Source organism: Eucalyptus grandis, chromosome 8, assembly GCF_016545825.1.
Source record: "Eucalyptus grandis isolate ANBG69807.140 chromosome 8, ASM1654582v1, whole genome shotgun sequence".
Classification (NCBI taxonomy): domain Eukaryota; kingdom Viridiplantae; phylum Streptophyta; class Magnoliopsida; order Myrtales; family Myrtaceae; genus Eucalyptus; species Eucalyptus grandis.
The window spans coordinates 6,537,429-6,607,952 of NC_052619.1; the positions used below are offsets into that span (position 1 = coordinate 6,537,429).

Here is a 70,524-nt window from a genome sequence, read left to right on the forward strand (position 1 = left end):
GACAGAATCAATTAGGAAGATTGTTCGAGCTATTAAAGGAACGTGTTGATAGCCCATCAATCCCGTTCGCCCATACAATCGGGATCTCGGTTTCCATAAGTAGAACCTTCCAATAATATTTAGACAATCATCGAATCTTCAGTCATTGAATCAATCTTGATCAATCAAAGGATTCTTATACGTCTTCTCCAACCACGAGATCTTCTCCAGATGATAAGGTTAAATCCTGAACAAAACATCCAGTTCTGGATAACCTTTCTTCAATGGATTAGAAACTATCAATGAGGATAGACTTTGAGTCTTGAGTCTCGGCTGTCCGGAAGTCTTCGACTTTAACTACCGTAGTCTGCAGACCTTCGGACTAGATCGATGGAAATGTTTTGTCAACTTCAAAACACTTCACGAAGATTTCTCCAACAATCTCCCCTTTTTTATGGTGACAAAACCTTCCGCAGATTTGGATAACTTTGACCTCGCAAAACATTTCTCAAACACATATGCATATCTTATAGAGATGAATGGCTAAAAGATTAACACTAGAATCTGCAACCACAGAAAATAGGTTAGTCTAGTATATAATAAAACCATCCATAAGATATCAATACTTGTTAATAGAAGCAATCAAGTCCAAGTCTAGTTCAATTCTCATCCGACACAAAACAAAGTCAAAGTCTCGTAAAAACGGTTAAACAACAACACAATCCAACAAACAGTTAAAAATGATTGAAAGTTTTTGATCAAATCATGCATCTCTCCCCCTTTTGTCATCATTAAAAAGGATGAGATGAAGTCTTGGGAATGCGGACAAGCTGGAAATCTTCCATAGATCGAATGATGCCTTCCGCCTTTTAAAGTCTTCCTTCAAACCTGTACAACCTCCTCACTCTTGGCATTGGCCTGATTCTCGAATAGAGATGGCTTGCATCTTATCATTCAATGAACAGAAGAAGCTTGACTTTCATTCTTCAAACTTTGAACTTCGCATCCCAAGGCATAAATCTGACCTTTCATCTCCAAGAGAATATCCATGATTCTGCGAAAATCTGCTCCATTATCGGCCCGAGTACTTGCTTCGGCTCGATCTGCGTTAAGATGGTAGATCGCATAATCTTGCAGATTTGGCGATGACACTTCATGACCTTCTTCCGGAAACCGAGATGCATAAACATCTTCGGGTCCGTGGCAGCGAGCGATCGACTCCTTCACTTGCATCGGGATATGAAGACGTCACTCCTTTCTCCCGATCTCCCCGTTTCCATGCCTACTGTGTGGAGAAGAGATTTCCTCGTGTTCTCCTTCTTCTCTTCTTTCTTCTTCAGTCTTTCTTCCTCTCGCTTCTTGCTCGCTTCTCTTTCTTCTTCTTCCTTCTCCTCTCGCTTCTCTTTCGTCTTTTGTTCCAATTCTTTCGTGGAACAGACAACCTAAATTCTTCAAAGCCATTGCGAGAGATGGTGATGTCTTCGTCATCATCTTCATCCTCAACGAGGAGAGCTCTTCTTCTCTTTGATGAAGCAGCCATGGGCTCCTTCCTTTTCTCTTAGTAGCAGAAGAGAGTTGATGAGATTTCGCAGAGTCTTCTCCTTGAATTTCTCCAATTCCTTGCTCGGTTCCTTCGAGACGCATTTTGGTCACCATTTTCAGTCCTACCACCATATGATCGCATGATCGAACACAAAAGATTTGCGGAGGCTGAATATTCGATGTCCGAATAATTTCGTAACAAGGCTTGGGTAAGGGAGTTGACCTCTGTCCTTCATCACGCTCTATACATGTGAAACATAACAAGTATGAGGGAGAGAAAACTTCTTACCACAGAGGATGGCATACATCAACTTTGCCTCGAGCTTGAAACATCGTTTTGGAAGTTGATTTCGGCCGAAGGCAATTGATCACAATCTTGTGAAGCAAGATGTTGAATGCATTCATCCGTGAGTAAGTGATCTTCTCATCTGTTCTCCCGTCCTTCACCGGGTTCAAGTGTGGCTCGAGCAATGGAAACTTTGATTGGTTGATATCCGCTCTCTCAACTTCTAACACATCTCGCCAAAGCATATTCATATCCACAACATAGTCTTGTTCTTTAACATGAAGGAGAATCTATTCGCATCCAAAAGCTAAGATTTGAATAGAAATATGTAGTCAATTCAGCATAAGCCTCGGTTGAGTCGAGCAAAACTTTTCAAGTTGAAGATAACTGAACTTTTCCCTCAAGTTCACTTTCACAAAGATCCAGAAAATCAAAGTCCACACTCCTAGGTTTATTACCCCACGCTTCAGCAATTTCGAGTATAGATCATTTTGTTCCTTTGATCTGAACAAATCTCCCCTTTTTCCTTGAATTTCAGCCGCAATACCCATTTTCGGTTGAAATAGACTGAACAGATTGTCATCGTCATTCCCATCTACAGGATTCGATCCCCAGTCACGAGGATCACTTGGGATATTCGCAAGGGTTTCCTCACCACCCCTTTACGAGCGATTCCCAAACTTTCCATTTTTCGCAGTAAAAGATATATTCGTTCCTATATCCTTTGTCTCTAAGAAACTCATCAACATAGTTCAAAGGAGTACGAATTCCTTTTAAGGCACGATATAGCTTGTAAATAAAAGCGGGCTTTTGAACTCTTACGGGGTATGCATCCTCGATGATTTCTTCTTGATGCTGATGAACAACGCCTTGAGGACTAGATGGTGGAGAATGACGCGCCGAGAATGTTGTGGGCTCGGTTGCTGATCCGGAGTAACTTCATCTTCGCAAGATCGAAGTGCGTAGTCCCCTCACTCATTCTCTCGTGGTCCCCTGCTTGCGATTCTTGAGGACTTTCGTGAAGATGACATCTTTCTCAGTGTTTGGAAGATTCCTTGCTTGACTTTCCCAAAAAAGATGACAACTTTTTGAAGATTGAGCGAAGAAGACAAACGGGAATTGAGGATCGATGCTTTCTAGGGTTTTTGAGAGAAAAGTGAATAGAAAAGTGAAGAGAAATCGACAAAGGCACAATCGGTTAAAAGAAGAGTAAACGAACCGTCACAAAGGAAATAAAAATATGCCTTTTCAAAATAACTGTCTTTATCCGCAAAAATAGTTATTTAAAAAATAACTTCCCTTTTGAAAATGAATCGATGCAATATTTACGTTAATTAAATATAGCAACAATTTAAACATAGCCTCGATGATCGTACCTTTTCAAGATAAGATTGAGAGAGAAAGACTTACAGTCAAGGTCGAGCCAAGACAGTAGATAAAGTCTTGTTAGCCCGAGTCCGACGGTCTTTAGACTTTGATATCCTCATACCTCAAAATGTTGAGTCTAGACCGTATAGATTCAAATTGATTTTTCTCCAAAGGCTTTGTGAGTATATCACCGTTGATTCTTTGAGTCAACAAATTGAATTGAAACATCTCCATTTTGAACATGATCTCTAATAAAGTGATGTCGAATCTCTATATGCTTTGCTCTTGAGTGGAGAATTAGATTTTGGTGAGGTTGATAGCGCTGGTGTTGTCGCAATTAATCTCCGTGCATGAGTCTTCAATTTCAAAATCTCTTAGCTGTTGTTTTATCCATAGAATTTGCGAACAGCAGCTTCCAAGAGCTACATACTCGCTTCGTTGTTGAAAGAGACACAGTGCTTTGTTTCCTTGAAAACCAGACACCGTCCCCGCTTCCAAGCAACCGGCAAGTTCCCGAAGTGCTATTTCTATCAACTCGCCACCGGCCAGATCGCGTCTCGAATATCCGGAAGATTAAAGTCTCCTTCTTAGGATACCAAAGACCGATGCTTGATGATGAAGCAACGTATTTAATGATGCATTTCGCAAAGACCGAGATGAGATTCTCTAGGATCTGATTGAAACCTAGCACAGATGCAAATACTCAACAAAATATCAGGTCTAGAGGCAGTAAGATAAAGAAGTGATCCAATAATGCTCCTGTACAGCTTTTGATCAACTTTCTTCCCTTCTTCATCTTTGTCTATCTTTAAAGAACTTGACATTGGTATGTCGACCTTTTTGCACTTTTCCAGTCCAAACTTTTTGACAAGATCATTAACATATTTTTCTTGATAAATAAAAGTTCCTTCCTTCAATTGTTTTACTTGAAGACCAAGAAAGAATGTTAACTCTCCCATCATACTCATTTCAAACTCATCCCGCATAGACTTTGAAAATTTCTTGCAAAGACTTTCATTAGAGGATCCAAAAATAATATCATCCACATATATTTGAACAAGTAAGAAACTTTTGTTTTCCTTCTTGATAAATAAAGTCGTATCTACTTTACCTTTGACAAAACCATTTTGTATTAGGAACTTACTTAATTGTCGTACCAAGCCCGAGGTGCTTGCTTTAAACCATACAAAGCCTTTTTCGACCAAGACCGAGTTTGGCTTCTTTGGGTCTTCAAACCCTGGTAGTTGTTCCACATAAACTTCCTCATGGATAAATCCATTTAGGAAGGCGCTTTTGACGTCCATTTGGAATAACCTGAAATTCTTATAACAAGCAAACGCAAGTAATAGTCGAATAGCTTCTAACCTTGCCTTTGGAGCGTAAGTCTCATCATAGTCTATTCCTTCTTCTTGCGTATATCCCTTGGCCACGAGTCTTGCTTTATTTCGTACGACTTTTCCTTTCTCGTTCATCTTGTTTCGAAAACCCATTTAGCTCCGATAATGTTTTACCTTTGGTTTGGATGTCAATTCCCGGACATCATTTATGCCGAACCACTCGAGCTCTTCTTGCATAGCTTAAATCCAGCTTTCATCGAGATAAAGCTTCTTCTATGCTCTTTGGTTCAATTTCAGAAACGAGTGCCACAAAGACTAGACTCTTCTCACCTTTTGGATCTGGTGCGAATTCCTTCATTCATTTCGCCGATTATAAGATCTTTGGGATGACTGGACTTATGCTTCCAGTTACTCGTTGATTTGTCTAATTGATGATCTCTCTCTTTGATTGAATCTTCACGAACATCCTTATTCTGGTTTTCCAGTCCGAGATGCTTCTTGAGTTGTAAGCTTTGGAAGACTGGAGGTTCGGACTCTTCTTGATGAGTCTCGACTTGATTCATCTTGTGTTGAGTCTTGAAATTTGACATTCATTGACTCCTCCACAGATCGGCTCTTCTTGTTATAGACTCTGAAGGCTTTGCTTGATGTAGAATATCCAAGGAAGATACCTTCATCCGATCTTTCTTCAAACTTACCAACTCGATCTTTTGCATTTTTCAGTATAAAACATTTGCAACCAAATACATGAAAGTATGAAACAATAGGCTTCTTTTCTTTGAATAACTCATAAAGGGTTTTCTAAAGAATGGATCTTAAGAATACTCTATTGATGATATAGCATGCTGTTGAAACAGCTTCAGCCCAAAATCGAGAAGAAATTTTACTTTCAATTAAAAGAGTTCTAGCCATTTCTTGAAGAAATCTGTTCTTTCTTTCCACAACTCCATTTTGCTGAGGAGTATATGGAGAGGAAAACACATGCTTACAGCCAGATTTATCACAGAATTTTGTAAAATCTTGATTTTCAAATTCACCTCCATGATCTGTTCTTATACTAGAGATAACACATCCTTTTTCATTTTGAACCTTTTTAGCAAATTTTTCAAAATACGAAAAGGTTTCGGACTTACTTGCAAGGAAATATACCCAAGTAAAACGGGAGTAATCATCAACAATTACTAGGCAATACTTCTTACCCCCAATACTTTGAGTTCTGGTTGGTCCGAAGAGATCCATATGCAGCAATTGTAGTACATGATTAGTAGAGACATAATTAATTGGCTTAAAAGAATTTCTTACCTGCTTTCCCAGAATACATGGAGTGCATGAATCAGTCTTTTGGTATGGCAATCTGGGTAGTCCTCGAACAAGCTGTTTTGAAGAGATTTTGGCTAATTGCTTCATGTTGACATGACCAAGCTTTTGTGCCATAAGCTTGCTTCGTCTTGAATTGAGATAAGGCATTGCGATTCATTTGGTTTCACATCCGTAAGATAGATATTTCCATGTCTTCGACCCATGAAAGATCGAGTAGAGTCTTTACCGATTCCGTAACATGTTCCTTCTTGAAAGAAGATCTTGAAACCAGTATCACACAATTGACTAATGCCGAGAAGATTGTAATTGAGTCCTTCCACTAAGGAAACATTACTTATTGTGAGAGTTCCAATTTTCACGGTTCCAAATCCCACAATACTTCCTTTGCTGTTTCCTCCAAATGAAACTTTTCCACCATTTACTTGAGCAATCTTTATAAAGCAATTTGAGTCTCTGTCATGTGTCTTGAGCATTCGCTATCAAGATACCACTTTACCTGTTTCTTGACGGAGACCCGCATTTAAAATAAAGTCTCAAGCTTTCTTTGGTACCCAAATTTTCTTGGGTCCTTTGGTGTTAGTAAGATAAACAAGTATTAGCCCATACTTTCTTAACAGGTTTCCATACCATAGGACACTCTTTTTCAAAGTGATCCGGACTGTTGCACTTAGAACATCCGAGAGCATTTCTATCTACAGTTTTACAAAAACTTTCTTGAAGTGATTTTTGTAAACCTCACTCGAAAGCCTTTTCTTAATTCTTTCTTTTACTTTAGGAAAATCAATCAAGGGGATTGTTTCTTGTCATACCTAGACCAGACTTATTGAAGTAAGGTCTTTGTGCTTTGAAAGAATTTTCTCAAGTTTTTCAGACCCTATAGAAAATTTCTTTGATATATTTGATAAGTCTGTTTTTAAAAAAGCATTTTCTTTTAAAAGATTATCTTCATTTTCTTTAAGATTGGAAACAGATAAGTCTAGACTTTTAACTCTTTCGCTAAAACATTTTCCTTTTGTTTTAGAGCTGAGTTTTCTTTTTCAGTTCGGAAATTCTTTTGAGAGAAGTCTTAAGACTAAAGCATAGTTCATCAATATATTAAGAAACTTTGACAGGAATTTTAAAATCACTTGCCTCAAATTCACTGTCTGAGTCTGATCCTGAGAGTCTGAGTCTGATTGTGCCATCAGACATAGATTGGCATATTCATTATCACCTTCTTCACACTTAGTATCACCTGTGGTTTCGGCTTTAAGAGCTTTTCGAAATTTTTCAGCTTTTCCTCTCTTCTTCTTCGTAAGAGGACAGTGGGTACGATGTGTCCCTTTTCTTGCATTCAAAGCGGACTATATCTTTATTTGGTTCCTCATCATCAACGAGACTTGGTCTCGCTGTCTTTGAAAGCTTTGTTTCTTTGAGTTGAACCTTCTTCCTTTTCTATTTAGTTTTTGAATCTTCTTATCATGAGAGCAAGCTCCTCATCGTCCATATCATCTTCAGTAATCTGTATCATCGTAATCATCATTTGATTTTAATGCAATGGATTTCTTACCTTTTGGATCTTCATCTTCATTGATCATTTCCACTTCATAGGACTGAAGAGTTCCAATCAGCTCGTTGACAGATAGTGGCATGATTCTCTGCGTCTCTCTTATTGAAGTCTTTATGTGATTCCAATCCCTGGAGAGTCCACGCAGTAGATTGTTTACCTTCATGGGATCAGAAGTTGGTTGACCTTGATTTTCAAGACCATTCACAATATCCGTAAAACGACTAAACATGTCGATATTGATTCTCCCGGTTTCATTCTGAAGGCTTCATATTAACCGAGAAGAATGTTGATTCTTGTTTCCTTCACTCGATCTGTTCCTTCATAGATGATATGCAATTTGTCCCAAACTTCTTTTGCTGTACCACAAGAAGATATTCTATTATATTCAGTTGGTGATAAAGCACAATATAAGGAGTAAATTGCTTTTGTATCGAGTGTTTGTCTCTTGATTATTTCTTCCTGAGATTTTCCGCTGGTTTCTTCAGTTTCTTTTCCTCTTTCGAGACCGATGCAAAGTGGTAGGAGTAATTCCTTTTCTACAACATCCCATTCCAGAGGATCCTTTGATCGTAGGAAAGCTTTCATCTTGTTCTTCCGATGTTGTAATCCTTTCCATCAAAGTAGGGTGGTCTGGTATTGCTTTGCCCTTCCATCAGCCCTGGTGCTAGCATACTAGCCATGGATCTTTTACTATGAAGTAAAACACTTCAAATAAAGTAAGTACACAGGCTCTGATACCAATTGATATTGCTAGTATGAGTACCTAGAGGGGGTGAATAGGTGCCTAAACAATTTATCGATATACGGAAGCGATTCTTAACATATGATAGAAAGTAAATTCTCTCTTAATTAACAAAATGAAATACGATTGAGGTAGAGAGAGTGAGGAAGAGAAAATTGAACACAGGATTTATAGTGGTTCGGCTTATTCCAAGCCTACGTCCACTCTTCCGCACTGACAGCCCACCGGCTGGATTTCACTATGATCAAAAGAGAAGTTACAGCACAGCTTTGCCTTGATTCCACAAAGTGTAGATGTTTTACCACACCTCCTCAAGGTCTCTCACAAATATAGACTCTCTTTTGTATACAAGTATTCGCTCAAAGGATTTATCTAAACAAATAGGAGCTTCAGACTTTGGAATTTTTCTATCGCGCACACCTCGAACAACTAAGAACGTCTTCCTTATATACTCCTTTATGCCACCATACCCGTTGGCACTTACCAAAGGAATTCCTCCAATCTACCCGTTGGACGGAATCAATTAGGAAGATTGTTCGAGCTATTAAAGGAACGTGTTGATAGCCCATCAATCCCTGTTCGCCCATACAATCGGGATCTCGGTTTCCATAAGTAGAACCTTCCAATAATATTTAGACAATCATCGAATCTTCAGTCATTGAATCAATCTTGATCAATCAAAGGATTCTTATACGTCTTCTCCAACCACGAGATCTTCTCCGATGATAAGGTTAAATCCTGAACAAAACATCCAGTTCGGATAACCTTTCTTCAATGGATTAGAGACTGTCAATGAGGATAGACTTTGAGTCTTGAGTCGGCTGTCCGGAAGTCTTCGAGACTTTAACTAACGTAGTCCGCAGACCTTCGACTAGACTGATGGAAACGTTTTGTCAACTTCAAAACACTTCACGAAGATTTCTCCAACAGCGAGCCCTTGCTAGATCCGGCGAGGGCTTGCCCTGCTATCTCTCGAGGCAAGCCCGTCGAGCCCGCCGACTAGCGAGCCGAGTCGAGCCCACCGGATCACTTTAGTCCGACGACCAGCCAGCCTAGCCATCGCCGGAGCCAAAGGGAGGAGGAGGGAGGAGGGAGGAGGGGGAAAAGGGGGAAAAAAAAAGAGAGGAAAAAATATATAAAAAATTAATAAAATATTATTAAAAAAGCTTGTCGACGTCGGCTAGCTGCCACGTCAACGCCGGCCTGCCAATTTTGGCTGAATGGACTAATTAAGAATAATTGTAAAAGGTTTAGGACTCAATTGGTCAAGAAAATAAGTTTTGGATTGAATTGACATAATTACAATAGATTTATGACTTTTTAGGTAATTTTCCCATTTAAAATGAGATGCATATACACTTAACATAAAGTAGAATGAGATTCAAGCACGCTAGATGAGTTTCTTGGTAAAAATATATATTAGATAACGACATGAAATTTTTGTTCTTAAAATAGAAATTCATTTGATAATTACACAAAATTATGTCCTCCCAAATGATGGTAGACGGCAACTAGGGCGGATGGCAACCAATGGCGAGCAGTGGACATTGAAGCAGTTGGCAACGGCAGGCGGGCGGGCAATCAATTAGTACAGAGGACGTGTGATGAGAAGAGTTTTTATTTCTCATTTTTATTAAATAATAGAGAAGTGGAATTTTTTACTTATCAATTAGTTCCAAACTTATTTATAAACTAAAATTCATTTCGGAAATAGAAAAATGAAAATGTGTTACCAAACAAATTTTTGTTTCAAACTTGTTTCTGGAATAAAAAAAATAGTTCTACAATAGAAATATAATGGTTATCATGAGTATTCTTACATAGCATTCTCACTAAGACGTGAAGTATCTGTCACGTGAAATATTTTATCCCTATCATCATCAATGAGTGTCAGATTCTAAATGTACCCAAAAAAACACAAAACTTCAAAAACTTCCTTGAACTTTTGGGGTAATATGGGGTCGTACATGAACCTTCAACTATTACATATTGTCCCAAACTTTCATTTTTATAGAGCAATCCCTCTATTATATTTTAGCGTAAACATGTGCAATGCGCCTGACTTTACAGGGGGAAAGTGTATTTTCCTATCCATTCTTTTTCAGGAAATCTCACTTATATTTAAGAACTCACATTTTCTTCTCATTCTCCACAAAATTAAATGGAGCTATTAACACCTATGAAGCATAAACACGTTGCAGGGGCTTCCATGTTGTGTCCAACATGTGTCGACGTGTTCGACATGCTCGGATACTAGGGGTGAGCGGTTCCCAATTTCGGTTCGATTCCGTCTGGAATCTAAAGTCTACCATCAAGTACATGTTTCTCATTTCTTGAAACCTGGAACCTACCTGTCAGAACCAAAAACCTGGAACCTACCTTGTCACAGGTTTCAGGGTCGGTTCCAAGTTTCAACTGGTTTTTTTTTTTTTTTTTTTCATTTTCAAATTTGAACTATAACGAAGAAGGAAAGAGACAAATCAAAGCTTTTATGTCAGCTCAAGCCAAGATCAGAAAAAGGATGGCAACTTAGCAACTTGGAGGAGACGCTGTGCACCATGAGGCTGAGAGAGAACATAAACAAACCTGAGAAGGCTGACGTCTACAATCCTCGCGGAGGGCGGTTCACCACGCTCAACAGCTTCAGTCTTCCTATTCTCAGCTTCATTGGACTCAGCGCTACGAGGGCTGTTCTCTACAGGGTAAGGTTTCAAGAAAGACTTTCGAACATATACTACTAGCAAATGTTATTTAACGAATCTGTTTCGTGTATTGCAGATTTGAACTGTTCAACAAAATTTACTGATCAAATTGCTCACTAGAACTCATCAAACACACGCATTCATGTGTCAGGTTCACAGAGAATTGTCGACTCTGTTTCCTGAGTCGCTAATAAGGTGTTTTCGAGTCTTAATAAATTGAAGATTGGATGGGACGCAGTGACCAACCCTAATAATGAGAATTAGAAGAATCATATGTAGTTTGACATTTGAGTCTCAATGAATTAGAGGAAAGTTATTCACGTGTGGTGCTCATTATATTCCCTCATGGTGATATTCATATTAACATTTTTGCTCACTAGCTAATAATTTGCAGGAGGCCATTCTGGCGCCACATTACCACATGAACTGCCACGGTGTGATCTACGTCACCCGGGGCAGCGGCAGGATCCAGATTGTCGATGACTCAGCGAATACAGTCTTCGACGGGCAGCTCCAGGAGGGCCAGCTCCTGGTGGTGCCCCAGAACTTTGCGGTGGTGAAGAAGGTGGGCTCAGAGGGGTTTGAGTACGTCTCCTTCCGGACCAACGATAACGCGATGGTTAGCTCGCTGGCAGGGCGGCTATCGGTGATCCGGAGCCTACCGGAGCAGGTGGTGATGAACTCATATGACGTCTCGAGGGAGGAGGCCCGGAGGTTAAAGTACTCGAGAGAGGAGTTTGCGGTGTTGAGCCCGGGGTCTAGGTCATCACAAAGAGGGATGGAGGATTGAGGCTGTGGTAGTGAGTGTACTAAAGCAAGCTTGAGGCAAGTAGCATGAAATGTGAAATAATGCGTATCTCCTCGGACGAGAGGGACTAGGGATCCCTAAGTGACTGGAAGCTTAAGCTTAGTATGGTTTATGATGCTATCGCGTATCGATTATGCTTTTGTGTAAATGCAGGATAAATATGTATGCAAGTTTAACCTATGAGTTAAGCAATAACGCGTACCTTTACCCTTCTGAACAAATCTTATCTTAGATGTCTTACTTCAGACGTCAGTTGGATTAAAAAATGAGGGATTTTTGATGTTGTTAAGTAATCTGCGTAGAATTCTATTGTTTTTCATGTCAAAATATACGAATGTTTTCTGGTGCCTGTGCTAGTAAGTATCGAAAATTATTGCTAAGAAATATAACTGATATATATATTTTTTTCAATTGGTAAGTTACATGAGAGAGAGTGCAACTGCCATTTTTAGCATGAATTGATCAAATTTTATTTATGTAACTTATCAACGCTTTTAAATTTTTGGGGTTGATAACAAAGATACTCTAAATTAGAGTGGTTTATCAATTTTTATCAAACTAATTATCGTCTAGTCTTGGATTATACTGATTTTTTTTTCAAATCTATCAATTATTTTATTGAGTTATTGACTTTTGATTTTTTAAAATTTCAATTAAGGTTGGTAATTTCAAAAAATTTGATAAATTTTAAAATTGGTGAGCAAGGTAAAAAAATTTACTTAAAATAAATAAATATTGGTAAAAAAAACTCGAATGGGATTTAGTAACTCAAAATTAAGTGATAAATTAATCAAAGAAAGTTTGTAAGTTATACAAATAAAGGATAGTTGGTAAATGTAAAATAGATAAAAGTTGATAACAGATAGAGAAGTTTGTTTTTCTTGTTAGAACAGAGAAGTTAATACATTTAAACAAAACAAAGGAACATTGATAACTGATTCAAATAGGAGTTAATAACACATTTATTTAATAACTTAGTGGGAGAAAAATTGATAATCATTCTATTTGAGCTTAATAATTTCTAATATAATTAGTGAATTTAAATTTCAGCAAATAAGATAAATAAAAATGGTAATTCAATAGTAAGTTTGATCAATTTTGAAAAGTACACAAACATCGGTAATGAGAAACTCATTTGAGAGTTGGTGTCCGAGACGGAAGAAAGTGATATGTCGCTTAAATAAAAGGTCGGAAATTTTATACAATAATTGACAAATTTAAAACATTGATAAGAAAGGTAAATAATTTAATGATCTCAAAATTAATTGATGCTCGCCACATTCACATTGTTCTCATGCCAAAAAACCATATTAGATGAAAAGAAAAATATGCAGCCCATTCCATTAAGTTGTATATATAGAAATATTTGGTTCCATCCAGCACATTACCATTATTTGCTCATTGTTCAGCTATCACTTTATGCTATATATGAACCAGAACCGAACCTTCGCTTATAACTATCTTGGCTTAGGCATGACTCTTGGAAGCCAACATTTGGCTGCGCTTCTGGCGACAATAGACCACCGTCTTGTCCCTCGGCGGCAAGTTTTCCTTGATAACAGGGTGCTCGATGAACCTGCCAGTCCACGCCACGGTGGCTGGGAACATTGTCGGGTCGAAGATCTTCATCAAACCGACCTCGTCCCAAATGGGCAGCCAGTAAGCGACCCAACCGATTGCAAGGTCCAAGTACCCAATTCCTTCACCTCCGAAGAAGGCCTTGCCCTTGATCACTCCCTCAATGTGTCCCAAAGCTTCGGTGGCTAGTTTTATGGCACTTTCCTGTTCCTCTCCCTCAGAGCACGAAGCAACCCAAGCATTTGCCAAAAGCTGCAGGATCAAGACCAAAGAATTGTATTGGATCGTTGAGGTATAAATTTCTTATGCAAGAGCTGGAGGCAGGCTCAACTAAAAGTTAAGAAGTTACAAAATTTTGATTCACATCTGAACTATGAGCACATTTTGCATCGGGTGCTTTCGAGAAGCACAGTTGAATCAACAGTTCGCAAAACGGGTCAAATGTTTCGGTCCTCAGTGCCAGACCAGGCCCCCAAGATTTTCCCTAGAATACTCTGGTAAAAACCGTTTGGAAAGTGGAACTAATTTGCCTTAGAAATAGCGGATCCTTTTGGCCTCTTCTTCCATTGTTTAGCATACTGAATCCAAATGCAATGTCCTGTTAAACTCACAGAGAAGGCAATGGTATCCATTTGCAATCTCACTCGTGGACAATGGGATTTTCAAGTGTCAGTTTGCGCAAGGAAGAACAATCTAAGACAGAGCGAAGTTATACACAGGAACAGAGTAACTCATAAACCACACTATTACGATCCATACTTTAACTGTTGAATCTTAAATACAATTTCAAAGCTCAACTCATGAGGAAAACAAGAGCAAGCAAGCTATTCTCCGCGTGGAGAAAGGAACAGGTGCAGTTTCTGACCCTGGGCTTCATTCAGGCGAAAGAGAAATGCCCGATGATCAAGTCGACCAGCAAATTTCCCAGCCAAACTACACAACTTTCACACGATCTATCAAGAAAATCGAGACCCCACTCCTATTGTCTTCCTCGAAGAACGAAAAAGAGGACCCAAAAGGAGAAAAAGCAAATTTACCTGGCCTTCTGCGACTGAAGCCCAGAATCGAGCCATGGCTCTGTCATAAGGATCTCGTGGGAGCAGAGGGATCTGCTTCCATGTCTCGTCGATGTACTCAAGGATGAGGAAAGACTCGCAGACCACTCTGCCTGCATGGACGAGGACAGGGACTTTCTGGTGAACAGGGTTGAGCCGCAGAAGCAGAGCGCTCTTGTTGAGGATGTCTTCCTCGATGTAGTCGTAGGCTATGCCCTTGAGCTTCAATGCCCACTCCACCCTCCGCACGAAGGGGCTGACCCAGAGCCCCAAGAGCTCTACTTCCTTTGGATTCGCCATTCGAGCGCCTCAGGAGAAAGACTGGTTTTTCTGCGAGCTGCTTGTCGAGTGTTGGGGAGAGAGAGAGAGAGAGAGATTAAATCCGTTTGAGAGACCCGAGACTGGTTTTTCTGTGGGCACTTTTCTCGTCGCGGCAATGTTTTTCTACGATACGGAGTTACAAGTCAAAGGACGCTGCCCACGTGCAAACTTAATCGAAATTAAACGTGGTTAATGTCTATACTTAAAATCCACTAATTAGAGATAAGATTAGAGCAAAACATAACCTTTCTTTCTAATCAAGCTATGTGTTAGGAAGAACAATGAATCGAGCGACTATTTCAGGAATTAGTGGCTGTTGGATCATGCATTAAACAAATCTTAACCATTTTGTTGGTTCAACACAAATATAATGAGAGTCAAATTCAATTTCTTTTGGGTGTCATATCTTATATTTGCTTTCTTTAAAAATATGGGCCTTGTTCTCTAGGGCGCACCTTTCGGAGATTATACATATATCTAAAATGCTAAGAATATAATTAAATTAAAAAAAGTTTCTTTCATAAAAAGTTACTAATATCATACATCGTATTAATTTACTTGCAAAAAGAATATGTTACCTTTAACTTTTAAATCATTAATAACATAATGTTTGATTGATAAAAAATACTTAAATGATTCAAATACATATGAATCCAATATATCTGAACTTTTAATATTAGTGAGTCGCCCGTGAAATCTATATGATCTCAAAGCTGAAGTGCATTTGACTTACATACCCCAATGCATGCCAAAATGTATTTCATCCATATTCAACAGCTGTAAAGTTCTTTATGAAATGTGAAAAATTCAACCTAGGAGACCAAGTGACAATTGAGTTTGACGGTGACGTTGGAGTTTGGCGAGCCCAACGGACCGTCGATTTTGCACATCTAGCATAGCCGCCACTTAGTAGGCCCACCAGGCACCAACACTTCTTCATTACAGCACGCAACTGCACTAATAAGTAAATGACATTTTCTACTAAATGGAAAGTACTCGATACGTTTGATTTTTACCCTCTTCTCAGTCGAGAAGGTATTTATGTGACGAATAACATGTTTCACTTTTATCCTCTTCTCAGTCGAGAACGGATCAATGTGTCGTGTAATTCACCAATAAAAAATGAAAGGTATATACATGTAATATCAAATAAAATGAGATTCAAGCATGTTAATAATGGTGATCGGTCGGTTATAAGGCGTTCTCACTAATTCGTAAAGTATCATATAAAACATTTTCTCCCCACTGTTGTCAATGAGTGTTGGATTCTAATAACACGTATGATAATCATTTTATTTTTGGTCAGAATTATTTTTCTATTTCCAGGAATAAGTTTGAAATAAATATCCATTTGATAACACAATGACTGTTAGATTCTAAGAGCATACATGATAACTATTCTATTAATAGCTAGAATTATTTTTCTGTTCCCGAGAATAGGTTTGGAATAAATATTCATTTGATGACACAATTACATTTTTGTATTTCTGGAACAAATTTTTAGTCATGAAATAAGTTTGGAATAATAATGAGAAGAAAAAATTTTCTACTACTTTATATTTGGAATAGAATTGAAAAATAAAAACTCTTCTTATCACTCGTCCTCGCTATTAGTCGAGTGCCCACCTACTGCCGCCCATCGTCCACTATCACTACTCACCATCCATCACTATCGGTCATCGCCTCTAGTCTTCAGCCACCAGTCGCCATCGCCAGCCTTCACCTAAAAAGGAGAAATTTTGTATGGTTATCAAAAGATTTTCTATTCAAAGAACAAAAATTAATGCCATTGTCAAATACGGATTTTTACTCAGAGACTCATCCGGGGAATAGAAATAAAAGAATCTCTTTATGGAATAAGATAATTATCATTCGTGTCCTAAATGCACCCAAAATAACACATAACTTTATTGAACTTTTGGGGCAATATAGAATTGTACCTGAACCTTCAGCTTTTATATATTACCCTTAAATTTTCATTTTGTTGCAATCTTCAACCCTCTACCTTACCTTCTATAGACATGTGCAAAGCACGTAACTTTAAAGAAATAAAAGTGCATTTCCGTATCCTTTTCATTTTTGGGAAATCTATCTTGTATTCAAGAACTTACTTTTTCTTCTTCTTCTCCACAAAATCTATAAGAGCTATTAACGGCTCTAGAAAATTTTGAGGGATGAAATTGCCAACACGACATCAATTGTACAATATTGCAATCCATAGTGACACCTTTCATATCAAGTTATAAGGGCTATTAGCACTTTTAAAATTTTTGTTCTTTTATTATCTATTAGAATTTGCAATGTCGAATATATAATAATGATATTGTTTTTAATGTTATCAAGACATTAATTTGTTATATTCATTAGTTCTAACTAGTGATACTTTAAGGTATCATGGAGTATTAAAAATGAACACAATGTATAATTCAATGTAGATCGCATGTCCTCAAGGGGCGTAAACACGATTAAATATCATATTAACTGCTGAACCCAAAGTCCGAGAATTTCATTGTTATGGGATCAAACTTCCCGAAGTGAGTTGCAAACCCCTATTCAAATTTTATATTCTGAGTTGAGCCAATTACCTAATTGTAAAATAACGCAATTTTAAGTGAAAAAGGGCTCAATAGGAAGAAAGATCACATAACCCGACATCATGTTTTATAATCTTCAAGCAACAATTCGTTGGCCAAGGAAAATATGTAGAAAATACTAAGAGGGCCTAGTCGCAAAGGTCCAAAGCGAAAGGGCCAAGGCCGATTTGTAAGAATACCTTAGCCCAAGCCTTACAGCTAAGTTAGGCAAGAGAAAGACCCAGCTCGATTGGTTATATAAAGAAAATGGTTAATATTATAAAAGATATCAAATTAGTACACTACTATCACCTTTACCATGGATAAATTTTCATATTACAAAAGATTTCAAATTAGCAATATAGTGCCCTATTTAATTCCAAATTAATTTTCATATCATCAATAATTCTAAATTGATGCATTCTTACCACATTTATTCCACATTAATTTTCATGTCACAGAAAATTCCAAGTTAGTATGCATATGCGACATTTATCCCAAAGTAATTTTTGTATCATAAAATATCATAAACTAATACAGCAATGCCACATTCACTTCCAAACCAGTTTTTCGTGTTACAAAAAAAATAATAATCTCGAACTAGTACGTTTTGTGCAAAGGGATTTGAGTATGTCTCTTTATGGACCATCAATAATGCGATGATAAGCTCATTGGCAGGGCGACTGTCGGTGATCCAAAGCTTGCCAGAGGAGATGGTGATGAAATCGTAGGACATCCCGAGGGAGGAATTGGTTTTCTGTTTTTTTTTTCCCTAACTTTCCTCCCTTTTTTGGAGTTTTTCTCATATGATCAAGTCTAGATCTAGAAACTTTTATCTCTCGGGGAGGTTTTGGGGACATTTTTATCCGAACCTAGTCTAAATTTGGGGATTTTTTTGTGCATGATTTTGGGGTTTCACTTCCCTCGGGTTTCATTCATGTACAAGTCCAATTTTAAAGGAGATTGGAGAAGTTTCATGAAGGTTTGGCTTTTACAAGCTGTGTTCATTCGACCATGTTTCTTTGAACAGTGATGGTATTGAGGACGCATAACTTAGGTACGCACTGTCAAAGGGCAAAGTTGTAGGTGGAAATCTCGATATTTGCACATTATTAAAGACATATTCGGCGATTGGCCACTGATTTTGGCGTGAAGAACTCACAAATCTGCTCTTTAAGCAGGTGACTATTAATTTTGATCTCATAATTCATCTTGTTATATGGAGCTTGTTTTGTTGTGGAGTTGTCTTGGTTTACAATTGGATTGCGATGTTTCTCTCTTGTATTTATGTGAAATTGAATAAAATGTTGCTTTTGAAAAAAAGAAAAAGAACTTATTAATGATGTTAAAATTATGTCTCGAGTTTGTGTCCGTGTACGATACCCGATCCGTACAAAATATTTACATGCTGAAACAAGAAAGAACGTGCGCGGAGCATTTGATGAAAAATGGCGCAGGATAGGAGCCGAAGAGATCCCGCCCATGATCTGCGCTTGGCGTTGGAAATAAAGTCTTCAATCTATGGGATTCTTCTCATTTGTCAGCTTGAAATCTGAAGGGGTGATCGTCCAAAATTCCTACGTTATTAAATGCATGCACATGACCATGTGCATGCATGCCCGTAGAAAAAGGTGTGCTGCCTCAGAAGCCTATCATGTAGGCGCTGAACTCTCACCCTCTCTTTTGTTCAACGTTTGTGGGCTTCTCTTATTTTATTATTATTAAAGAAAGAAATAAGGCAGAAGTTCTACGTGTGTCAGTGCATATTGTTCATCCGCTCACATGCTCTCATTAACTGCATGGTGGCTCATGCTCTGAAGATCGGCGCCTGACAACTCTGGAGCACAATATTATTTTGTTTCCTTCCCTTCAACCGATAAAAAGGGGAAGACGTCTGGAGCTCGGTAAGCTGCGAAAAGAAAGAGCGAAAGGAAAAGAGCTCGTGAGATCGAGAGAGAGAGAGAGTGCGAGGCTTGAGCTCAGAGAGGTTTTGTGCGGTAGTTGAGTCCATTGATTTGTTTTGTTAAACACCGTGGGTATCGGGTATAAAGTAGGGCTGGAAAACACTTGAGTGCATATGTGATTGTAATCCTCGTAATTCTCCGATTTATAGTGGATTGATTTGCTGGCTCCGCGTGGACGCAGGTTCCGACATTCGGACCGAACCACGTTAATCTCTGGTATCCTTTTCTTTTATTGTTCCTCGTTTTATTTTGATCGATTTCTATAGCTCCCGACATAATTGCAAAATATACGATCTGCTTCCGCTGCGACGCCGATTAATTTCAACAGATGAAAGTTGTATATACGTAACGTGTCAATGTTTTTGAATTTTTGGAATTTATATTAAAGATAGTGTATATTAGAGTGATTTATCAATTTTTTTTTTCATAATTATCATCTAATTTTGAATTGTCAATTCTCATTTGAGTTACCTCCAAGAAAACTTGAGGTAACCTAGACAATTTAAGTAAAACTAAACAAATGTTGGTATGTGCGAATGAAAGTTAGTTTCTCAAAATTAATTAGTAAATTACAAAGAAAGTTTGCAATTCATTAATCATTTTATAGAATAGATAGTTGGTAAATGTAAAATGTTAGTGCAAAGTAGATAAAAGTAGATAATAGATAAGAGAATATTTTTTAAGAGATAAAAGAAGTTAATACTTTTAAACAAAACAAAGAAACATTGGCAACTAATTTAATAGGAGTTGGTAACAAGAAATTCTTTAATAACTTAGTTAGAGAAAAGTTTGTAATCAGTCTCATTGAGGTTAAAAATTTCTAAAATAATTAGTCAATTTAAAATTTCAGCAAGTAAGACAAATAAAAGTGGTAACTTGATAAATTTTAAAAAGCACATAAATATTGGTAATAAGAAACTCACACGAGAGTTGGCATCCCAAAACTAATTGGTAATTGGAAGAAAGTGATATTGACTTAAATAATTGTTAATAAAATCGTTTAATATTTGATAGACTTAACACATTGACAAGAAATGTAAATAAACTAATGATCTCGAAAGTAATTTGACATCCCATCACGTTCAAATTGTTCTGATGCCAACAAACCATATTAGATGAAAAGAAAAATGTGCAGCTCATTCCATTGCCAAGTATATATAGAAATATTTGGTTCCATCCAACACATTACTATTATCTGCTTATCTCTTAGCATTGCTTTATTCTATATGATCCGGTATTGAACCTTTGCTTATAGCCATCTTGGGTTAGGCATGACCCTTGGAAGCCATTATTTGGCTGCGCATGTTGCGGAAATAGACCACCATCTTGTCCCTTGGCGGCAAGTTTTCCTTGATCACAGGGTGCTCAACAAACCTGCTGGTCCATGCCACCATGGCCGGGAACTTTGCCGGGTCACAGATCTTCATTGAACCGAGCTCGTCCCAAACGGGCAGCCAGTGACAGACCCAACCGATTGCAAGGTCCAAGTACCCAATTCCCTCACCACCAAAGAAGGCCTTGCCTTCGATCACTCCCTCAATGTGCCCCAAAGCTTCAGTGGCAAATTCTATGGCTCTTTCCTTTTCCTCTCCCTCAGAGCACAGAGCAATCCAAGCATTCCTTAAAAGCTGCAGGATCAAAACCAAAGAATTGTTTCAAATCGTTGAAGTACTTATGCAATCGGGCTCAAGTAAAAATTAAGAAGGTGCAAAATTTTGATTTATGTCTGAACTATGAGCATAACTACATTTTGCATCGGGTGCTTTTGAGAACCTCAGTCGAAGTGCCAGACCAGGCCCTCGAGATTTTCCCTAAAATACTCTGGTGAGAACGTTTGGAAATGGGAACTAATTTGCCTTAGAAATAGCAGATCCTTTTGGCCTCTTCTTCTTTTGCTTAGCATACTGAATCCAAATGCAATTTCAGATTAGACTCCCACAGAAGGCAATGGCATCCATTTGGAATCTCACTCTTGGACAATGGGGGCTTCAAGTGTCAATTTGCGCAAGGAAGCAGAATCTAAGACACAGTAAAATCATCCACAGGGACAGAGTAACTGATAAGCCGCGCTATCACGATCCACACACAACCGTTGAATCTTAAATACAATTCCAAAGGTCAAATCATCAGGAAAACAAGGACAAGCAAAGCTATTCTCTGCACCGAGAAAGGAACAGGTGCAGTATCCGACAGTGGGCTTCATTCCATTCTGGACAGGGGAAAGAGAAATGCTCCATTATCAATTAGGTCTACCAGCACTCCCCGGCCAAACTACACAATCTTCCCACGATCTACCAAGAAAAAGAGGACCCGAAAGGAGAAAAAGAAAATTTACCTGGCCTTCTGCAACTGAAGCCCAGAATCGAGCCATGGCTCTGTCGTAAGGATCTTGAGGGAGCAGAGGGCTCTGCTTCCACGTCTCGTCGATGTACTCGAGGATGAGGAACGACTCGCAGACCACTCTGCCTCCATGGACGAGGACAGGGACTTTCTGGTGAACAGGGTTGAGCCGCAGAAGCAGAGCGCTCTTGTTGAGGAGGTCTTCCTCGATGTAGTCGTAGGCTATGCCCTTGAGTTTTAATGCCCACTCCACCCTCCGCACGAAGGGGCTGACCCAGAGCCCTAGGAGCTCTACTTCCTTTGGGTTTGCCATTCGAGCTTCTCGGGAGATGACCGGTTTTTCTGTGAGCTGCTTGTCGTTGGCGGCGATGGGACTTTGCAAGAAGCTTTATAGAGAGAGAGAGAGAGAGAGAGGTCAAAGGCTTTTCTTTTCTTTCATGCCAGATTTTCTCCCATCCGCATTCATAGTGGAAAAGATGAAATGCAAAAGGTTCAACCGAGGAGACCAAATGACAATTGAGTTTGAACCTTATTTGCGTGAGCCCAAAGAAATGTTGAAATTGTACATTGTGCGCGGCCGGACTTAGCAGGTCCATCAACCCTCGTACCTTTTTTTTCTTTTTTTCTTTTTTTCGTTAGCGCTTACTCTCAAGAGCAACTCACTGCACCAATAACAAGCAGACAACATCTTCTGAGAAACGAAAATCAATCGGATATGTTTTTTTTTTTTTTTGCCCTCTTTTCCGTCTAACAAATAAAAAGTTGGTAGCATGTGCGACATTTATCCCAAAGTAATTTTTATATCATAAAAATCCTAAACTAATACGGCAATGTCAGGTTTACTCTCAAACTAGTTTTTCATGTTACAAAAAAAAGAAGAAAAAACTCTCAAATCAGTATATTTTAGTGCAAAGGGATTTGAGCATGTGTCTCTTTATGGACCATCAATAATAATGCGATGATAAGCTCGTTGGTACTTGGTAGGGCAGCTGTCAGTGATCCAAAGCCTACCAAAGGAGGTGGTGATGAACTCATAGGACATCCCGAGGGCGGAGGTTGAGAAAATATTGGGTACGTCTAATGTAAGGGTGTGCAACGGAAACCACCCGAATCGGGACCGGACCGGACCGGCCGGTTTTGGGCGGTTCCCACGATCGGCGGTCCGGTTCCCGGTTCCAAGGTGGGAACCGGACCAACCGGACCGACCGGACCGGACTAAATTTTTTTATATATGATTTATATACATATAATATATAAACACATATAATATATGAATATTATATATGAAACTTGTTGTAATCGGAATTGCAATTGAGGTAACAATCTCTTATGTGGTCAAGAGACCACCAAAGCTCTTAGAAAACTTATTTGTTAGTTTTATCTTCCACTCGATGTGGGATAAGGCTCTAGGAGTTCCTCATGCTCACTCTCTCTCTTGCTCCCCTCACTTGCAAATGACAAGGCACTTCAAGCCTCAAAGAGTCCGACATCGACTAAACATTCAAAATATAGAAGAGAGATTGTCTATAAAACCTAAGCCAAGCACAAATTTTACTCAAATTGTTTATGGCTTTTATGCTTAAAATTAAGAGTGAAACACATAAATTATGATTAATCTTCACGCAAGTGAAGTTTGAATATTTTGCACGTGAAAACATGTGTGAGTAATTTTATTAAATCGCCCGGAAACCGAATTAGATTGATCGGTCCAAAGCATGGTCGTTCTTTAATGAATGGTCGTTATTTAGTGAAAAAAGAAAGTGTTGATCCTATTGGACCGAACCGGACCGGACCGGAACCGATGGTCCGGTCCACGGTTCCCAAAATTGGGAACCAGTTTTCCCGGTCCGGTTCCCGGTTCCACCTTGGAACTGGACCGAACCGGGAACCGATCACCCCTAGTCTAACGTTCCAACGTGGCGAATGGGAAGGTACTGGGAAAGCGACACGTGTCCTCAAATGGGACCCACAAGCTGAGCGGAAATTTTGAAAATTTTGCATGCTGTAACATTCTTCTGCACAGACCGACGCTTTCTCTCGCTCTTCCTCTCATGAATTCAAAATTTCACATTCCCTCATCTTCGCTCTCTCCCGTGGTCGCCGCTTTCGCCACGACACTCACTTGGGTGTCACTTCTTCACTCTTTGCTCCGGCGCTCGCTCAGTGCCCGACCATGCATGTTCGGTTCCGCTCGTTCTCCTCCACCAGTTCTTCCAACTCCTTCATTGCCTTGACAATCGAGTGCTCGGCTGCGAGCTCTTTCACCAGCTTCAAGACGCAACCCTCTCAAAGGACGACTTCAGGGTCGAGATCCAGTCGACGCTGTTCTTCGCGTTGCTGACACACCACGCCTGGATGAGCCGAAGGAGCGTGTGATTCGGGGTGAGGCCGGAAGCCCTCGGCAGCGGCTGGTTAGGCAATTTTCGGCCGCGCTGTTGCTGGAGGACTTGGACAGCCACTTCTCGATACTCTCGCACTCGTAGGTTATGCCCGTCACGGTCGTCACGAGGGCCCTCACGATCTGCAAGGATTGGACAAAGGAAGTACCAAGGGATCTTGACGTCGTGGCCCTCCATGAATCGATGTGGTGACTCTTAGATTGAAGAGGGAGAGAGAATGTCTTGAAGTTGAAGTTATTCTGTATATTTTCTAAAGATGGAGTTAATTATATGGTGATATGTTCAAATATCATGAACTGCAAGTTGTGGCTTGCAAAAAGTTTAACTAGGCAAATCTTGTGGGTTCAGGTTTGATTGGAGAGTGTTTTACGTTCTTTTCTGGAACTTTCAAGTCTTGTTTGATTGTTTTAGGGATTTTTTTTTTTTGGGGTCGGGATTGAAACTGCAGGAAAATCGCATCCTTGTTTTGCATGTTACAATTGGCTTTGCCTTTTCTCTTAGAGTTCAACATTCTGGTTTCGCATGTTTGGCTCCTTTTTACCAATTCCTAATTCTGATTAGTAGTTGCAATTAAAAGTTCGATTTTCTTATCATAGGCAGAAACAAAAATTCGATTTTGCTTTGATTGACAATTCTTTTCTTGCCAAAAAAATCAAGAGAAATTCTCGTTTGGATTTCATATTCCTTAAAATGAAGAGATTGTGGAAAGAAGACTTCAACACAGGTACACTATATGGTAGACTGGTGTAGACAAAACTTAACTTCATCATTGATGAACTAAATCCAGCATAAGATAAAAATAAAATAAAAAAGGCACTATTCTCACTTAATTTAATTGTGCCAAGATATTATTAGCCCCCACTATGAACTTAACCATAAGAACAGCCAGTAAAAACATCAAGATTACTACAGGTTACTTGACTATAGGCACAAAACTTGCAAGATACAACTATTCTCGATGAAATTGACCAAAAAAAATAAAATTGGATGGCTTTGACTAGAAAAGGAATCCTCAAAATCCAAGGAAGAATTTGGAGAACCAGATTGCTGGCCATACACTATGGAGGAAAAGAACGCACTATTTTCTATTTCTAACGGCACAAAATTGCATGAAGGGTGGCTTCAAAGTGCTACAGCAGCTTTCCCTGGAGATACAAGGAAAGCAGCATGAACAGTGAGGGGTTCATAGTGATCAGCTTCGGCGCCACACCACCCTGCACGTTAAAATCAATTGTGAGGCAACGTTAAATGCAGATAGAGAGTTCACAATTCTAGACAACTTGCTACAATTTTCACTTCTTTTTTTCATTATTTTCCTTTGGTTTTCTAGGAAGTAGGCAGAATACCAAATTCATTTACCTATTCCTTTCATGAAGAGGAATAAAGGAGGACCCCATGTTTGACTTCTAGCTGAATCGATTCATGGAGGGCCGCGACATCAAGATCCCTTGGTACTTCCTCTGTCCGATATCTTGGCAGATCATGAGGGACCCCGTGTCGACTGTGACGGGCATAACCTACGAGCACGAGAGCATCGAGAAGTGGCCGTCCAAGTCCTCCAGCAACGGCGCGGCCGCCACTTGCCTAACCAGCCGTTGCCGAGGGCTTCCAGCCTCACCCCGAACCACACGCTCCTCCGGCTCATCCAGGCGTGGTGCGTCAGCAACGCGAAGAACGGTGTCGACCGAATCCCGACCCTGAAGTCGTCCTTCGAGAGGGTTGCGTCTTGAAGCTGGTGAAGGAGCTCGCAGCCGAGCACTCGATTGTCGAGGCGATGAAAGAGTTGGAAGAACTGGCAGAGGAGAACGAGCGGAACCGGACATGCATGGTCCAGCACTAAGCGAGCGCCGAAGCAAAGAGCGAAGAAGTGACATCCAAGCGAGTGCCGGAGCAGAAAGCGAGCGACCACGGGAGAGAGCGAAGAGGAGGGAAGAAAAATTTTGAATTCATGAGAGGAAGGGAGAGAGAAAACATCGGTCTGTGCAAAAGAATGCTACAGCACGCAAAATTTTCAAAATTTCCACTCAGCTTGTGGGTCCCACGTGAGGACACGTGTCACTTTTTCAGTGCCTTCCCATTTGCCACGTTGGAACGTTAGACGTATCCAATATTTTCTCGGAAGGTGGGGAGGGAATGTGGGGGGCGGCTGCTTTGGTTTTCTGTTTTTTTTTCCCCTCACTTTCCTCCCTTTTTTTGGAGTTTTTCTCATATGATCTAGTCTAGATCTAGAAACTCTTATCTCTTGGGGAGGTTTTTATTCGAAGCTAGTCCAAATTTGGGGATTTTTTTGTGTGCATGATTTTGGGGTTTCACTTCTCTCGTACAAGTCCAATTTCAAAGGAGATTGGAGAAGTTTCATGAAGATTTGGCTTTTACAAGTTGTGTTCATTCGACCTTGTTTTTTTTAACAGTGATGGTATTGAGGACGCCTAACTTAGGTACGCACCGTCAAAGGGCAAAGTTGTAGTTGGAAATCTCGATATTTGCACATTATTGAAGACAGATTCGGTGATTGGCCACTGATTTTGGCATGAAGAGCTCACAAATCTGCTCTTTAAGCAGGTGACTATTAATTTTGATCTCACAATTCATCTTGTTATATGGAGCTTGTTTTGTCGTGAAGTTGTGGATTTGTCTTGGTTTATAGTTGGATTGCGATGGTTCTCTCTTGTATTTATGTGAAATTGAATAAAATGTTACTTTAAAAAAAAAAAGAACTTATTGATGAAAGTTGTATATACGTAACGTGTCAACGTTTTTGAATTTTTGGAATTTATATTAAAGATAGTGTATATTAGAGTGATTTATCAATTTTTTCATAGTTATCATCTAATTTTGGATTGTCAATTCTCATTTGAGTTACCTCCAAGAAAACTTGAGGTAGCCTAGACAATTTAAGTAAAAATAAACAAATGTTGGTTTGTGTGAATGCAAGTTAGTTACTCAAAATTAATTAGTAAATTACAAAGAAAGCTTGTAATTCATTAATAATTTTATAGAATAGATAGTTGGTAAGTATAAAATGTTAGTGCAAAGTAGAAAAAAGTTGATAATAGATAAGAGAATATTTTTAAGAGATAAAAGAAGTTAATACTTTTAAACAAAACAAAGAAACATTGGCAACTAATTTAATAGGAGTTGGTAACAAGAAATTCTTTAATAACTTAGTTAGAGAAAAATTGGTAATCAGTCTCATTGAGGTTGATAATTTCTAAAATAATTAGTCAATTTAAAATTTCAGCAAGTAAGACAAATAAAAGTGGTAACTTGATAAATTTTAAAAAGCACATAAATATTGGTAATAAGAAACTCACACGAGAGTTGGCATCCCAAAACTAATTGGTAATTGGAAGAAATATTGACTTAAATAATTGTTAATACAATCATTTAATATTTGATAGATTTAACACATTGACAAGAAATGTAAATAAACTAATGATCTCGAAAGTAATTCGACATCCCGTCACGTTCAAATTGTGCTGATGCCAACAAACCATATTAGATGAAAAGAAAAATATGCAGCTCATTCCATTGCCAAGTACATATAGAAATATTTGGTTCCATCCAACCCATTACTATTATCTACTTATCGCTCAGCATCGCTTCATTCTATATGATCCGGTACTGAACCTTTGCTTATAGCCATCTTGGGTTAGGCATGACTTTTGGAAGCCATTATTTGGCTGCGCTTGTTGCGGAAATAGACCACCAGCTTGTCCCTTGGCGGCAAGTTTTCCTTGATCGCAGGGTGCTCAACAAACCTGCCGGTCCATGCCACCATGGCAGGGAACTTTGCCGGGTCAAGGATCTTCATTGAACCGACCTCGTCATAAACGGGCAGCGAGTGAGAGATCCAACCGATTGCAAGGTCCAAGTACCCAATTCCCTCACCACCAAAGAAGGCCTTGCCTTCGATCACTCCCTCAAAGTGTCCCAAAACTTCAGTGGCAAATTCTATGGCTCTTTCCTTTTCCTCTCCCTCAGAGATCAGAGCAATCCAAGCATTCTTTAAAAGCTGCAGGATCAAAACCAAAGAATTGTTTTAAATCGTCGAGGTACTTATGCAATCGGGCTCAAGTAAAAATTAAGAAGGTGCAAAATTTTGATTTATGTCTGAACTATGAGCATAACTACATTTTGCATCGGGTGCATTTGAGAACCACAGTTGAAGTGCCAGACCAGGCCCTCGAGATTTTCCCTAAAATACTCTGGTGAGAACGTTTGGAAATGGGAACTAATTTGCCTTAGAAATAGCAGATCCTTTTGGCCTCTTCTTCTATTGCTTAGCATACTGAATCCAAATGCAATTTCAGATTAGACTCCCAGGGAAGGCAATGGCATCCATTTGCAATCTCACTCTTGGACAATGGGGGCTTCAAGTGTCAATTTGCGCAATGAAGCAGAATCTAAGACCCAGTAAAATCATCCACAGGAACAGAGTAATTGATAAGCCGCGCTATTACGATCCACACACAACCGTTGAATCTTAAATACAATTCCGAAGGTCAAATCATCAGGAAAACAAGGACAAGCAAAGCTATTCTCTGCACCGAGAAAGGAACAGGTGCAGAATCCGACACTGGGCTTCATTCCATTCTGGACAGAGGAAAGAGAAATGCTCCATTATCAATTAGGTCTACCAGCATTCCCCGGCCAAACTACACAATCTTCCCACGATCTATCAAGAAAAAGAGGACCCGAAAGGAGAAAAAGAAAATTTACCTGGCCTTCTGCAACTGAAGCCCAGAATCGAGCCATGGCTCTGTCATAAGGATCTTGAGGGAGCAGAGGGCTCTGCTTCCAGGTCTCGTCGATGTACTCGAGGATTAGGAACGACTCGCAGATCACTCTGCCTCCATGGACGAGGACAGGGACTTTCTGGTGAGCAGGGTTGAGCCGCAGAAGCAGAGCGCTCTTGTTGAGGATGTCTTCCTCGATGTAGTCGTAGGCTATGCCCTTGAGCTTCAATGCCCACTCCACCCTCCACACGAAGGGGCTGACCCAGAGCCCCAAGAGCTTTACTTCCTCTGGGTTCGCCATTCGAGCGTCTAAGGAGATGACTGGCTTTTCTGTGAGCTGCTTGCCGTTGGTGGCGATGGGACTTTGCAAGAACCTTTATAGAGAGAGAGAGAGAGAGAGAGAGAGAGAGAGAAGGAGAGAGATCAAAGGCTTTTCTTTTCTTTCTTTTTTAGAAGTTCAGTTTTTATTTAAAGAAAAGCGTTACCCCATTGAAAAACATTACTCACATGTAAACTTAATCAAAATTGAACATCGGTAGTATTCACATTTAAAACTCACTTATTGGAGATAAGATTAGAGCAAAACATAACCTTTCTTTCTAATCAAGTCGTGTTAGGAAGGACAATGAATTGAGGGACCTAATTGGGAATTAGTGGTCATTAGATCACATACTAAATCGATCTTAACCTTTCATATATATTCCAAAACAAATGTAATGAGAGTCAAATTCAATTTTGTGTGTCATATCTCATATTTATTTTCCATGAAAGTATGTGCCTTGCTCTCTAAGGCACCCCTTCTCTAGATTGTAAAAATATCTACAATGCCAAGATATAAATAAATGTGATTTTCTTTTATAAAAAAATTAATAATATCATATATTGTAATAATTTACTTACAAAAAGAATATGTTACACATTAGGAAATAGTACTATTCATCATTTAGGCAATACCCTAAATGTTTTCTGAATTTTTTTTTTGAATTTTTTAATGTTTTCTGAAAGTTGTTGAACTTTGGGAAAGGTTTTTAATTTATATTATTTTTTCGATTTTTTTAAACTTTTATTTATTTATTTATTTTGTCCTTTCCCTGTTTTGTCCTATTAACTGCACTCCCCTTTCAGCGACTCCTCTTCCCGAAGCCACTTTCTCTCTTTTTTTAATTATTTCCTTTCTTTTCTTTTCCTTTTGCTTGTTGATCTTCTTCTTCTTCGTGCGTTCTCTACACGCCCGACGACGCTCCTTCTTCCCGAAGACCCCTTCACCGCACCAACACCTTCGACCGAGATTTGCCGCCGCCGCCGCCGCCCCCTCCGTCTCTCCCGAGCGCCTCCTTCGCACCGCCGTCCGCCCTCACTCCCTGCGAGAGTCGCGATCCGCCACCGTCCATCACCGGAACGGAGGACGCAAAGCGCACCACGTACGCGCAAGCGACCGCGACGAAGGAAAGAAGCGAGGAACGGCGAAAGTAACGTATTAAAACCAACAGAACATGAACGAAGGGATCTACGATTTCAGGGAGACGAACGTGACTTGCATGCGTATCACGGAGACATTTCATCGAACAACGCCGACCGGGCCGGAGGCAAACGATAACTCGACGGGACCTCAAAACGCGACTGAGATAAACATAGACAAACGAGTAAGGTCCAGAGGCAATGAAGCGCAGCACCGCCGGGGACGGGACTCGAGCGGACGGAAGAACTGCGAGCCCCCGGTCCGGCGAGCTCAAGAACAGGGTAACATGGAGCGCGCCAGTGCGCTTGGGTGATGGGCCCTACTCTGGAAGCAAAAGGAAAGAAAAAAGGAAAAAGACTTACTGGAAATATGGACGTCGGGAAGCCGGATCTCGAGCGCGGCCAAGCAGCTTCTCTCTTGCTTTCCACTCTCGATTTCTCTCTGCCTTCCCCCAATCTCCCCCTCGGTTCCTCCTGTCCACCGTTCCTGCTGCCCCTTCCTTTCTGCAGGTCGCGCGCGAAGGACGCCATGGGGGAGGAAAACAGCTGGGCCGGGCCCCCGAGAGAGAGAAAAAAAAAAAAAAGAGGGGCGGGTTGGGCCGAGGCCGGATTTGGCCCAACCCGGCCCCTTAGTGCGATTTTTTTTCTTTTTTTTTTGTTTTGTTTTGTTTTGTTTTTTTTTTTTTTTTTTTATAAAAAAAATAGGTGTCAAAAGTCCCAAACTTTCATTTTTGTATAGCAATCCCTCTATTATATTTGATCGTAAACATGTGCAATGCGCCTAATTTTACAGGGGGAAAGTGTGGTTTCCTATTCAATTCTTTTTTAGGAAATCTCACTTATATTTAAGAACTCACATTTTCTTCTCCTTCTCCACAAAATTAAATGGAGCTATTAACACCTATGAACATAGATACATTGTAAGAGCTTCCATGTTGTGTCCGACATGTGTCGACGTGTTCGACACACTCGGATACGCTCAGACACTTGGTCAACACATGTCGGATTTTCCGACACGTGGTCAACTCTTCCTGATACGTTCCAACACGCATGTCCAATGTATGGTGAGTTTCTAGGACGAGTTTGCAAGTGCGAAGGGAGAGAGAATCATTAAAGAAGACGATGGAGGGTGGTGGCGAGGGCGAGGTAGTGAGGTGAGGCTGCAATGGACGGTGAGGCCACAACTACAACGGAAGGTTAGAGGAAGAGAAGAGATCGAGGCGACCTAGAGGGCCGTGATTGGGACCTCGCGATGGAGGGCTAGAGGCGAGCGATTGTGAGGCAAGTTAGGCGACCGAGAGAGAGAGAGGAAAGAGAGAGAGGAAGAGGGTCGTGCGAGGAGGAGGAGGAGAAGGCGGTAGCTAAGTTTTTGAGCTTCTTCCTCTTTTAATTTTAGCAAGAAGAGTAGAAAAAAATGGATTTCTGATGGGGCTTAGCATATAATTTTCAAGAAAGGAAATGATAGCTTGATAGGGGTGAGGGGAAAGCAATTTCTTTTTGAAGAGGAGGGGGCGTGATAGGGGTTGGGGAAAAGGAACGAGGGAAATAATTTTTTGGGGGGAGGGAGCAGAAATCAGGAAGGGAGCCTAAAGGGGGCTGGGGGAAATAATTTTTTTTTTTTTTTTTTTGGGGGAAGAAACGAGGGAAATTCATGACATTTGTACTATTTTGAAAAATTCCTTTCCGGCGGCCCCTTTTCGTTCTTCTTTGAACTTGCGATTCAGTATCTAGCACAATAAAAATATAAAGTATGAAAAGAGAGAGACAAAGAAATAAAGAAGAGAATAAAAGAGGAAAAATGAATAAAAGAAAAACGTGGGCATCTTCTAGGAAAAGAGGGAGTGATTTTTAATTTTTGATTTTTTATTTATTTTTTATCAGAAAATAAATAAGTGAGGCTAAAATAAATTTTGATCATTGTAGAAGGTCATAGATTTACTTAAATAAGTTAATTCTAATTTCTTATTAGTTATTAATTTTATCAATAATTTGTGTTAAAGTTAGAAACATGTCCTTAAACATGGATACGCATTAATTATGAATATATCTTTTGAATTTCCTATGAATAGATTTATTAATATTATTAGCGTAAATTCATTATAGACTATTTATTATTATTATTCATTTGAATTAAATTAATTAAAAATAAAAATATTCATTTAATATACAACATGTCCCAACGTATCAGAATTATTTATTTTTGAAAAATGACGTGTCGCGTTTCATGTCGTATCGTATCGTGTTGCATGTTGTATGTTGATGCTACTTAAATTAACACTTCTGAAATTTTTATGAGTAGTGAAATTGTAGATTCAACAACAATTGTACTCGTTACCATCCATTGTGACCCCTTTCATATTATATTGGCTATAAAGGCTTTTGAAATTTTTGTTTGTTATTTTAACATGGATTGTGATTCCAATTAGAGGTGAGTAAGACGGACTAATAAAACTAGGAACAGCCCAAACCGAACCGAATCGGCTGGTTTGGTCTAGTTCGCGAGAGTGTCAATCTGATTCGCAGTTTCTAAAAGTAGAATCGATGTTTGTGTGGTCTTGTTCTGGATTCCAAAACGGAATTGGATTGATTGGACAAATTATATATATTTCATTTTTTTTTATTCCTTCAAACAATAAAAGATGGAGGTTTCCATCTCTGTAGGCTTAAAAATAAAAAAGAAAAAGGGACGAAAATTAGTGTTTTTGTCTTGTGCTAGATGGAGGCTTCATCCCTATAGGCTCTCTGATTGTGTACGTTGATAATTGAGCGATGCCGTTGTATTCTTTAGCTGAGAACATGGCTACATAGCTCCTTCCATACTCATTAATGATGAGACGTAAATTAGAATTTATCTGCAGGGTCTTTGTATTGTTTCACATGGTTAGGTATAAAGAGGTGTTTTTGGCCAAACCCTTTTGCTTGCTGTGGAAGCATTGCTGGAGTTAATGCTTTTCGATAGGATCAACTTAATCTCTAATTAATATCCTATTCAATTCAAGCCGATTCTCTCATCGATCTTTTCTTCTTTCGATTGCTGAGATTACAAGGATCTTCGTGATTTTGCTCAATTTAATAAGATCAACTCTTTCCACAAATTGGTTTGGGTTCCATGTCATCCACTAGCAAAAAAAAAAACCAAGTTTGGTAGATATTGGACATAATAGAGTTTTAAATTACCAAACACTTTTATGTGATTGATTCCATTGGACTTGATCGGACCATTGGTCCCAAGGCTAGTGGGTCTAATCCTTGGTTCCCAAAAATGAGAACTGGTGCTCTTGGTTTATCTTAAGTGAGATCGGACTTAATCGGAAACTAATCACCCTAAATTTCAATGCACGACCAAATTAAACTTTTGCAACTCCAAGTGAATTGAAATTGCAACAAAGTACACAAAATTCCATTATTTTGCATCGAGTTGCCAAAAAGAAAAAGGAATAACTCTCTCATTCCAAATTATTAGGACAATGTCCTCAAGGGGCATAAACGGGTTTAAACATAGACATTTATTATCCATTTTTGAACTGAAAGTTTGAAAATGACATCATCACTAGGATGGGAGATCATACAGCCCGATTTTATGTCTATCTCAAGGTTTATATTTCGCCTTCCGGGTTGAACCGATTGCCTACACTCGCCTTAGCGCAATTTAAAATGAAAAAGGAATCGATAGGAAGGGAGATCACAGCCCGATTTTATGTTTCATAATCTATAAGAAAGCAATTGGTTGACCAAGAGAAAATATGCAGTGGAGATACTGATTGGGCCTATCCGCAACGGCCCATTTGTGAGATGACCTAGCCCGAGCCTCGCAGCTAAGGTAAGAGAAAATACGCAGCTCAATGGGTTATAAGAAGAAAAGAAACTAAGCAGCCACAATGTAATTCATATTTCCTGCCCCTAATTTTTTTTACTAAGATGCTCATCTTAAGCGCTTATGATTGTGAGATAAGCAGCATAGCAAATTTTTTTTTCCATAGTTGATGTTGTAGTCTCAATTGGATCCTTCCATCGTCTTCACAAAAAAATTATGTGGTATCTTAAATCGTCTCTTGAAAGAGGTATTTTTTTTTGGTCAAAAGATAGCTTACTATTGCGTAATTAAAGAGGAGTCTTACATAGAGGTATTTGATATGTCAAATAACGTCTTTAGTACATTATTGGGAGGCAGCCTTTTGAGTTTATTAACCTATGTGTCCCCTATTGCAAACTTTCATAAGGCAATTCAAATCCCTTGTTTTGAGTCAATGTGAAGTGCTGATTCTTGTACCATAAGTCCTTTCCAAATAGTCATAAATCTATTACAATTGTGTTAATTCAATCTTAAACATTTTTTTGGCCAATTGAATCGTAAACATTTTGTAATTATGCTAATTTAGTCATTTAGTCAAATTTGGCAAGCCGACGTAGACATGAATAATTTTAAATAATATTTTTGTAATTTTAATTAATTTTTATTTTCCCCCTCTTCCTTCTTCCTCTATCTAATCGCTGGATGGTGACAACCGGTAGAGGTGAGGCCTCGATTTGATGACCTAGTTGGCCTTTGAGGAGGCTTGCCTTATTGTCTCTAAGTGAGGGTGAGCTCCCCCAGCCACTAGCTAGGCAAGTCATCGCTAGATCTAGTGAAGGCCAGATTGGCGAGAGACCCTCCCTAGATCTAGCGAGGGCTCGCCTTGCCAGGGGTAGGCGAGGTTGACTCTAGGTCACAGGCATGGGCTTGCCTTGCTAGTGGTCGGGCGAGCACGCCCTTGCCTAATGATGACAAGGCTACCAGACTAAGCCCTTGCCTTTGGCCAGTTGCCTTAGTTAAGCAACTAGCTAGAAGAAGAAGGAAGAGGGAAAAAAAAATAAAAATAAAGAAAATAAAGAAAATTGTAAAAGTTCAAAAAATAAAAATATTAGAAAAATTATCCACGTTAGTGTTGATCATGTCACATTAGCACTGGCTGTACCATGTCAATGTCAACTGGACAAACTTGACCAGATGAATAAAATTAGCATAATTACAAAAGGTTTATGACTCAAGTGGCTAGAAAAAAGAGTATATGATTGAATTAACACAATTGCAATAGGTTTAAGATTTTTTTGGTAATTCTTCCTTGCCAAATAAGATTAGACTATATTTGAGATAAGTGTGAATAGAGGATTTAATACTTTGACAATTGGTCAATTGAGAATTTAAGATTTTATTATAAGCCACAATTAGGTTTCGAGCTAGCTATCAGTGGAATTCAAACAACACAAAATAACATGAGGAAAATGACCAAATGCTCAAAGTGAAAGCTACGTCAAATGTTTAGGGCCTAAGGGTGCACATGCCAATGTTTCTCTTCTTTTATTTTATGTTCTTTTTCTCCCCATAATAGAAAAAAAATAGAAATTCAATTAATAATATTAATTAATTTTTCTATTTCCAGGAATATAAAAGTGACTGAAGAATAGATTTGAAACGAAATTAAGAAATTTAAAAAAAAAAAATAGCTTTTTGATCCTAGGAACAATTTTTTGAAATAAGTCATTTTTTTTCTTTTCTCTTCCTTGCCACTTGTCGCCCCTCAGCCATTGTCATCAATTGCCCACTGTTGGCCACTGCTATTGGTCAGTGGTAGCAAGGAAGAAGAAGGAAAAAAAAAAAAAAAAACTTAAAAAATTAAAAGAAATTCTACATACCAAAAAAATTTGTGGACCATACCAAACGCATTCTTGTTCTTTTTCTATCTCAAGAATATAATTTTTTTTTTAATTTCCATACTCGTTTTTAAATTGTTTTTGAGAAAAGAAATAGAAAAGATTATTTATGAGAAATTGATCTTTGAAATAAAAATGTTACCAAACAGGTCATAAATCTCCTAGTAGCGAGCTCTAGATTTGATTGGTGCCTTTTCAAACCATAAGTCCTCAATTCATCAAAATAAAATCTAAAGTTCTCAGTTGACCAATTATCAAAATGTTGAGTCATGTTTCTGCACTTATCCCGAAGAAAAATCCAAAAAAGGGTGAGGCTCTTGGCAAATACCAAAACTCGATAACATGGTAACAGTTCCATGCTAGTCACTTGTGGAATTTCAAGGTCGAAAAATCACAACTGGCTTCCTTATCCCATCAAAATAGAGATGATGTCTTTTTCATTTAGCAGGTATATTCACAATTCTAGTGAAAATGGAGGCCGATTTACCCTCCGATGAGCTTGTGCACAAGAAATTAGCCAAAGGCTTGTCAGCCGTCAATTCCATGCATTTTTTTTTTCAATCGTCAGATCATTGTGTAGCTCGCGACAAAATTGCTGTGGTTTAGCTCGCGACAGTCGAATAGCGTAGACTTAATTGGGATTTAATGACAGGTATAATATGGATTGGACTAAGAACAAACACTATCCAAGAATTGGGGGAAATTTGCAAATATGAGTTATCCAACGAATAACGGAAAGTTATTCAAATACGATGTCTATAAATCGACAACTGAGTTTGAAATTTAGGGCAAAAGGCAGAAAGAAAGACTCAAATTTTGAAAATGAGACATTGATCTCAACTTGGACGGTCTGTATATTTCTTAGATGATGTAAGTGTTACAAGAAGTCTTGATGTATTTGCAACAAGATTACAAGTTTGAAAAACCCACGAAAAAATCTTAATGGAAATAATCATTTAGGGACGAAAATGCATCATGATGAATGGATTTTTCCTTTGTTGGGTTGGGCCACATGACACCAATGGTGCAATGATGAATACGAGCCATTTGACTTAATGGAAAGGGAAAAATATTATAAAATTACATGTGGTATTGGTGGGCATTTTCGTCATGATTTCCATTTAGATTTTGCGTGCGTTATTCAAACTTGTGATGTTATTGCGAATACCTCGAGACTAAGACTTGGTATCATCCCATAAGTACAGATCGTCTAACTTCAAATCAATGTCTCTTTTTTCAACATTTTTTAGTGTTTTTTCTTTTTGGCTTTCGCCCAGTTTCAAACCTAGGCGGAAACTAAGATCTATTTGACTAACTTTTTGTTATTCGATCATGACTCGTATTCAACCTTCCTCCAATTCTCGGGTAGCATTTGTTCTTACTCCGATCCACATTTATCACGGTTCTTCCGGCCAAGTTTATACTTTCATGTGCTAAATTACAGCAATATTATCGGGCTCGAAACCGGCATGCGGCGTTGACAGATTTTAGATCACAGGCTTACAATACACGTGGTCCAACGGTTGAAAAAAAATAATAATACTTGGATTCCACAGGCTTCGGCAAATTTCTCGTGCCCAAGCTCAAGGGGTAAATTTTTTACTTTTTCTTTTTGGCAATGATCAGCTCCACCACAGTTTATATTATTATTGCCGGAATTTAAGAGCGGGTCTTCTTACTGAGCCTTCATGAATTTTAATTTGATGGTCAAATCATCTACGGAAGAATGAACAAAGACTAATTTCTTTATAATCACCACCCTTATCACATGAAAAGAGGGAGGTAAGGGGTTTGAATCTTTTACATTCTCGGGGAGATTGGGATGTGAACGATTTAGCTTCAAGTATGGGTTTCGACCCTCATGCCTTCTAAGGAAGCATGTCAAAAGTCTAAGAGTGAGAGAGTAAAGTGAGTCGACAAAAAAAAAAAAAAAAAATTACAAAGAAGATTGTAAGTAAGAAACAAAGTCATGATAGAGACGTTTGCAGATGGAGTAAGGTTGAGTGCAAATTTGTAATCAGATTTTAAGAGATTGGTTATTTGATTTAGTTAGAAAAATTTTAGATTTTTTTCATACTAACAAGAACTTCATATTTGATATTCTATGTGAAAATTATAAACCTAGATTTACTATATATTCATTTTATGGAAAATGAGTGATTTAGAAAGTATTTTCCGAAAAGTGATTGCTTATATTGTTTAGGAAAATTAGTAAACGAATAATAATTTTTTATAACAATTTATGCCTAATTGTTTTCATGGGCGAAGAAAATTTTTTCATTCAATTATTATTTTTAAACGATATGAGAAATCATTTTTTAGAAAATATTTTCAAAGTACTAATTTTCCACCAAACAAATACCCTAATCTATGAATGTATTTGTATTGGGATTTTGTGGTATGATTTTAGGTCAATGCCACTTATGCATTTGAAAGGGCCATCTCAAGTGGCCGGAGAAACTTTCTCAAACTAATTTTCTTATTTATAACTTATAAACATAAATATCACTCACATTTATTTTTAGTAAAATTTACATATACATAGTATCCATGTTTATAACTCTCGTATCAAAGGTTTGATAGAGGATTCCTTCAATCTAGAATGGATAAAAATTTGATAGAGGATTCCTTCAATCTAGAATGGATAAAAATATGTCCCGTTTGAAATAACACAAAAGTTAATAATTGCGATATCATAGAGGCCATGTCATAGTCCATTTCCTGCAACTAAATCTTACAATTCGTAAAATGCAAACATGGACATTATCCACTCACAAATTTAATTAAAAACAAGGCTATATTTCCCATCATCCTAGTAGGTGGAACAATGCCTCTCAATGGTAAGTTCTAGGCTATGTTCCCATCGAACTTGTGTAAATATTTTCGTTTATATACAGGCCAAACTAAACAAATTTCACATGTTTTCAAAATGTATTTCCAAAAGCCAATACTTATTTCTAATCCACGAATATACAAGCTCGATCATCTTGATCATCTAGGATTTCCTGCTCATAGATAAAACTTTACATTCGTGTACGCAAACGAAAAGATAGAGAAACTACAAAAGCATGGATCCAACCAGCTAGTTTCAGGAGTCAGTGTCACACTTGAATAACGATCCAAAGAATTTAGCGCCAATAATTTCTGGTACATGCAATTCGAACCTAGTTATTCTAAATCTTGTTTGGAAAGGAGAACAAATCTGAATGAAATTGTCAGACGCTAACATCTATCATCTAACGAGAAAACGACAAATGCTCTTACAACTCTCTGTCAAAGCCTATTCCTAGGTCAACATCTTTGCGTTCTCACCATAAAAGTCAGCTAGCGGAAACTCCAATGTGTTGAATAGAATTCAATCCACGCCACCAAAAGGCCTCCCTCCTCTTTCGGCTCGTCCGACATCTAATTGCCCCCACATTGGAAAAAATTGTAGCTTTCCCTTTTTAACGGTCAAAGGAGAAAAATATACAATACCCCACAAATTCCAAATTTTTCTCTGGCTGCCAGAGAACAGTCCTTTCCATTTTTTTTCCTTTTTGTTTTGTTTTGTCTTCTCTGTTTTGCCTTCTCTCTTCAGAAGGCTGGCAATTCTTCTGCACCCCCAGCTCTTATGAAAAGATCGTACCAGAAGTCCATTCCATTGTCGACGTGGCTTACACCATCACTAGGCCACCCTTGCACATTATCAGCCATCGGAGCCACCGAGTACTGAGTTTGCGAATCTACGTTGAAGCAGGAAAATCCAGACGAGTCGCTCGAGTATTCATCAGGTAAAAACCCTGGGTTGTCCGACCAAAAACTCTCGTCGATTAAAGGGAAGGACTCCATGGAGTATTCCATGTCCTCGCCCTTGATCTCGATGTTGTTCGCCTCTCCAATTCCTGTGGACGTTGAAGCATCCGTGACCGAGGATATTTCGCTCGAGGAAGGTTGAGGCGACATTGGAGCATGGACTGAACTTTCTAACAATCTCGGTATCGTTGGCTCGGAAGAATCCAAATTGAATGATTTGTTGTTGGTCGTTGTCGTCGCTGGCGTGACTTGATTTTGTTTGAGCCTCTTCTTCAAATGTGTGTGCCACACATTTTTTATTTCGTTGTCTGTGCGCCCCGGTAATCTTGCTGCAATAGCTGACCACCTGAAATTTCGCAGTGAAATATACAAATCAGGCAAACCTACAAGGATCTTGTAATGTTGTACATGAATAACCGAGAAGATGCTAAGTGAAAGCAGAAATTTAAGCAGGTCTTGGCTTATTAAGCAGAACACTCCATGTGCAGTCACCATTTAGCGCTCCAAACCAGAGAATCTTTTGGCAGCACGCCATTTGTTAATTAAGATTAAAAAATAACTCGTATCGTTCTCCAAGGACTCAAACTTTTAGAGAACACGTAATTATGATTGATAGAGCTCCGCTCTCACAATTGGGATCGGACTGGTAAACAGCCCTGCTCCTAATTCATTTTTCCTCATTTCGTTCATTTCGTATTTGCTAACAAGCAAATATAAACCATAAAGGAAACGACATAGAGTCCACCAAATTAACAGAGATGATTATAGATTGATAAGTGAAAAGTACCTATTTCCAAGCATTTCATGCAACTTAATGATTGTTTCCTCTTCTTCGCTATTGAAATTTCCTCGCTTTATATCAGGCCGCAGATAATTTATCCACCGAAGCCGGCAACTCTTCCCACATCTCAAGAGTCCTATAAAGGAAGAAGAAGGAGATCAGCGAGGAAACAAAATGAAACCGAAGTTGCATATATATATAGCACTAATGTAAAGATTAATTAGTATTGTGTAGTGATGTTTCTTAGCTTGCATGAGACATGCAAAAGAGCAGATCAAGCGATTCGGTATTGAACTTTAGTTGCAATGATTTGTGCAAATGCTCCATTTTAGGACCAAAAGGGAAAAGAAGATGGAAAAAAGAAAAGGAGAAAAGAGAGGAAGAAAACCCAGATTATAGTAAGATTCTCATAATGAATTCTTTGGGGGTATTCAGCAGATCATGGCCTAGCTTTAAGTCTTAAATAATATTCCAAAGGACTATGGATTATCAAGTCAATTTACCAGCTTGCTTGGGAAGAGCCCTCCAATTTCCATGACCATTCCTCTGGATGTAAGAGATCAAGACTTGATCTTCGTCAGGCGTCCATGGACCCCTCTTTAATCCCATCTTCTCACAGCATGGTGCTCTCACCATCTTCTTTGCTTCTTCTTCCTGCTTGCTTTTACTGCTAAATCTCTCTCTCTCTCTTCTTTTAGCTCTTTGAGAGATATCTCGCTTCCTCTCTCTTTCTCGATGATAGACAAGCAAAGATTCGGGAGCTGGTTGTTTTTCTTCTCGGCCCAGACTGCCGTTTTATACTTGCATCCAACCTTGAAAAGTCAAGACAACGTGCTCGTTCAAATCTGCGCAGGCATCTTCCAGGAAAAAGCCTTTCCTTTCTCTCTCTCTCTCTCTCTCTCTCTCTTTAAAGATTAAGGGTTTTAGACGAAGACTGAGTAAGATGCTAATGAGTGTGGACATGGGAGTGGCAGATTCACGGGTTATCTTTTAATGGGGCGATAAAGTACACAAAAAGGTGTTGAATATCAGACAAAAGATCGTGCATTGATCTACTGTTGGATTTGATAAAAATATATGCTGCCCTTTGAAATAAACTATTCACGGACCCAAATAAAGAAGATGACGTTGTGAGCTGTTGAAGAAGCCAAAATAGCCATCTTGACATTCGCACTTAAATAACCTTTTCTTCAATCCTCATTATGTTACTTTTCGTTGTTGAATTAACGCTAATTAAGTACATTAAATTTGATGACTTTTTGGCCATATCAATTTTTTGTATCTACCTTATATACTGGAGGTAAGAATGCTAAATTTGATTTACAAAGAATATGCTGCTTTATATATATATATATAACCTAAAACACAAGTGGATAACTGCTTACACTTGAAGATCCATGGAAGACACCCGGTAAGTTTGACGAAATGATTTGATAGATGTCCTTAATTTGTGCATGTGACCCTAACATGTTGTTAGTAAAATTTGAACAAATAACTTTCAGTTTCGAAAAAGAAAAGGTAACTTTCAGTTTCTATGCTAAAATTCCCTAAAGCCCCAACCAGTGGCTATTTTATTCAATTGGTTAATCAAATCACCTAGCATAATTCATGTTGTTCTCTGCCAGTAGCATTATCCGTTTAACCCATAACTCATTATCATTAATTTATCTATTAACTAGAGATTCTTTTAAATTAGTCGTAGATGAACAGGTTTAACTAGTCAAATTGGTAAAAAAAAAAAAAAAAATCCCAATTTGTATTTGATTAAATGGCCTGTCCAAATCTATATGTAATTGGAAGGCCTGACAGTCACTTTTAAATAACCCTTTTTCCTCAATTCCTAAGTGAGTTTCTTCTCAATGTTGAAAATCAATAACAATAATATAATATACTAAATAAGTTTAAACAAAGGTAATGTGGTTCCCAAAGTTAATCTGATTTACAAAATATATTTGCTGTAAGTATGTTAAATTTGGTTATAAATAATGTGACAATATCTTAGTAGACATTGAAAGTGTCTATATGTTGGCTAATATATTTATTTATAACGTAGAAATTATCTGTGAATGAAGAGGTTTAATCGGTCAAATTGGTCAAAAATGAAATTATGTAATTAAATCCCGAGCCAGCAGAAAAGATAATATATTTTAATTTAATGATTGGTCTTACTTTGCACGGAATAAATCACGTCAACTCGTTGCCAATGAAAACATAAATTAACTCATTGATTTTTGTTAGTCTACTTCCAGATAGCAGTATTTAGCAATTGAACTTGTGAGGAATTGGAGTCTATCAATTGAGGTGATTTTCTAGATTTCTAATTGCACGCTTGTCGATCTAATATATTCTATGGCAATTATTATTATTATTATTATTATTATTATTATTATTATTATTTTATCTATGTAAACAACATAAAACCTAGTCAATATCATATTATAAGAGACGATATACCTAATACACGTCCCCGATGTTTGAAAGAGGAGTGTGAACTAATATATTAGAAGGGCCTATGACTAATGTATCGAATTGATGTAAGACTATTTGTTTAGTAGAAAAATGAAAAATATTGAAAAATATTTTTCTAATAATTATAACTTGTATTGCATAAAATAATGAGTCATGAAAAAGTTTCATTATTGACAATGATTTATATTAAACATTTTCAAAAAACATGGAATTTTTTTTCATTCAAATTTTTGACTGATAAAAATAATTATTTTTTAAAAAATATCTTTTAAATCGTTTGTTTTCCATGAAACAAACGCACCATAAGTAAATGATTGTTTGCTATGTTGAGAAACCAATTTATGTTTTAGCATTTCTAACATGGTCTAACGAAATGGATGAAGCGTCCGAATGTGAGCCCCATTTTGGATTTTTTTTTTTCTATTATCATGTTCGTGCTCCCTAGTAATCTTTTTGATGTGATTACATTCATAAAAATGTATTTCAGGGTATTGATTAATCTTAATAAATTTTTTGATATTCTTGATCTACCAAATCGAAATTTTAGTTATTCAAAATAAAAAATTGTCCAAAAGATGAGGGATGTATGGACGCAGTGGCTATGTCTCGGTTGGAATTTATACGAAGTACAATATAAGCGAAAGCAACTTGAAACTCGCAAATGGGGTGATTCCGGCAACAAGAGAGGAATCTCTGAATTGTATTCTGAAGATGGCGATGAAGCTGTCCTCTTCTAATATAAAACAAATATTTAAACTACAAAAACCCTAATCGACAAATGAAACACAATCCAACCAAGAAAAGAAAACAAAGAAAACAAAGAAAACACAGCATTAATAAAGAAAAGACAAAATGGTCTGAAATTACGCAAATAAATAGCCTGAAAAATAGAAAATTAATCCGAAATTCATGAAAACACTGGATTTTGAGGCCGAAAACAATCTAAAACGGCCTACTTGATTTGGCCACAACGTTATACACTGAATGAGTTTTTAGATTAGGTGCATGACCATAAGTTCAATTTTCCATATATCACCAAGTATAAATAATATCATATTTGGTCATTCACTTGGATTTGACCCGTGTCTTGTATGATACATAAGATAAATGTGATCATTGGTTGTGTAAACTTAACACTATTAACTTGGAAATTCTACTAGTGAAATCCATGCAAGTTAGAAAACAAACAAGCGACGACACTCCATTCCATTTTTTTAACACAATTTCTGCATATGTCCTATTATGGTGGTCAATCGGACAAATGTGAAAGCCGATTTCATTATAGATTTTGAGAGGAAACAATTTGTTAGAAAAATGGTAGAAAAGCGGCTGACGGCAGGATATTTTACAAATCAGATTTCAAAGAAAGGAGCACGTGGCAATTTCCACACGGCCCATTTTGCCTCTGGCCGATTTCAAGAAGTCAAAATAGTGTAGAGAAAAATAATGTGTAGCAAGCTAAGGGACCTATTGCCATATATATGATGGCCAACCTATGTCTTGGATAATAATATCCTTTGATTTCCATAAGGTGGGAGAAATCGCATGATCCAATAAATACGGATGATATGATTTTATGAATCTCACGAAATAAATTACATTTCTTTTATCAAATGCGATAACAATACAAATAATCTAAATAGGCATGCAAGAGATGTATTTTTTTATATAAGCCGTTGCTCGGATTGTGATATCTATTGATCTTTTGATCTTATGGGGAGGAAATGCATCCACGTTATGCTACCTAAAAGTGACTGTCATCTCAAGATGACAATGCATTTGTCTCTCTCCAGACTTTCTTGCCATATTAGTTGATCTTAACTATATATATATATATACCACGTAACTGCCTCACAACTGACAGCGCTCAGCGAAAACCATGGGGGCACTAGTGTAGGGACCCACCTCCCACAACTTCCCACGACGTCCCACTTAATGGAATGAGCCGAGGAATCGAACCCTGCCTAGCGCGGGGGGGGATGTACGCCAGAACCAACTCACCCACAATTGGATGGGTCCATATTTTTTATTTTGCTTTCTCCTTTTAGTGTTCTTTTTACTAGGAAATATTCGGCCTGATTTACTCTGTCCAACGAATATATTTTTGACTAAGTTTAACCTAAAATTGAAGCCGGAAACGTACTGTAGGATTTCGTGATGATAGACGAATGCACTTCCTTGGTACGACTTCACAATATTGTTAACTAGAGGTATTAGGTAACTTGATATGCATGGACCGATTCTAGGCTTTGAGAAATCTAGGATTTGGAGGGTCAAACTTGCAATCACGACATATCGGTTGGGTATTCACCATCAGCGAACAGTTCAAAACCTTTGATTTAGCCATATCGAGTTTAATATAATTACATTTTTTTGTAAGTTCTAGTTGCTATTTAACCGCGATTTCGGTATCATAGTTCCAATTAAGCATAGGTGTCAGTCTCTTATTATTTGACATCGGTACATCATGTTGACGTTATGGTTTAAAGTTTGTGCGAGTCTTGCGCATGGCAGGACCAATCCTCCCCTCAAATCATATTTAACTTTGTTCTTGAGCTTTCGACGCATGACATTAGCATATGGAAAATATGCAATTTTTTAATGCTGAAGCAGTGATTTTTGACTTTGACTGACTTGTTAAAAAAGAGTGGCTCAGGGTAACAGATATTGGAGGGTAAAAATCCTATAGATTCTCACAACCTTCATCAATTAGATTGATCAAGATATAACCGACCTACGCCATGGATTGAATGAAAGTTGTAAACGCGACTTTTTTTAAGAAAACTAATAACTGGTACTATGTATTATGTCAGAATATACCTTTTTAGATTGCTTCATGGTTCCTCTAAGAATATTTAATATTATAAAGAAATACTTATGTGACTGTTTTTAATATACTGTGATATTAATAACTTGTTTTGGATAAAAAAAAATAAAAAATAAAAAATAATTATGGGATTCACTTCTTTAAGAATTTATGACTTATAACATGTTGTTACTCTCTTAGTGGTCCAAAGACCGTCATGCTAGCAAAATATAAATTTATATCATATCTTAATCTAACGGTTTAAGCTTTTAGAATAATTGTTGAGGATCCCACAAATCTCACATAATATCATGTGTAAGGTAGTGAGTTTTAATCTTTTCAGGGTCTTATCTTACAAAATCTCACATTATATCGTAAATTTTCTTACATTGGAAATTTTGCACGAGTCCACTATGGAATTATTCTATTAGATGCCAAAATGAAAATCTTTGTGATTACATTTTCTTCCAAAATAAAAATAATGAATGGATTCTACCATGAACCGTCTTTGAGCGATTAGCCTCAATGTTAGTACATCTCCCATTTCACTTCTCATGATTGGTAAAATTGGTAGATGCATCTGTGGATTTCCTCACTTATTCGAAATCCATCAATTATATGCAAATTAGGTTGTTTGAGATCTAATAAATAGACAAAAGGAGTTCAAAGACAAATTTAACATGTATTCAGTCGCTTGATTATCACTTGCCACGTCATTTAACAAGTGAGATCTAATTTTTTTCAATATCCGTATGTTGTTTGTTAATTAATATTTAGATTTCCTTTTTTTTCTTTTTTCTTTTTTCCCTCTTGTGTGTCCGAAGTCCGAGTATTCTAGTATTCTATTGCAAACTACCTTTCGTCCATAATAAATTGATCATGGACGGAAAAATTAAACTACATTAGAAAATAGTAGTAGATAAAATTATTTAATGTTTTTAATAAAATTATTCAAGTTTTAGAACAGTGTTGCAAAGTCGTTTCACCAAATCATATTGACATTCAATTCCATTGCAGCTCAAACTGTTTTTTCTTGCAACATACGAAGAATCCTTATTGGATTACATTTTTACTCGAACCAAACAAAGAAGTCAAGATCCTCATTCCCTTCTTTTTTTTTTTTTTTTTTTATAATTCTATTTTCTTATTTCATCCCACTCCTCGTAACCCTAGCTCGCTTATGTTATCGTTCCTCCCAAACAGGTCAAGAGAAGGAGGCTCAGAATCTTGATTTCGCATATGCCGAGCATTATTTTTTGCAATGAACTCGATCCCTTTTCATTTAAGCACAAAAACTTTGACATTGACCGGGGTCATGTGTGGATGCACGTGCTGGGATCGTTGTCTTTTAGCACGAAATGTGGCCTTTTTTCTTGGCTGAATGCGATCCAGATGACAAGACGACAAAGTAATACGGTGGGGTAATGAATACGTATCCTGTCCACGAGAATGCACCAACCAAGCCCCATTTGAATATTTCATAATTTCTTTAATATGACATTGTGTCTTTATCTACTTTTTTTAAAAAAAAATAAGGAAATCGAGCTTCTTCTTTTTTTGGGTTGGAATGGAAATGGAGTTGAAAATTGACATTTTTTTTTTCCGATTTTCGTGACTAACTTTTCCGTTGAATGCAATCTATATCCTAAGATCGTGCTCACATTTTTTATATTCAGATTGTATTGGAGCGCTACTTAGACATATTATGGTAAACAACAAAAAAAATATTTATAAGACCGAGAATTCCAACCAATCACCGAAGCCGCAATCATACCCCTTCCATTTTCTCCATTTTTCATTTTCTCACTTACTAGTGTGGAGCAAGAGAGCGTACAAAATTGAATAAATGGAAAATTTCAAAAAGAAGCTAGAAATGTTCTTATTTTCTTAAAAATAATTCAAAATAAATATTATTTCAAATAAAAGCTTGAAGTGACTTATTTAGTCTCAAAGAATGGTCAATCCACCGATTAGCCAAATCTTCACTGGCTGGTGAGCACATGCATCTCATATGCTAATTTCGATGAGATGCTAAGGAGTGTTTTCATCTAAAAGCAATTTTTTTTTCCTTTTCTTTTCAATATATTGTTGCTCGTCTTCTTCCTTCTTCCTCCTAAATGGACATTTCAAAATCTGGTGTTGAAAATTATCGATTGTATGCACCATCCCTTCATGCTCCATTCATCCTCTACTTCCACATAGACACTTCAATGATTCTCTTATAAATTTCATAGGGTTCATCTTGATTCTTTAATTAGTCTCTCTTCGAGCCCAATTCACGTTGCTTCTCTGTCCTCCTCATCACTTGTAGGATCCCCCCTCCGCCATCGTTGTTAGTCATCGTTACTTTTGCAATCACAATCTTGAATGGAAAACTTTGGACAACACCACTTCTAGCGATGGTGCCTCGCTATAAGCGGTCCCTCAGAGCCGCTGCTGAAGTGGTCAATATGTTCACAGCATCCTATTGGTCGTGCTCTTTGCTGTTACCCTCATGCTTTGGGTCGTGCTCCAACATAGCTTCATTTATTCCTTCTATTGGGAGCATGCAACAAAAGTTCGATACCTTTCGCTTGAGGAGATCACAAGAGGGAGCCCAAGTTCAAGCTTGTTAACATATCCAATTGGACCACCTTTCCTTCTACATAAACTTATCTCAACTTGAATCTCTAATGCCCAACTTCATCCTTGGTCCTCTTTCTTTGGTCGAATCATGAAGTTTGCCATTGGGCCTGTGTTGTTACATCACAATGCCCCCCTACTCAGTAACCATATTGGTTACTAGATTCTTTTTTTTTTAGATATTCACCAACATGAGAATAAATTGGAGCCCACCAATGTACCATTGGCTCATATACCATTTGTTGAGAGTGCAAGCAGAAGTCCAGTACGTTCACTTAGGGAGATCACCAAAGGAGAGTCTAAGTCCACACTTGTTAACGTAACCAATTAGATTCACATTTACTCAAAAACTTAAACTAATAAGTTATGTGTTAATTATAATGTATTAACTTATCAACACCAAACCCATTCTCTGATTTAAGACTTCTCCAATACAACCCACATGTGTTTTGATACTATTTGTTGGGAGTTCGAGCAGAAGTCTGATACCTTCATTCAAGGAGATTGCAAAGGGAGATAGATACCTTGTCCAAACTAGTTAATAAATCCACTTTGACTTACATTCACACAAAAAGTTAAGCCAATGGGTTATGAGTCAACTGTGATAACTATACAACATCACACCAATTCTCCAATGTAGAACCTCTTTAATACAACCCACATGTGCATCTTAACAATCTCATATTCACATGTGAGCTCCAGCGTTAGGTTTATCCCCCTTTAATTCAAGTATCATTTTACATCAACTTATCTCAACTTGAATCTCCAAACCCAAATTCATCCCTAGTCTCTTTCTTTGAATTGAACAATGAAGTCTACAACTATGCCTGCTTTGTTACACCATGACAGCCACTTGCTCAGTAATCGCATTGGTCACCAAATTCATTCCTTAATATATTCACTAGACACCAGAACAAGATTGGGAGCTCACAAATCTACCATTGGTTTTGATATAATTTATTGGGAGCATGTAACAGAAGTCTAATGCCTTTTGCTTGGGGAGACGCAAGAAGGGAGCTCAAGTCCAAACCTGTTAACATATCTAGTTAGATCTATCTTTACTCAAAAACTTAAGTCAATCAATTATGTGTCGACTAGGATATATTGGTTACTCAACACCACACGAATACTCCAATGCGAGACTATTTTAACACAACTTACGCGTTCATTCTAACACCTTTGACCTCGAACATGATGGGCTCGTAGGATGGCAGGTGCCAATCTTCAACTCCTCCATGCTAAGGTATGTGGAGATCTACGGTGTGTAAGATGATGGATAGTAAAATGAAAAATAAATGTTTTTGGACAAAAATGTCCCTAACCATGTCATTGAAATTAGCAAGTGAGATGTATGTGTTTGTTGGGTAGGGAAGATCCCTAGAACCTTACTTGAGACTAAGTAAGTCACTTCATGCCTTTATTTGAAACAAGATCTACGATGAACCTTCTTTTGAGAAAATGAGAGAACTTTGAATCCCTATTTAAAATTTTCCCTTGAATAAATGCTCAACAATTAATTAAGAAAATATAAAATGTCACTGAAAAATAGGAAGTGTGTCGCATGGTGGATGACGAAAAGATAACTTCCTGTAGATTGATTACATTAGGTTGTAATAAAATTGAACCTACTTGTCGCATGTACTTAATCCAAACACACATGTATGTTCTTGAGCACTAACTAAATCAATCACATAGAGTCTACATTATAATTGTGAGATTTTGTGAAATCACTGATAATTATTCTAAAATCCTATACTGTTAGATGAATGAGCAGTTTAATAGTTAAATATTCTAACACTACCTCTCACGTAAACTAGACTTTAGCCTAATTTCAAATCATAGAATTATGTAATTTGGGAGGCAAATAAGAGCCCGGAAAATTTGAACATAGATACTTCTATTTTGATATCATATGAGAAAGTTCAAGTCAAAATTATAAACCAATAGATGAAGGGAGACAGCATGTCATAAAGAGCATATAAATCTCACTGTTAAGCAATATGCGATATTTCAACACGTCTTCTCATGTGCAAATCGAATTAGGAGTGGCACGTGCAATTTGACTAACATGGGCAAAAGGGGCTGAACCTAACTTTAATATCATGTTAGAAGGTTCAATTTAAAAGTTTTAACTTTTAGGTTAAGGTATGATATAATATTTAAATATTTAAACAACATTTTTTTTTATGCCGAGGATCCGGCCTAACTCACCTTACGAGAGTACAGCACCGACTATACCTCAAGAGAGACTAGCTCAGCAACCTACCAGCCAAGGCTCCCTGCTTAAGTTACAGAACTGCTATGAGAGTTGTGGCGGACTTTGAGAGTTGAACCCCTGACCTAGCGGTCAGGAGGCCAGGCCTCAATCAACGCAGCCATGTGTGGGTGGGTTTCAAACCACATTTTTCGTATATGTTAGAAAGGAAAATTCTAAAAAATCATTTTTGCTCACTCAATGACCAAAGCAAAGTACAAAACGAAAAAGGGCACAAATAATTGATCTTGCATAATGTGATAACGCTTAGTTTTTTTAGATTGATCTTGTTTCCTCATGGTGTAGCTTCTGCCATTATTTTTGCCCGTAGTAGGATTTGACCAGAGAAAATTCAATGGATAAAGATAATCTTCTTCATATAATAATAATAATAATAATAATAATAACCTACTTCATCTATTACATGTAGATATAAGCATCATATGTTGGCCATTTCATACTTATTATACATTTGAATGGTGAGGTTAGCCAGGAGAAAAATATTTTAATTCGCCGGCAATGATAGGTTGGCGGCACGCTGGAGACCAAGTACAGTCCGACTCTAAATCGGGAAAAAGGTTGCGATGTAAAATAATTGGCCGATGTAGTCGGCGAGTGCATGTTTGGGCTTTATGGTCAAAGTCAAATATAGGGGCTACTGTTTTTTTTTTTTTTTGGCAATTCCATGCGTACATAATTCGTATTATATCTGTAGTCTAAACAAACATATGCCGTGTATCTTATACATTATACAGCTAATCTGTCTAATTTATAATGGTGAAGGCTGTGGTGGCTTCACCGAAGGTGGCGGCGGCAGCAAGCATTTGTGTGGATAGGAGACGATACCGTGGAACAGAGATTTTCAATGAGGTAAGATTGAGTGGAGATTTAGGATTTTAATCGCAGAATTTGTCTATATATACGGTACTCTTTCCTTGTTCATGACACCCAACCTCCGATACTTGAAGAGCGATAAAAGAATTTTCTTCCAAAACACTTTTCTCTCTAGAGCTTCTTGCTACGATTTGGGTGGGCCAATTGAGTGAGTGGGTGATCGATGAGGGACGGCAGAGTTTAGGGGATCTAGTAAAGGGTGACCAAGTCAAAGAAAAATACTGCACGGTCACGGTCTCAAACGTCGGCCCGCAATTTAAAATTTTACAACGAGCAGGAGGAAAGAGAGGGGAAGGGAGAATTTATGCAGAGGCGTTGCTTTAACGCATGCCGCACGTGCAGCTATCCAACATGTGGGTTTATACTAAGAAATTAAAAGAAAATTTTAACTTTCGAGGGAAGCTTTAGGGTGAGAGCACTCTTATGTTGCAGCAACAAACGTTTTGACGTATTAGGAATTTCATGTTGGCTCATTAAAATATACATTCGATAGTTGCTATGAGTAACGTAAAGGCACAAACAAACAAAACAATCAAAGCAAGACGGAACTACAAAAATCAAATTTGAACACTGACGATTAATGTGGCTCGGCAGTGTGTCTACTTCACATGAATAGATCAATGAGGTAATTCCACTATAATCATTTGAATGCTCACACTCAATTATTTTCTCAATTGTAGATACGCCCAAACCCACAACAATCAATTAACAAGAAATGACTTAATCTCATGCTCTTAACTTTCTATAATGAAGACTCTCAACACTCTCTAGGTTTTCACAAAATTCCTGTACAAAATAAACTTCGAAATAGAGCTTTAAAAATCTATTCAAATCAAGTTTTACATTGAGGGCCGGCCGACCGCCTGCCGCAATCTTCTTGCAACTCGGATGCTCTCGGGCGCTTGGCCAGTGGACCGCCCCTTCGGCCGGTTGCCCAGTTTGTCTGGCCGCCGGAAGGGTTGTATTTCAGCATGCTTTAGTCCTCTCTCTCTGTGACCGTGCTAGCGTCGATACTATTGAGTGTCCGGAAAACATCAAACTTGTGTCCATTCCACATTGAAACAGGAAACTTTGAGCCTTTTATCACCAACAGCTATAACTCTTATGAAACCGTTGTAGTAAAGACTCTTTAATATGCACAAAGAAGTAACATGAAGCAAGATTTATGAAGTAACAACTTAAGGAAATAAGCAATGGAACGATTACTAGAATTGTTCACGTGTAAATTAAATTTATTTACTGATGTAGTCCTAGCTAGATATCTGTTTATATTTTTCTATTTTTTTTGGTCGGTAGATATATGTTTTTATTTAGTCATTAAGTAATGTGATTACGGCGATACATTGCACTAGCGTAAAGCAAATTTAGTAGCATCTTTCAACCTCAAACTTTAATCCAAAAGTCTTATCATAGGTCATGTTTGTCATACCAAAGTCAAAAGTCGTGCTTTCAAACAAAGGTAGCATTGTTATTTAGTCAAAATAACCTCCAAGATATGTCCTAAATCTTTCGTATTCCAAGTTGGAAATGTGCTCTTCCTACAACTTTGTAAAGGTCAAGCTTTAGACCATTGGCATTCATGCACCAAAGCGGGACTTCAAGGCCATTCATGCATCCAAGCGGTCCTCCATTTTACTTTCGCAATCAGAACCATTTCACCTTTCCTTTCAGTTGATTGACCATTCCACTTTCGCTATGTCCTATCCTTCTTAGTCTCTACCTTACGTCACACTAGTTTCTATTGCTCTTTTTTTTTTTTTTTAATTTCCATTGTTAACTTCTTCTCATATTGTCTTCCTCTTGAAATTACACATTGCTTCGCTATGGAATTGGGTTGCCCCCAAAAATCTCATATGGGTTGCGTTTTTCTCTAACCCTACGATTGCGGTTGTCATTATGGATTGCAAGCATAAATGTCACCAATACGTCAATTCAGTTTATGTAAATGAGGGTTATAATTGACCCATCATAAGACTGGTTGGAGGAAGTTTTGATCGTAGACAAATGGCGAGTTGGCCCTTTGGCCCATAAGTGTTGGCCAATCCTAAGTTGCTCTTGTAGATCGTCGCTACATATTCCTGTTCGTTCTTCACGTGAATACAGAATTTTTAACGAAAAAGAAGTCATTAGCCATCGTTGCTCTATCACTTTCAAGCTAACCTAATCAACACTTTTTTTCTCTCTGGGCTTCTCTAATTGGGTATGACACGTCGTACCTATGTTATTTTTCATAAATTTGATATAACTTTTCGTGTCCTACAAACAGTTAAACAATTTTCAATTAGTTACTATTTGTATAGTAAGATAAGATCTTATTATGGGGAACTATGACAAAAACGAATTTGGATACGCTAAGTTATAATGAGGAATTTGTCTTTCGGGAAACCTTAAAAGTGCCTCTCTATCACTATTTCCAAAAATAAAAGACCATTTGCGAATAGGGCACTATACAGATGCCATACTTAAAGTAGAATCCAAGGTATTAAGATTTCCTAAATTTGAGTGGTCAATTTACATATTAAATTTACCTCTTTATAATGGTTGATATACATTGCCTAACTAAAAATAAATGACAAAGGGCTCGTTTGATGAAACTAAAAAAAGTAAGTGCTGAACATTTAAACACGAATTCAAATGTTGAAAATGGAAGTTAAAAATTTGTTTGGATTAATTAGTGAACATTATTAATATCTTTTCGTACATGGAATTGTGATCATTATTGGTATGTTTTAGCCATATAGTTCGTAAGATTCTAATTGCCATCAATTACTTTTTGTACTTAATGTATTATGTAACCGCTTTCTTACTTATCCCCATTAAGTGGTTTTCTTTTCTTAATTGAATCTTCTAAGTCATTGTTTGTTATATATCAAACTTTTCTAATCTTTTTTTTTTTTTTGGGTGGTCGGTAAACATTCCTATTCTTAATAAGATGTTTTTTACCTACTTTTTAGTTATTTATCTTTTCCCCCCTCTTTATTTATCCCATTTTCTCGCCGCCTATCTTTCCGAGCAGGCCTTATTCTACGGTGCACGTCTGCTGTGCATTGCAACTCTCGTTGTGGAGTTGTTTTCGTCCACCTAATTCCTCTCCCTCCCTTCCTCCCTCCTTCATTCTCATTCAGCGACCATGGATATTCTCATCTTGAATTTGAGGTCGTCAACCTCCATCTTCACAGATTTCGAGGTCCCAAAATCATCGTCTCGAACCTTCACAGATATCAGATCGAAAAGTTCTCACATCTCAAATATCAGAGAGAGAGAGAGAGAGAGAAGAGACGGAGAGAGAGGGAGAGTTTTCCTTTAGGGCCTCTATAGAGGATCTAGGATGTGAGAGTGCCACAAAAGTCATCAAGAAACATAGTCATATTTTTTCATTCGAGTAAAACTATGGCAGAAGTCCTAAACATTTAACCAGTTGATCAATTGAGTCATAAAAATTTAACTTTAGTTCATCGAGTCCTATGCATCTTTAGATATCTATAATAAACTCCTACAAGCATCCACAACACTAAATCCAGGATAGGCAATGAGTTAAAACAACTTAATTCTACATTTTTAGAGACGGTTAGGATGAAATGTTTAGGGCTTTTGCTGCACTTATCCGAATTATTTTCTGTGCAAATACTCTTATTGCACATTGATTATGCAATGTAATAAAACGATACATTGAAAAATTTACAAAAGAAACACGAAACACGGAATCCTTTTTAACTCATTATAATTTACATGACAACTTTACAATGGTCTAGACTTGTTCCACAATGACGGTTGAAGGATAACATATTCTTGATTAGGTGAAAAATTCACCTAATCCACCTAATCAAGAAGAGAGAGAGAGAGAGAGAGAGCAATGACTTCATGACTTTTGCTTTGCTCGTGGAGGATATGAAGGAACTCGGTCCACACTTTCTGCAAAAGCCTGAAGAACAGTTCTTTCCGGTAAGCCCCCTTTTCCTCTTCTTGGTGGAATACGAGGAGTTGAAAGGTATTTTATTTTCCCTTTGAAGGGATCGGTGTAATCTGGCGACGGCAAGCCAATCCAAGATGAACTGAGGACTTTTTGTCCGTGTATAATTTAACGCAAGTGGAAAATCACGTCAACGGTTCTAGAGTTTGATGCGGTAATATTGCCCCCTAAAAAAAAAGAAAAGTCTTGAACTTTTTTAATTTGACCAATTTATTCGTAAAATTTTTAACGATTTGTAAATGTAGACCTTTTGGTCAATTTTAGTCAGAAATCGCTGATATGTACGGTATCTGCTTGATATGGTACAACCATAAGATGGCTAGTGATAATATAGATAATTTTTGCAATTTTTGCAATTTTTCTCTTTCCTTTTTTATTCCATTATGAGCTAGCAACCCTTGCCAGCACTGGGTGAGGTTTTGGACTGGTGGAGAGAAATAAGAAAAATAAAAAAAAGCCAAAATTTTCTTTGAAAAATTGTAAAAATTATCCACATTAATGTTAGTTACATCACTTAGACAATTGGGGTCAATGTCGGCCATTTTTAGGATGCTGTCGAACCTGCTGTCTTTGCGTTGATCTCAAACTCTTTGGTTCTCAAATGGACCTGGCACCACAGGTAACAAAATGCAACCCTCCAATATTTAAATTAGTACTGAAAACAGTGACTCATCAATTTGCCTAGTTCAACCTTTTTGTACAGGCACTTTCGATTTCCTACCATTTATTATTACTCACGCGTGGGTATATATAAAAAGCATTTGTATGTATGTACGTGGGGGGTTTGATTGGTTCAATGTGCATGATAAGAAAGATTCCAACGAAACAGTCAGAAGCTAGAAAACAATTGAGAGACAACCCAACAAAGATCGAGCCTCATGCTAGTAATCTCAATTTGAGACAAAGCCCATTTTTGGGCCGAACGAGACAAAAGCCCATCAATGCATGAACATCTTCCAAGACTAATTCAACACATCAAGACATGTTTAATGGTGACTTTTGACGAGGATTCTTTGCAATAGGCCCGGTCCCACTTGCCGAGTTACGTGCCCCAACCGATGATCCTTGTGCATTGGTGTGGTGACCCATGTTGATCGGGCTCCATCTTAGCATTTCTTTTTTGTTTTATACAGTTTCTGGAGTTTCTTATGCGACAAATATCTTTCACCAAAATTAGCTTTTCGATTTTTATTAAAGAAAATAAGTCTCATGGTGACTCCGTACATGAAAGATCACAAATAGACACTAAATAATGAGAGCTTTTACTTCATATAGAACTGTACAAACAAAAACTGTGTCGGAATTTAATGGACGACATAGCATTCTAAATAGAGATACAAGTGGAAATTTAATCGACAATGTAGATTTGAAAGTTACAGTTAAGAAGCACGTTGAAATTTAACGGACAAGGCAAGTTTGGAAACTAAAAGTATAGTGTGAGGAAGTAAAAATAATTGAAAGGTAGTGGATTTGTTTGTTTTGTGCTAGGAATTGAAGAACAATGGTCTTTATAGTAGTTGTGCAATAATTGTTCCTAAGTAATTCTCCTACGGTTGTAGCCATGTTCTTTCATCTTTGAAAGTTTTGTGCCTATATTCTCACGATGCCATGATCTTGTCTCCAAATGATTGTTCCTTTAAAAATGTGTGCTAGTTGCTCCATGATCCCAATCACTTTGTTCTCTAGCAACTTCAAACTTGTAACTCAAGCTTGATGCCCTTCTTGCGTTCAATCTTCTCCTAACGTCTTAATAGTTTATCAATCTTATTAATCAATACTTTTGTCGATCATTGTTAACCATACGTAACAACTAATTGGTAGTGATCACCAAAGTGCACCAATACCGATACCGATCCTTGTGATTGCCAACAATTAATCACGTATATGATAATATTCGACACTTCAATCACGTGTCTATCTATATCGTTCAATCTGGTAACTATTTGGTGCAAACATAAACAATGAGGGCTGAACTCAATAATCAATCGGCTTTTCATCAGATGTGATGGTCCCCAAATCGGACCACACCAAGCGATTATGGATTTACAAATGTCCGTGACTCTTGGGAATAGCTTCGAGGAATTAGAATCAATCAGGTTGAAGTTGGGACCTCTCACTTTTTGAAGTGGAAGGCGTGAGTGACTAACTGCATCATCACGTGATTGCTCTTGAAATTCTAATGGTTTGTACCAATAAAAACCCTCCTCTTTTAACAACTTGCTTGGTTATGACAAGAAGGATTTTCATTGATTTGTCCCGTTATGTTGAGAACATGCAATAAAAGTTTGATACCTTTATTTCGAGAGATTGTCAGGAGGGAGTTCAACTCTAAACCTATCGACATATCTAATTAGACCCATCTTTACTCAAAAACTTAAGCTAATGTGTCATGAGCCTAGTATAATATAATAACTTATTTACACTATATGAATTCTATGATGTGGGACTTCTTTGACAACATCCACCTAACACGTGCATAATAACAATCTCCCTCACATATGAGAGCTCTAGTATTAGATTTGATATCCTTCTGCATCAATTGATCATAACACGTGCATAATAACAATATCCCTCACATACGAGAGCTCTAGTATTAGATTTGCTCCTCCTTAATTCAGATATCCTTCTGCATCAATTGATCATAACAATCTCCCCCTCACATATAAGAGTTCTTGCGTTAGGTTTACTCCTTCTTAATTTAGATATCATTCTGCATCAATTGATCTTTAACTTGAATCTTCGATACCCAACTCCATCCCTAGTCTTTTTCTTAAAATTGAACCAAGAAGTCTACCATCAGGCGGTAGAACTAGTTTTAGGTTTAAGAGATTGCCAAGAGGGAATTCAACTCCAAGCTTGTCAAAGTATCCAATTAGACCCATCTTTACTTAAAAACTTAAGCTAATGTATTATAGGCCAAACATGATATATTAATTGTTCTACATTATATCGTTTTTATTTTTTATTTATTTTTTATCTAGGACTTCTTTAACACACTAGGCACATGCTTCATGACAATCTCCCCCTTAATTCAGATATCCTTTTTGCATCAATTGATTTCAACTCGAATCTTCAATGCCCAACTTCATCCATAATCTCTTCCTTCGGGTCGAACCATGAAGTCTACCATCAAGTGGACTAGTGTTAGGTTTGCTCCCCTTAATTCAATATCCTTTCACATCAATTGATCTCAACTTGAATCTCCAATGCCCAACTTCATCCATAGTCTCTTTCTTTAGATCGAACCATGAGAAGTTTGTCATTGGGCTAACATTGCTATAGCCACAAACCTAGAAACTGCATTAGTCACTAGATTCATTTATTGAAATATTCACCAAATACCGATACACTAGGACACCAATTAACCATTGACTCCGATATCATTTATTGGGAATGCACAACAAAAGCCCAATACCTTCTTTTTAAGGAGATTGCCAAGAGAGAGCCTAACTCCGAACCATTAATGGTTCACATTTACTTAAAAACTTAAACTAATGAGTTATGAGTCAATTAGAATATATAATTTGCTCCACATAATACTAATGTTCTGATGTGAGATTTCTTTAACACAACTCATACGTACATCTTAACATGTTATACATCATAATTCCACTAATAGCCAAAGTTGTAAAGCTCTAGCAGTGTAATGTATTATTAGCAAAGTTATATTAGCTATTTTAAAGATACCCTCATCACTTTTCTCCCTCTCGTTCTAATGTGTTAGATAATACTAATAATTGACATGTTTTTTTTTTATATATGAAATTACACAATTAGTATGACTATAATGTTAAAAACTGATTTGCATAATTTAGGAGTATTCAAGTGTGATGTTTTATCATTGAAAGGTACCTTTGACCATTTTCTCAATAATTGAGGTTAAGAATATCCTTCTTTGAACTTAGTAGTGGTTCTTTCGTCCCTAAAGGTAGCATTTGTTGTCATCGTTTTCAATACTTCATTAAGGCATCTCCATACTCATTCCAATGATTTAAAGACATTTTTCCATTGAATTCAAGTCTTAAATTTTAGTATCTCTATTGTCAAGTTAAATAAGTAAAAAACGATGATACTGTAATATATGTAACTAGGTAACTTGACAGTAGATGTAAGTTATTTAATGCTCCAATCTATCTATACACACCTCTATCGATTGCTTGTTACTTAAAAGCTCCACTAGACAAACGCTTTCTCATTCAAAGATGGTTGAATCATAACAGAGAAAAAACTATGGAAAATCTTGAAAAAAGAGTGAAGAAATATGTAGGGCTGAAACAGTTAACAGTTACAAAAGGACAGTTGACTAGCAAGTAAGATATCATTACAAGCAGGTAGTGGTCTTATCTCCATCCCCACATTGATTGCTCGCGCAATGCGGGTGTGCAGACAACGTGTGGGACCGCAGAGGCAGAGAAGATATCTGTTTCGGCACACCCTCTACCATCCTTATCAGCTCAATCCCGCGCGATCTTCACGGAACGGATCGATCTTCTCTGTTCGTCTGTCTGTCTGTCTGTCTCTCTCTCTCGCCACCCGACAACTTCTCAAGAGTTTTGATCTCTTCCCAGAGAGTTAGCTGAGGCTTGGTTTACCTGGGGCGCGATGGCCTCGGTCCCCGGGTAATTATTGAATAGAGGGCGCTGTAATTCGACCGTGATTTCCCGGCGGTATAATTGGATCGGGTAGAGGCCAAAGGTGTTTCGGATCTAGAGGTTTCTTCAGAGTCAGTGACTCAACAAATGGGTATCTGATACTTCATCGAGAATCGTCTGTGCCAGTAAGTTTTGGCTATTTTTAGAGCCTGAAGACGCCTTGATTCATCGAATTTGATTAGATTGTATCGCGGGTTCTCTCCCTTGGGGTTGTTGCTTGAGATGCCAAAGAGAGGTTGAGTAGGAGATAACTGATGGGGATGCTTAAATCTTGATGGTTCAGTGGGTTTTTTGGGAGTACTGAGACATATTCCTGAAAGTTCTGTATGGTTTCTGGATTGTGGTAGGTGCATAGTTCCTTTGAGTGGTTTCTCTGGTTGCTCGGTATTCGACAGACTTAGCAGTCAACAATTTCGGTCTATCGGGGGCAATTAGACTCTCCTTGATGCGTTTCGTTTCAGTCAAAAGGGAATTTCCAGGTCGAAATTCTTGACAATCTCAAAGTGTTATCCTTGTTTCCAAGCTTAGAGTAGCTGCAACTGAGCTTATTCAGGAATGGCCGGCAATAAGATCATTGTTTGGTTTAGGAGGGACCTCAGAATTGATGATAATCCAGCATTATCTGCTGCTGCTAGAGATGGTCGTGTGCTTCCTGTGTTCATATGGTGTCCGAAAGACGAAGGGCAATTCTACCCAGGGCGGGTTTCGCGGTGGTGGCTGAAGCATTCTCTGTCACACCTTTCTCAGTCCCTCAAATCTCTGGGTTCTCAACTTGTGCTGATTAAAGCTGATAGCACACTTGCTGCACTTTTGGCTTGCATCGATTCTGTGGGCGCGACAAGAGTGGTCTTTAATCATCTTTATGGTAAAGCTCTGGCTCCCTAGCTCCGAAATTCAGCTCAATCTTTGGGTACTTAGATTTCTCAGTGCAACTTATGGTTTTCGGCTTCGAATATTTGAAATTCATTTGCAGAGTTGATAAGCTGGTTGATACTAGCACCACTGTAGTCCTTTCAAGGAGCTCTATTTGATTACTTGTACCACATGTTATATTATATGTACAACAAAATGTTAGATGGTCTCAGTATTACACAGAAGGTTAGATGTTGAAATTGCAAACAACACAAATAAGAGAGCGCATGGAATTTGGGTGTTTATACTCTCTTTGTGCACTGCTTCTTCTCAATCATAAATCTACATTGGTGTGATTGAGATGGTGTCCTCTGCTCCATAGCATCTCTCGTAATAAACAAGAAAGAGGACAAACTGGACCGAGGTGTTTTATCGTTTAATGACCCACTGTGAATGTGATCAAGTCAATTTGCAAGTCTCATCCGATCAAGCTGAGCTCGGCCAGACTTTATATCTTTGCACCCTGTTAAAAAGGAAACTGCTTAGGAGTTGCGCTGAATAGCGCAACTAGCTTCACTGTCATTAGAATTACTTCAAAAAAGTTGCATCTGCTGATTGAGTTTGACACTTTTGAAAACTTTGACATCAAATAGTAGATGATAATTTCGCTGCATATATCGACTGTTAAGCCTGTTATGGTAAGTTATGTAGTGTGACTTCCTCAGTCAGCATAAGATGAACTTTACATGGTGTCTGAAAGGAGCGTTTGTTGTCATGTGTGCTCTTCTTGTAATTTGGTGTGCTGAAGCTTTTGGCAATTTTAACGTGGGCTTCTTACTTGTCATCGTTTTATCCTAGATCCTGTTTCACTGGTTCGTGATCATCACATCAAGGAGCAATTAGTGGAACTTGGTATTTCCGTGCAAAGCTACAATGCAGACTTGTTATATGAACCATGGGAAGTGTACGACGAGAAAGGACTTGCTTTTACGATGTTTGACAAATACTGGAACAAGTGCATGAACATGCAAATGGAACCCGTCTCTCACGCTCCTGTCTGGCGCTTAGAGCCATTGCCAACTTCAGGTTCATCTTTATGCTTATGGGTTTTTAAGCTTGATTATAAACTTTTCAAGAAAATTTTGTTTTAATTGTCCTCTTAAATGGTCCACTAGTTGACAGAAGACTGTCAAAAATGATCTTAATCCATGCTATATAATTGCAACTAAGTATCTACATTTCAGTGATTTACAACTGGAAAATGGAAAGGGACTAGTTTTACATGGTTACTCCACAATTTCTAGATTTTCACGATTACTTTTTGGAAAAATCTATTATATGTAAATGAGTAGTCCATATCAATGTTGCAGAGAAACAACCAAATAAACTCCTACCATGTCATTAACAGGATTAGTGGAAAATTGTTCGATTGAAGACCTCGGTCTCGAAGATGAAACAGAAAGATCTAGCAACGCATTATTAGGAAGAGGATGGTCGCCAGGTTGGGGCCATGCTGATAAGGCTTTGAGTGAGTTTATCGAACATCATCTGGTCAGTTATGCTGAAAACAGGTTGAAGGTTGGGGGTAACTCAACGTCGCTCTTGTCTCCGTATCTCCATTTCGGAGAAGTAAGTGTCAGGAAAGTCTTCCAATCCACCCGTCTGAAGCAAATTCTGTGGGCGAAAGAAGGTAATTCTAGTGGGGAAGAAAGCGCAACTCTCTTTCTCAGGGCCATTGGGTTTCGGGAGTATTCGCGCTACCTTTGTTTCAACTTCCCATTTACTCATGAGAAGTCTCTGCTGAGCAATTTGAAATATTTCCCATGGTGCCCCGATCAGACCTCTTTTAAGGCTTGGAGACAGGGCCGCACTGGCTATCCGCTAGTCGATGCTGGAATGAGAGAGCTCTGGGCTACTGGGTGGATACATAACAGGATAAGAGTGATCGTCTCGAGCTTTGCCGTGAAGTTTCTGCTGCTTCCCTGGAAATGGGGTATGAAATATTTCTGGGACACGCTTTTGGATGCAGATTTGGAAAGTGATATCCTTGGTTGGCAGTATATTTCCGGGAGCTTACCGGACGGGCACGAGCTTGAACGTATGGATTGTCCTGAGGTATGTAGAAAAGTAGCAACTTTTAAATCTTTCGCCAATTTACATGTTGTGAATGAAAATGAGACATTGTGTAGTCATGTTATGCTGAATATTTTTCGCATGTACGGTTAGGTTCAAGGATGCAAGTTTGATCCAGAAGGAGAATATGTGAGACAGTGGCTGCCTGAGCTAGCGAGAATGCCGACGGAGTGGATCCACCATCCATGGGATGCACCCACCAGTGTGCTCAGAGCTTCGGGGGTTGAATTGGGACTAAACTACCCGAAACCCATAATCGACCTGGATGCTGCCCAAGTGCACTTAACAGAAGCCATTTTCAAAATGTGGGAACTGGAAGCCGCTGCCAGAGCATCTAGCTCGAACTACACTGATGAAGTCGTTGGAGAGAATTCTGAGGGAGATGAGAATTCAAGCATTCCGAAGGTTGTTCTAAAGGACAGGGTTCCTTCTTTTACCATTTCTTCTAACGATCAGAGGGTTCCCACGATTCAGAATTCAAAGGGCGGTCTTGCTTGCAAGAAGAGGCCAAAAGAGATCGCGGTCAGCGAGAGGCAGCCAGTCCGTGAGAACTTGCAGGATGAACCGGGGGGCTCGAGAAGGGATGAGGAAGTGTGCTCCACAGCAGAATCTTCGGCAGCTAAAAGACAGACAATTAGCAGAGATTCGTTCTCGGTACCCCAGTCTTGTACTTCATCGAATGCCTTGACTTCAAACGAACAGGAGATTTGATGTTTTAACCTGAAGTAGGAGTTCCAGGAACAAGTAGACATTGAACATGGTACGGGAAAAGATGGGATCTAAGTCAGAGTTCTTATACTGCAATTTTGAAACAATCTTGACTCAAGGATTTGGGAAACTTGCGGAACTGCTTCCTCCAACAGTCATTGAATCCATCTCTACTATTGGTTCCTGACTGCAGAGAATGCCTTGCTTTGTCAGGAGACTCTGGTCACATGATGCCATGAGTAAAATCGTGACAGACAAATGTGGATCCGATCTTCGTCATCATTTATGTGTACATACTAATAAACGTAGCAAGTCTTTTACTTTGATCGCTTCAGCCTGAAAATCTCTCTTTGAGATCACATGAACAGTTTTAAAAATGGTCTGTAATTTGTGGACGAGGGTTTTGTATTGAAGGTCAAAGTTCTCAAAATCATGTACATCTAATGCAGGTAGAAGCTCAACACAGAAACATCCACCTCATATTGAACTTCATGTTTCTGATACAGTATATGTTTAGTTGCGTGGTTATGGAAGTGAGAGCTGAAATTAGACAGTCCTCGTACAATATTTGATAAATAGCCACTGATGTCGATTTGGTGCCGTGCGAAAAGCTCATTAAGACCGGCGAAACGAACTGTCGAAACCAATGGCCTCGCCTGACATGATTCACGGTGTCTGCTGGTGGCTCGCGCCTGGAAGAGAGTATCGAAGCAGCATACGGTACAGAGGATTTCTGCTGGTTGGGCAGTTTAGTTTGTTGGTTTTGGCCAGAAGAAGGCAAATGAGAAGGCACGTCCTTGCTAGCTTATTGCTCAAAGTTCTTCCCCATGTGTTAAAGAGTTGTGTACCATCAATCTTGAGGTGAAAAGACTAATTTAGATGGTCATAGCAAACTTCAACTGCAACCTGAGTTCATTTCATCGTGTGCAGCTGCAAAATGTCGGAAATGGCTTTCGGTAGTTGAATCTTGAATCACCGATGCTCTGAGATTTGGTTGTCGGGTTTCCCAAGCTAGCCGACGAGGATACGAGCCGACCCTCGAAGGCTCGCGTCCTGATTTCGATCTTTGAGGGGCTCAGTTTCGGCCGCCACGGACTCGGGTCCTGCCTCCATGAGCCTCCGGCTAGCCGTTGATCGCCGCTTTCGCAAGTGTCCATGGTGAAGGTCGATGGGAATTCAGAAAAGATGGCTAGAGTTCCAAAAGTTTTTTTTTTTTTTTTTGGTCAAAAGAAATACTGATGCATTAGATTAAAAGTCTTGGAACACTACGATGCTTTACATTCTGAAACTAAAATATTCCAAAGAGATAGAGGGGTCTATGCACCCAATTTAGAGGAAGTTTCTTTGAGCGATGTGCGAGTACCAGCCAATCAGTAGCTTGATTTACCTCCCGGGGACAATAGGTTATTTTGAATTGAAAGGCCAAAACTACATCCTTTACTCTCTTTTTTTTTCGCTGTTATCTACAATATCATTTTAGTTTACATGTCAATATAATCAAATCATCAAAGGCTGTTATCTACAGCATCATTTTAGTTTACATGTTAATATAATCAATCATTAAAAAAAAAAAAAAATGTCGAGCAATTTAAATAAAAGAATCGAAGTGCATTCGTCATAAAATTTCAAAAAAAAAAAAAAAAAAGAACAAAAACCCAAATGCAAAAAATCATTGATTATTATTAGGTCATGTTAATGAGCGCCATCAATCATTGATTAAATATACTTGAACGTGGGAAATTCGATATAAAATTTTTTGATGACTGCAATATTTTCTTATTCAGTTAGTTAACATACCTCTAGAGTTTTTTTTTTTTTTTAAACAAAATTTTATTTATTTAAAAGAAAACTCTATTTTCCCGTTTCCACTCGATTGCTCCTCTGCAGGTTCAATCTCTCTCCTCTCTCTCGGCCTATCTCGACGGCGTGACCCATCTCCCGCCGGCGGCAATTCGCTTCGTTTCCGGCGGCCACGCCCCGACCAGCCAGCGCCGCCGCCGCCGCCGCCGCCGCAGCAGGTGGAAGTTCCGATCTTTTTCTGCTTCTTTCGTTATCATTGTCTCTTCATTTGTGTCGTCCGCGTGCTCTTCATCCGCGTCTACATGGGTTTTGTCTGCCACCGCCCAGTCGTGTCTGATGTTGTCTGTTGCTGATTCTTGAAGTTGTTTTCTTTTCTTCCGTTTCTGGGTTTTCTTACTTCTTCGCCTGCAGCTTTGGTCGAGAAATTCATGGGGAAGTGTTTCTTTTGCTTAGTGTTAAGTTGAGTACTGAGCGTCAATTGGATTTTTAGAGTTTTATTGGTAACCAAGTTCAATTCATGGCTCAGACGATGAAGTTGATTTATGCCCCTACCATTTCACAGGGCTTTCTTGATGTAGAGTTTTCTTGGTACCGAGTTTAAGTCATTGCTTGAGGATGAAGATGATTAATGCACGTCCATGATATCTCGCAGGGCTCACTTTCCTAAACTCGGATGGCCGTTCCAATTGCAGTTACAAAGCCTGCTCCGCTCGCGCGTGCAATTCTTGTGAAGGACCCGAGTTCCGTGTACTCTCTTCGATGCCCCTCGGTCTACTTGTGCCACTGCAATCCCAAAAGAAAGGAACTTCCATTCCCCCCTAATGCCCTTCGCCGTAAGACTGATCCAAAGTGGCGAGGAGGGTTCTCCCTCGGTCTAGATTTGGGATTGTCTCGCACCGGTGTTGCTCTTAGCAAAGGCTTTTGTTTTCGCCCTCTGACGGTAAACTCCAATGTCTGGCTTTTCTCGCTGTGATCTATGAACTGTTTGTGCATTTGTCAGATTCACTTATGGGTGAATTTAATAGTAAGATAGTGAACTTTAAGGTTTTGGAGCTGCGAGGACAGAAGCTTGAGTTGCGGCTTCTCGACATTGCAGAAAAAGAGGTCGGAATTCTTCCTTGTCAATTTTTATGGCATCCTTGTTAGGTCAGTAAGCTCGATATGGACTTCCAGCTCGCAGGAGGCGGATGAATTCATCATTGGGCTTCCTCTATCTTCTGATGGAAAAGAGACTATTCAGTCTAATAAAGTTCGCAGCGTTGCTGGAAGACTTGCAGCTCGAGCTGCGGAGAGGTGAAATGATTGCATTTGTTTTGTTTAGTATTATTTAGGTTGTCTTTCTTGGCCTGATGGTACTTGAGTGGAGATTTTGATTTGTGATCATATGTTGCTGTACTCCATTTCAAATGCATTTAGACTGCATGTCAACTGGTTTAGCAATGGGTCTTTCCTACAACATTTTAGTTTACCCCTAAATTATGTTTGTGTAAGAACTGATGGTGACGTGAGATCTGCAGTGCTTGAAAGTTGCAATTGCTGGCCAGGCATCTATTTCTCTAAAATTGTCTACCTGCGGGACAAAGACTCCTCCCTCGCTTTCTTCCATTTAGATATGAAGCTGATTTCAGCTTTGGATTTCAGGGGTTGGAGAGTATATCTGCAGGATGAGCATGGCACATCAGCTGAAGCCGCTTGCCATATGATCAACATGTACCTCCCATTTGACCAAGTGATTCGCACGTTACTTGCTTTAAGAGTTGTACAGTTTATGGATTGCATGTCCCTTGTCCAGATTATATTACATTACATTAGTGATTGCTTCTTACTCTAGATTATGGGCATAAATATTGAACAGCTTGAAGATGATAGTTTTATCAAATTTAATAGTTCAGATTTTTCCCTTAATTTTTAAGTATTAGAAAACCATTTTGATCAACTTTCATTTTCTCCATGGCTTTAAAAATGTTCATTTTTCCCCCTGGGTCGGGGTTTCCTGGTGTATGATAAGGCATCTTTCGGATTATACCTTTATAAATGACAATCTCCACAGTCTAGGCGAGGTGAGTCCTAATTATAGCATTCATTACATAAATTCAAGCAGTAGTCTACGTAATTTCCTTTCAACTGTATGATTGATCATATATACTAGATTACTATAGCAGTTGTTTTGCCCGATTTTGATTCTCACGTTCTTTTACTTAGGACATGCCAGGCTTGCTGTAGAGAAATGTGCATTTTTTATTTCTCTGGATTCGTGTACTTTTTTTGTTATTGTTGGAAAACATAGTATACGAACATGTGATAGTAATTTGCTCGTGTTGATAAATTTCTCTACATATGATTGGTAACTTAGCTGTAGCAGCTTTTATTCTTTAGCAGTTACTTTTTTAAGCTCTGCAAGTAGTGGTCACCTACCCAATAATGACCCTATTTCGGTTGGTTTTTCTCTCCTTTTATTCTCAATTTTTGGACCGAGCCTGCAAAATTAGTAAGCTTCAATGGGCCAAAGGCAATGTATGTCATGGCAGCATGTCTTTTTTGCGTGGTACCTAATGACAGCATTTACCATACATTATATGAGATTACTGGAAAAAAAAGCTTTTTAATTATTTGTTGGCTTATCTTTGCAGAGGTGTCCAGCAGTCCACTCGGCAAAAAAAGGCTGATGCCTATGCCGCCATGGTAATGCATTGAAGTTTTGGTGTGGTTTCATCCTTATAATTTATACTTGTCATGGAAAAGAAATCTCTGATTGTTTTACAACACTAAGTGCTTGCTGCAAGAAGCTTCTGCTTTATGCTCTCTCTCTCTCTCTCTCTCTCTCTCTCTCTAAAAGAAATTGCGGCAATGTCTCGTAATCCTCATTCACTGCTTATGGGTGCAGATGGTCCTGGAAAGATATTTCTCTTTGTCGGGAGAGGAAGCTGAATTAGTTTTGCCCAAGAGTCTAGATTTGCAAGAGAAATTACGGAGGGCTCCATCCGAGGACAGCGACTTCTCTGAATAAGTCATTCATTGGCTATCACAGTAACACCGACACCAAATGCTACGCCTTTCGAAGCAGGACATCCATAATAATGGATTAATATAAAAGCAAGGAAATCAGCAGTATCAGGAAGGTCGTCGATGAGCCTTTGTCCTGTTTCGACAGAAACGAAACTATGTATTCTTGGACTTGTTTCTCCGGAAGTTCAATGTGCTTTTTTGAAGATGGTCTTGAGTTGCCTTTATCTGCAGGCTGGGATGGTACTTGATGCCATTTAAAGGGGGCAGGCTGGGAAGACTTGAAGTTTATAGAGTTCCTGAACTGACGAATTCATACCGAAATTGTATGATCGAAGCATTTCAAGCTCAAATCAGTTATGAGGTTGTGAAAGAGTTTTTTTGTTTTTGTTTCCAGATACAGAAGATTCTTCGTGTAGCGAGAAAATTGAGTGAGAAATTCATTGCGCATTTCTTTCTCTCTTTGATTCTGCTACTCTCTTGATCCTTATTTCCACTTTCACGTTCCTAATCGGTGACTATTCATTGCTGACGAATTAATGCTGTAATTATATTTTTTTCCTGGAATCGATTTTGAAACCTTCCCTATATTAATGATCCGATTTCAAAGTCTACTCGAGAATCTTTTTTTTTTTCTTTTTTTGTTTGATTCATTTTTTACATCAAAATAACATAAGCTGAACAAATTTGTGAGCATATGCTGGCAAAATAAGTAAACCTCAAAAGCTGGGCTTGCACTTCACGGAAAATCAATAACTAAGCCGAATCCAGAAAAGCCCATTACAGGGGAGGAAACTCGTCTGCCATTCGGAGAGTTAGAGGATGACCCAAATTGACATTGTTAGCAGGTTGTAAACGAAGCTAAATCTTAGTCACAAAAAGAACCCTCAAGTGATGCTGCTAATTGTCAATTTCCTTACATATTTCACAACGAATGACTGGAACTTCTGGACAGAGACAGAGAGAGGCATACCAATTTACCTGATAACTCTATAATAATAGAGTTATTTTACTTATTTGAAGCAATAAATATGATACTTTATAATGTAATATTCATTAGAAAATATTTGGATTTCCTTCATTTTATCAAATTTTTTCTTGTTTATGCAAAATAATGAGATATGGAGAAAAAAAGGAAAAAAGGGCAAAAAGTAGGAAAGGAAAATTTTGTAATTCAATAATTCAAATAAAAAAGCATTGGAAGATGGATACCAAATCAAGAATTCCGTGATTTATTTCCTGATTTTATGCGGAAAAATAAGCAATTGCCTTGCATTAGAATTCTTGAATGTATCCTCTAAATATGATAACATTGAGGTTTTTTTCTTGGGGGGATGACAAGGTTTTATTTTCAAATCTTTTTCATTGTTTTAGGAGTTTTCAAGTATTTTTGAAAAGAAAACAAATTGGTGATAGAATTCTTATTTTTTGATTCAAGATATTTAGTTTAATTTATGATTTTGTTTCTTCTTCTACTATGTTCTAATTGTATTTTGTTAGAGCTATGATGTGGCATAACCATAATGATATGAATTTAATGATTTTTATATGTTCAAGTCATTTTATTCATGTGACTTATATATTATTATACTTAATACTTTTAAGTGATTAGCCATCGTTTGAATGGTCTGATATGCATGTTTAAGACCAAGAAATGATAATATGAAATTACTCATTGTAATATATAAATATGAATTAATGTTGATAGAGATATATCATGTTATTTAGGTAACTTTCGGTGATAAGATAATCCAAAAGACTTATTGTAAGCCAAGAATATTAATAAATTTTAATATACTTATATTTATTTAAATTCATATAGATATATAGTGGATTAATAAACTAAGTAGGTTTGCTATAGTATAGTAAATAGATTAGGAAATTCTGTTATCACATGTTTGGCATCGTTCTTATATGTTGAGGTGAGCATGGTTCGCGTTGGGTCGATCCACCCCCTAACCTTAAGACTAACCACATAGTGCTGGTCCTCAATTTTGGGGATCAAGAACCGACCCTATTGAGCTTAGGACCAAG

At 38.1% G+C, this 70,524-nt stretch overlaps 7 protein-coding genes across 10 annotated transcripts; 3 read left to right on the forward strand and 4 right to left on the reverse strand.

Moving 5' to 3' along the window:
* Positions 1-7,521: 7,521 nt before the first annotated feature.
* LOC120286931 (13S globulin basic chain-like) lies at positions 7,522-11,615 on the forward strand (the record flags this gene model as incomplete). The annotated part of the gene is made up of 3 exons (XM_039299541.1): positions 7,522-7,532; positions 10,657-10,825; positions 11,220-11,615. Coding segments are annotated over 3 exons (576 nt in total), but the record flags the coding sequence as incomplete, so codon positions are not given.
* Positions 11,616-12,954: 1,339 nt separating this feature from the next.
* Positions 12,955-14,645, reverse strand: LOC104456096 (glutathione transferase GST 23). The gene is made up of 2 exons (XM_010070822.3): positions 14,249-14,645; positions 12,955-13,463 (listed from the first exon to the last, which is right to left on the reverse strand). The coding sequence occupies exons 1-2, from the start codon at positions 14,564-14,566 to the stop codon at positions 13,101-13,103; spliced, it is 681 nt and encodes a 226-aa protein (XP_010069124.2). The 5' UTR covers positions 14,567-14,645; the 3' UTR covers positions 12,955-13,100.
* Positions 14,646-20,173: 5,528 nt separating this feature from the next.
* Positions 20,174-21,928, reverse strand: LOC104456097 (glutathione transferase GST 23). Its single transcript, XM_010070823.3, has 2 exons — positions 21,460-21,928; positions 20,174-20,752 (listed from the first exon to the last, which is right to left on the reverse strand). Exons 1-2 carry the CDS (start codon positions 21,775-21,777, stop codon positions 20,390-20,392), a joined length of 681 nt encoding a protein of 226 aa, XP_010069125.2. The 5' UTR covers positions 21,778-21,928; the 3' UTR covers positions 20,174-20,389.
* A 5,438-nt stretch (positions 21,929-27,366) lies between these two features.
* On the reverse strand, positions 27,367-30,531 carry LOC104416097 (glutathione transferase GST 23). Its single transcript, XM_018860143.2, has 3 exons — positions 30,424-30,531; positions 28,586-28,976; positions 27,367-27,878 (listed from the first exon to the last, which is right to left on the reverse strand). The coding sequence occupies exons 2-3, from the start codon at positions 28,901-28,903 to the stop codon at positions 27,516-27,518; spliced, it is 681 nt and encodes a 226-aa protein (XP_018715688.2). The 5' UTR covers positions 28,904-28,976; positions 30,424-30,531; the 3' UTR covers positions 27,367-27,515.
* Positions 30,532-39,298: 8,767 nt separating this feature from the next.
* On the reverse strand, positions 39,299-41,232 carry LOC104456098 (transcription factor MYB4). Its single transcript, XM_010070824.3, has 3 exons — positions 40,831-41,232; positions 40,334-40,463; positions 39,299-39,892 (listed from the first exon to the last, which is right to left on the reverse strand). The coding sequence occupies exons 1-3, from the start codon at positions 40,961-40,963 to the stop codon at positions 39,328-39,330; spliced, it is 828 nt and encodes a 275-aa protein (XP_010069126.2). The 5' UTR covers positions 40,964-41,232; the 3' UTR covers positions 39,299-39,327.
* An 18,478-nt stretch (positions 41,233-59,710) lies between these two features.
* LOC104456099 (cryptochrome-1) lies at positions 59,711-64,236 on the forward strand. Its single transcript, XM_010070825.3, has 4 exons — positions 59,711-60,859; positions 61,705-61,932; positions 62,255-62,961; positions 63,073-64,236. Exons 1-4 carry the CDS (start codon positions 60,550-60,552, stop codon positions 63,688-63,690), a joined length of 1,863 nt encoding a protein of 620 aa, XP_010069127.2. The 5' UTR covers positions 59,711-60,549; the 3' UTR covers positions 63,691-64,236.
* A 1,309-nt stretch (positions 64,237-65,545) lies between these two features.
* Positions 65,546-68,957, forward strand: LOC104456101 (putative pre-16S rRNA nuclease). Of its 4 annotated transcripts, XR_005545206.1 has the most exons (8): positions 65,549-65,705; positions 66,140-66,427; positions 66,532-66,591; positions 66,668-66,780; positions 67,129-67,197; positions 68,118-68,169; positions 68,372-68,606; positions 68,725-68,957. XR_005545206.1 is itself a non-coding variant. In XM_039298849.1 (7 exons), the coding sequence occupies exons 2-6, from the start codon at positions 66,161-66,163 to the stop codon at positions 68,151-68,153; spliced, it is 564 nt and encodes a 187-aa protein (XP_039154783.1). In that variant the 5' UTR covers positions 65,546-65,705; positions 66,140-66,160; the 3' UTR covers positions 68,154-68,169; positions 68,372-68,456. The 4 variants fall into 4 exon arrangements, 2 of the variants coding, with proteins under 2 accessions (XP_039154783.1, XP_010069128.1); XR_001981152.2 differs by lacking the exon at positions 68,725-68,957 and having other exon boundaries at positions 65,546-65,705; positions 67,129-67,547; positions 68,372-68,461; XM_039298849.1 differs by lacking the exon at positions 68,725-68,957 and having other exon boundaries at positions 65,546-65,705; positions 67,129-67,216; positions 68,372-68,456.
* Positions 68,958-70,524: the final 1,567 nt, after the last annotated feature.

Excerpts from the sequence above, each read along its gene's own strand:
- LOC104456099 (XM_010070825.3), top strand. The coding sequence starts at position 60,550 with ATGGCCGGCAATAAGATCATTGTTTGGTTTAGGAGGGACCTCAGAATT. Across the intron at positions 60,860-61,704 it reads GGTCTTTAATCATCTTTATG|ATCCTGTTTCACTGGTTCGT; the intron begins GTAAAGCTCTGG and ends GTTTTATCCTAG. Across the intron at positions 61,933-62,254 it reads AGAGCCATTGCCAACTTCAG|GATTAGTGGAAAATTGTTCG; the intron begins GTTCATCTTTAT and ends TGTCATTAACAG.
- LOC104456096 (XM_010070822.3), bottom strand. The coding sequence starts at position 14,566 with ATGGCGAATCCAAAGGAAGTAGAGCTCTTGGGGCTCTGGGTCAGCCCC. Across the intron at positions 13,464-14,248 it reads CTTCAGTCGCAGAAGGCCAG|CTTTTGGCAAATGCTTGGGT; the intron begins GTAAATTTGCTT and ends TTGATCCTGCAG.
- LOC104456098 (XM_010070824.3), bottom strand. The coding sequence starts at position 40,963 with ATGGTGAGAGCACCATGCTGTGAGAAGATGGGATTAAAGAGGGGTCCA. Across the intron at positions 40,464-40,830 it reads GGCTCTTCCCAAGCAAGCTG|GACTCTTGAGATGTGGGAAG; the intron begins GTAAATTGACTT and ends CTTCCTTTATAG. Across the intron at positions 39,893-40,333 it reads CATGAAATGCTTGGAAATAG|GTGGTCAGCTATTGCAGCAA; the intron begins GTACTTTTCACT and ends GCGAAATTTCAG.
- LOC104416097 (XM_018860143.2), bottom strand. The coding sequence starts at position 28,903 with ATGGCGAACCCAGAGGAAGTAAAGCTCTTGGGGCTCTGGGTCAGCCCC. Across the intron at positions 27,879-28,585 it reads CTTCAGTTGCAGAAGGCCAG|CTTTTAAAGAATGCTTGGAT; the intron begins GTAAATTTTCTT and ends TTGATCCTGCAG.
- LOC104456101 (XM_010070826.3), top strand. The coding sequence starts at position 66,161 with ATGGCCGTTCCAATTGCAGTTACAAAGCCTGCTCCGCTCGCGCGTGCA. Across the intron at positions 66,592-66,667 it reads TCGACATTGCAGAAAAAGAG|GAGGCGGATGAATTCATCAT; the intron begins GTCGGAATTCTT and ends TCCAGCTCGCAG. Across the intron at positions 68,170-68,371 it reads CTGATGCCTATGCCGCCATG|ATGGTCCTGGAAAGATATTT; the intron begins GTAATGCATTGA and ends TTATGGGTGCAG.
- LOC104456097 (XM_010070823.3), bottom strand. The coding sequence starts at position 21,777 with ATGGCAAACCCAAAGGAAGTAGAGCTCCTAGGGCTCTGGGTCAGCCCC. Across the intron at positions 20,753-21,459 it reads CTTCAGTTGCAGAAGGCCAG|CTTTTAAGGAATGCTTGGAT; the intron begins GTAAATTTTCTT and ends TTGATCCTGCAG.